At 39.8% G+C, this 53,651-nt stretch overlaps 1 protein-coding gene across 6 annotated transcripts; it reads right to left on the bottom strand.

The window, feature by feature from the left end:
* Nucleotides 1-471: 471 nt before the first annotated feature.
* On the bottom strand, nucleotides 472-53,219 carry dusp8a (dual specificity phosphatase 8a). 6 transcript variants are annotated; one of them, XM_038305507.1, is made up of 7 exons: nucleotides 53,141-53,219; nucleotides 41,720-42,105; nucleotides 30,123-30,261; nucleotides 3,479-3,645; nucleotides 3,227-3,386; nucleotides 2,678-2,801; nucleotides 1,187-2,399 (listed from the first exon to the last, which is right to left on the bottom strand). In XM_038305507.1, exons 2-7 carry the CDS (start codon nucleotides 41,954-41,956, stop codon nucleotides 1,187-1,189), a joined length of 2,040 nt encoding a protein of 679 aa, XP_038161435.1. In that variant the 5' UTR covers nucleotides 41,957-42,105; nucleotides 53,141-53,219. The 6 variants fall into 6 exon arrangements, with proteins under 6 accessions (XP_038161437.1, XP_038161438.1, XP_038161435.1 ...); XM_038305505.1 differs by having other exon boundaries at nucleotides 53,055-53,189; XM_038305504.1 differs by lacking the exon at nucleotides 53,141-53,219 and adding an exon at nucleotides 52,810-52,999.
* Nucleotides 53,220-53,651: the final 432 nt, after the last annotated feature.

Below are 53,651 nucleotides of genomic sequence, written 5' to 3'. Positions count from 1 at the left end.
AAAGAAGGAACAGCACATGTCGTTTGCTTGAACTTTTGTTTGAATGTGTGTATTTGTAATGAGCGTGTGTTCATAAATACCATACAGCAAATAATAACAATTCAACAGAAGAAAATAACAGAAAACAAAAGAATCCACAAAACATTATATTATTTCTCATTACCAGAATGAAGCAATACAATAAATTAAAAACTAGAATTGAACAAAAGTTCATCAAAATTGCTATATATATTCATATTGTATATATATAGTATTTGTCTGTCTGTAGTCAGCCTTTCAGGTGCATGCTCTCTTGGGGCCATAGATGGTGGCTAGGTTCAGTGGGAAAAGGCCTGGGGGGGGAGGAGGATCCAAAAACCTTGGTCTCGTCATGCTGTTAACATTTGAAACAAAAGGAGCTAAAGTCAGGAAAGATGCACTGTGCTTTGGAGGGACACACCGTCCATTGACACTAGTCCTTTCTTCGTAGAGGATCCTTCGTCACTTGACTGCAGTACCGTCTTTAAGTCAAGTTTGTTGGACCTCTCTGCTTTGTGCTGTGATAATAGAAGGAGACTATTAAGGAGTCCACTGCTGTTGTTGGTGTTGTTTTGCAGCATTTGGGGCGGAAAAAGCCACAAGTAGGAAGTTGGTGGTGGGGTGGATGGAGCCGTGCATGGTTCTGAGGTTCTTTGATACGGGGATGGAGATTTGAGACGAAAGATGGGGCTCGGATCAAATCACAAGCTGTACACCCACGGAAGCACACACTACATTTAACCACAGGCAAACATTATGAGTCTGAATATCAGGAAGTTCTATTTAATAGGATGCAATGTGTGCTTGGGGTGATATCCTTTAACCTGTGGTGGAGATCACATAAATAAAAGTTGCAGTACCAACAGTCACACCTTCATTTCCCCTTTCCCCAGGCGCTTCCCTCAAATTTGTAAGAGGATGAGTATGGCTACCTAAACACCACATCTGAGGCTCTGTCAGTCCAGGTTTGCAAACTGTTCACATTAACTCTCAGCTTGAATCTGTCCTTCTCTCAGTTGGAGTCTTTAACACTGTCTGTGGAGAGGAGCTTTAAAAAATCCCAACAACCTTCGTCTGCTCCATCTCATTGTTCCTTTTCTTGCACTCCCTTTAGAAACAGGTCCATTTTTTGTCCAAACAGGACAGCTTGGATCAGGTCCATTATCTGTCAGGACACTTCAATGATCTCCATGCTTCCAGAGAAGCTTGACTGTTTTCCAATTTTCCCCAGCTCTTCCCTGGCTCTCGTCTCAGAAATGCCCTCCTCGAACTCCATCTGGCAGCTGCGCCGCTTAAACTGTTCTGATGCAGGTACACTGCTGCTGGAGCTCGTGGATGTGGAGTCCCAGTGATCCCTCTGAGTCTGAGACACCGATGACTTTTCCCTCTGGGATTTGTCCCGTAACCTTGCGCCTTCGCTGCACCCAAACGCCATGTACACCGAGCTGCTACCAAAGCGGACTGATGACTCCTCTACCCTTCCCTCCTCTCCTCCCAGCTCCATTTCTCCCTTGCCACCTTCTTCTGCTCCAAAATGCCAGGGAGCATCTGTGGTTGGAGTAACTGGGGTGACGGGAGTTGTAGCCTGAACAGTGTCTCTGTGTTTGGTCCACATAGCCCCAGATCCTAAAGTCGGCAGGGAGGGTAGTGAGAGCAGCGGGGAGCCCCTAAGATTTTCTTCCAGGCTTGGGCTCTTGTGGTCCAGTGACAAGCTGAGGGTCTGTGGAGGATGATGTGGATGCGAATGGACCGGAGAAGTGCCACAGCTGTGCTTGGTTTTTCGTCTGGATCTGGATGAGGAGGTACCAGACCGATGGACACCATCACTTCCACCCAAACCACCTATGCTGCCCCCGCTGCTTGGTGAGGGGAATGGAGAATCGAATGAGCCGGGGCTGTCTAGGATGGGCGATTGTGAGCAGACACCGTTGGAGGTGCCTGTCCCTGGGCTGTCAAGTTTGCACAATTTGGGGATGTCTTCAGAATGAGTGGGTGCCATGCTGGGGCAATGTGAACTGTTAGGAGAGTAGACAGACTTAATGTCCAGAGAGAAGGAGCGTTTGAGCCGGTTAGTGTCCATAATTCTCTCTGCGGAGAGGTGCAGGCCATTAAAGCCCTGCTGGAGGGAGGTGGGAGATGGCAGTTTGGGTTCAGTCTGGGTGTGATGATCTGCTACAGATGAGTCACTGCTGTTGAGATGACCGTTGATCTCCAATCCAGAAGAGACACCATTAATATCTGAGCTTTGTTTGGAGTTGTTTTCAGACTTCTTGTCGTCAGTGGTTAAAGCTTGTAGTAACCGCAGGCCCTTCTCAAACTCCAGCAACTGACCCAAGAAGTTAAAGTTGGGCGATATGGACGGCCTCCTGTCCTTTACAAACCTATGGGGAAGAACAAGAGTTTTCAAAAAATTAGTGAACGAAAAACTAATAAAATTAATACAATATAGCCTAAAGTCAACTGAGAAACAACTATTGTACTGATGAACAATATGCATTAAACTGCTTTGTCCTTTCAGGGCAAAGCAAACACTTTTGTTAAACTGTAACCTAGAAACTGTCTTAACATAAATAGGATTTCTTCTTTCAGCAAGGACTCATCTTTTCTCTAAAGATGACACCTTAGCTTAGCTGGAGGTGGCTGGAAGGCACAAACATACCTGTAAGCATCATCAGATGACAAGCCCATTGTCTTCATAATGTAAGCAATGGCGATGGTGGCTGATCGTGAGATTCCAGCAAGGCAGTGCACAATCACTCTGCAGTTTGACACCTTAGCTTTGTCTGTTTGGAGCAGAAAAAAGCAAGTTTTAATGAACAAAAACAGTAGATACTTACGCAACAGTCTAAAGCCCTAACATGACTAGTATTTCAAAGTATTTCAAAGCTGTCTGGTTCCTACAGAGGGCCTGTTTTTAAAAACACATGATTTGAGATGGCAAAATGAAATAGGATTTATTAGGCTTCCATAAAATATTTCTAAATTCCCATTTCGTCTCATCAACCAAATATTTCATCCCATTTCAATGAGCTGGATTTACTTTAACATCTAGGAATGTACCTAAAACGCATTTTCACTGTGATAACATCCAGAAATGCTGTTCGGATACCACAGCAAAATTTGAGAGGAATTAACTCTCCGGCAAAGAAAGCTTTCATGGTTTTGTTTTGCTCTGCTAATCTTTACCTAAAGTTCAAAGTTCTCCTACCTATGAACTCATTTGTTTTGTCCAGCCAGGGCAGCAGTTTTTCGCAGTAGTTGTCGTTCACTGGGATACGCATAAAATGGCTCTCGCTGATGAAATCTGGTTTGGGACAGGTGTTGCTTGCATTCAGCACATAGGTGATGCCATTCTGAGCCATCAGTTCCTGTATAGATAGGATGAAAAGAGGTTTAAGTTTAAGTATGGTTGTTTGGATTAGTGTTAGGCTAATTTTCACCATTATGGAGAAAATCTCACCTTGTTGAGAACATCCTTTTGTGAACCCAGGTAGAGGTGTGGAAGGATGCGAGTAGGTCCTACATTTGCCACAGGCAAACAGGGCTGGGACAAGCTCATAGGGAGTGCAGTGGCAGGCTTCCCCTCGCACAGGCCGGGGAAACAGGAGGAAAAAGCTGCAAAACCTCCTGCAGAGACAGAGAAGGCAAGAACCGGTTAGGTGATTTAATGATTTTCCACAGCGTAGTCACATAGCACAGTGGAAACTCCATTTTCGTCACCATTAGCACGGCAGACAGACGTTCAATAGGCATTTGGAAGCTGAATCTGGGCTACAATGTCTGGTTCCAGCTTAGTGAAAACAGAAGCAAAAGAAAAGAGGCTCTCTGTGCTTCTGTGTGCAACTTGGGTTAACTGCTGGGCGGCCAGGAATGCACGTCTGGCCCTTTAAGAGGCAGGCGGCTCCCCTTTTGGCATATGTGAATGTGTGTGGCTCTGTTTCCTGCATGAGCTCATGTCCTGTAGCAGTGCATTGCGTCAGGCTGAGGGAATGAGAGAGGCCACAGGTGCAGGCCCAGGACAGAGGCCTAGAAACATCCCACTGACACCCACCCACACACCCCTCACACACACACACACACACATAATACACATGGAGAGCATAATCTGGTTTTCAACATATGCTTAAAATCCACTCTCACTTGCTTTTATAGTCTCTGTCTAATGCAAGCACACATACACACACATATCCTCATAATAATCATAATTACTCTGCAGCAGTGTGGTTGTATAACTATAAAGTAGGAAACAGGGTGAGGATTTAGGGGAGTGTGTGTTGAGGAGTGGGTAATGACCTCGCTGCCAAGTGCTGAAAGGAAAAGGGAGGGCTTCAAGGAAACCTTTGAGCCCCAGAGAAGGAGATTAGAACATAATCTAGTTTCAGCCCTGCCGGACCAAATCTGGAATGTAGAGCGAACGTTAAAAACACATATGATCACAGGGTGAGCTTGAATGAGACATGACATCACTGCTAGAAGCAGTGAGTGAAACTGTCTATCCAAGCAGGTCCAATTGTACCCAGATGCAGAAAGTGGCTAATGAACACAGGAAACATTATGTAAGGACATGCTCTCCTACATGAATAAGAAATATTCACTTCAGGACAGCATGAAAAAAAAACATGACCTCGTGCTGTTTTAGGTTCACTGTGCCTTTAAGAGCAAAGCAAAGAAGGCCTGTCTGTTTCCAGCTATTAATGGCAACCGGCAGAGCGATGACATCACTGCTTTCCTTGGTAGAGGGGGGTGGAGTGCAGAGATGGATAGATGCAAACAGAATGATCAGATAACGATTTAAGTGGAAAAACTTAACGTAGAAGCTGAGGGTGGGCTGTCATGCTAGAACAAGCATTAATGTGCTGAAATAGTTGGCTTTAGGCCTCCCTGTGACAGAGAGCCTCCCTCTAATTCAGTGGTTCTCAAACTTTTTCTGTCATTCCCCACTTTGGACAAGGGGGAATTTTCAAGCCCCGCCTGTCCCCATCGCCCCAACACAATGCTAATGAAATATGCAACAATCTTAAAATTTTCCAATTTTATTGAAGTAACAAGTAGTATCTAAATACAAACTATCTACATCAAATAACAGCAAGCTCAAAAATAAAGAAAATAAAAATGCAGCTGTGTCAAAATTTGTATCAAGCTCAAAGATAGACAAAATTAAAGTGCCACTCTGCAATCTGTTAATAAAAGAAAAGAAGTGAAATCCATCTGGCAATACAGCTCTATTTATCCCTGCATTAGTGGCTGCAATGAGCCTGTTTTGCATTGCACAGTTTCTCAAAACGGGGTTGCAGGCTTGATACTGCCACTCTCAAGTCATGCTCAATGTTCAGCTGAGATCTGTATTTTGTTTTCAGTGAAGCAACAGTTGAAAAGCCCATCTCACAGAGATATGATGTGGCAAAGGGAAGAAGAATGCACACAGCACTCTGCCCGATGAGTGGATACTCCCTCTCCAAACCAGAATTCACTATTAGTCTGAGCATTAAACCTGAGCCTCAGGGTGGAGTCAGACGTAATTTCAATAAACTGGTCCTATTTATTTAAGATAAAATATTTCAAATTCAGTTATTTATGATCAACCTGCGCCGTCAATCCCGGCGCATGTGCGCTTTATTTGCAGTCTGGACGCTGAGGGTAAACATGCTGTGTCTCTGCAGCACTGAGAGGGACTTCTGCGATAGCGGGGGAGAACGGGGTTGGGACGGAGGCGCCCCACGGCAGCACCTGCCGCTGGAGGACAAGAAAAGGAACGATACGTGCTTTCACGTAAGAGTCTCCAAAAGTCGCTAATTTGTCGCTAGTCCCTTTTTTAAAAAGAGTCGCTGGAGGGGTCTAAAATATAGCGACAAAGTCGCTGAGTTGGCAACACTGGGGCGCGAAAGTTTATTCCGTTACAAATAATATGCCGACGTCACGTCAATCATTATTTTGGCACTTCAGTTCCAGGTGAAATTTTTCTCATATCTAATGTTCTTTTAATTAGACTGCATGTAGGCTATTAATGATTACTTTGTGGGTTTGATTGGTCTAAAAAGCGGCAACATACAGCTTTAAGGACAGTTTGCTCTCACACATTCTATATTTATAGTCTCTCACACACACACACACACACACACACACACACACACACACACCGGAACTTGGCGCGCCCCACCTGTCACGTCTCAATTCCCCACCAGTGGGTCGCGCCACACACTTTGAGAACCGCGGCTCTAATTGATAAAACAGAAGAGGAAATGCTTCTAGAAGGGCTTCCTTCTCGTTTGTCTTTTCCCAGGGAACCTTTGTCACAGAATATACACAAAAATAGATGATAAATAGGGTGTACTGTATGTGTTTGAGGAAATGATGCATTCCTGCAGGCAAATAAATCAACAGCAAAAAACAAACTCTCATGTCAGACGGCAACCGTTTCCCTTTTTGTGTGCAGAAATTGTTAGAGAGTTGTTAGAAGGTCTACGGACAGGATGTTCCACATATTTAGTGGGTGAGGAGAAAGTGTGTGTGTGTGTGTGTGTGTGTGTGTGTGTGTGTATTTGCATGCACTCTTTGATCTGGATTTATAATTACTGCAGTGGACTTTGTCCTGTGTTAACATTTAAAAAGCAGAGAGTGCTACTGAGACAGTGACTACTGCCACAGAAAAGGATTAGAGTCAGAGATAAGGAGCCAGAATGAGTGCACTAGCCTGCTTTTTTAGGAGCTATTACATTACAGAGGCATTACGTCAATTACAAAACACCTTCCTGTGGTCAAAGATTTACACCGCTGCCTCTAATGGGCATTAGTCACAGAGGAGATAGCGTGCTAGTGGCACTTCGTCACCTGAACCGGCTCTACTTATGCTGCCATGACAATGAGGAAAAGCAGAGAAGTTGATGACAGCTGGTTTGACGTGTCCTATTAAAGGGCACCAAAACAGAAAGGAAAAAAAAATAATCCACCATAATGGATACGGTAATACCCAAAAAGGTCTAAAGTCATGGTGAAATAGTCACCACATGTAAATGATGAGTCCATTCCAAACTAAACAAATAGTACACTCACAATGGAGTCATAGAAAAACCCTGTACATGGGGATGACATCAGGAAGTTACATACGAAGCGGTGAGTTCACCGTTAATACAGCGTGCTATTGAGGAAAAGCAACATCCTATTGCGTTGAACCCAAAAGATGAACTAAACGCGCCGAAAGGCAAAAATAAATGCATTTAGAAAATGAACACTAGTGTTCTCTGTTGGAAAAGGAAAAGTTGTCACGCTGGAGTCATGAAAATGTACTCTGACAGGATGTGACCAAACAAGTTCTGAACAAACACTGTCCAACAGAAAAAAAGAAAAAGTAAGAAATGTTCTGGCAAGAAGGAAAACACAACCAGGAAAGAGGGCACTGTGTCGCCATCGGCATCCTTTTTCCGTTCCTCACTGCCCACTTCATCATTTATGCAACTTATTATTTTCCTCTCTGAAGCCAACAACTCAGGCCTTCTTTGTTTGGTTGTGGGAAACACTTTAATTTGCATCCTTTCCTTAGGTTTGACAAAGATTCTCTGGATAAGAAATGAAAAGTGTTACATTGAGAAATAAAATCAGTAATTTCATAATCAAGTTTTAGTTTGAAAAGAAAATGAAGCTCTAAGGTTAAATGGAAAAGCATTTAGAGAAGACTAACAGCTCATTTGTCAGTATCATGGAGAAGAAAATGAGTAAAAGTGTTAGTTTGGCTGAGACTGTACCTCATATGCTACTTTCTAGACAATAGTAATAACTCGAGATTAAGCAGAAACAGTTTTTTTTTGTATTTTTTTAGTTTAACTGGCCCTTAACACAGACTGGCCAGATGAAAACTCAAAATCCTCTTCTTTTCCGATAACCACCACCATGACCTGCTACGTAGCATTTGGCTGTTGCTGCAGAAAGAAGACTAAAACTCAGCTTAATTCTGTGTCATATGTCTAAAAATAAAGTTAGGAAAATAACAATTGCTGAAAAAAAGGAGAGATGTTTTCTTGAAAAGTTAGAGGGATCTCTACATTTTTTTTTTCCCCCAAGCTGGGCGGGGGTGAGAGAGCGCAACGCTCCAGCGGATAGCTTGAAGGCTTCCCAGAGTGCAGCAAAGTTACAGTCTTCTGGCAATATCAAAGTGAGAGTAAAGAAGCTTTCCATACCCTCAGTAGTTTAAACAGAGGCTGTTATTTTTTGGTTATGGTAGCTGTTCCAACTTGGAAAATCGCTTAAATAAAACGATAAAGACAGCTAAAAATGTCCACCTTTTAAATAATTTTATCTTTCAAAATAGCAACATCATATTCACAGTAACTGCTCCCTCACAAACGTCATCACTGCTCTAAGAATAAATAATTAATGATAGCTACATGGCAGAAAGGCTGTAAACATATATCTTTAGTAGTCCTTACATTTTCTTATTATAAGTAAAATCAGCTAAAATCGGGATGTGCTGGTCAAAGCTTTGCAAATACAGTGGATTGTTGACTAAATGCAGATGGATTTCTCTTGAATGTAACTGATCCAGTGAAGTGTCTTTTTGATAATGGGCATGCTTCCATTTTAGAGCAGTATTCAATTTTTAAAGGCTCAGCAAAAAGGAATAGAACTGAACTCGAAAAGGGGCTTTCATGAATTCTCAAATACCTTTGATTTTTACTTGTCTCATCACTTGAATAAAAACTGCTAACTATAAAAACTCCTCATGCAGCATCTGCCTGGCATATATTTTTAACATGAGCTCCACATCACAATAAAATCTTTTATGTAGATTTCAGTTGATGTTTCTACCTTGTCTATCAATATGGATAAAAAGGAAAAGGGTGGAGCAAAGTGGTCCAGGCAAACACACCAACAAGCACCTAAACAGCCCTGGAGTGGGGGGGAATGACATGACGCCATCCCTCTGTGGCCCTCCAGCTGTCCCCTACATTATGAGGGGACATTAGCATCTCAATGTAACCCCCCCTCTCCCTCCCTTCCAACATGACATCATTGCACACATGGCCCTCTCAGCTCCACAAAGGCTGTGCTGCAGCCAGAAGAGAAGCATGAGTATGAGTGTGTGTGTGTTTTAGATTGGGCAAGATTGGTCAGAAATAGGCCAACGGACAGAATAGACATGAACTAATAGGGTGAGATCATCGCTTGTCATGCATGGTGTCAGCTTTATGGTTATCATGCTGTCACACCTGCTGGCGGTTACACTGTTTATTGTTCCTCTATCTGGCTGTGCAGATAACGGGTACCTGTCACTTTGATCACCTGCTGTTTTAGCAGTGTTGTGTTACCACATTATAGGCCCATAAACTCTCCTATAATTTAGTCTGCATGTTCAAGTCAGTTCTCACAGAGACTTCCCAACATGCTTTTGTACTTGGACATACAGGGCTATTTTCATCTGATGATGGTAACGGTGCTGATTGGAGAAGCATGTGCTAAAACACAATGGTGGTAAGAGGATAAATCCAAAAAATTATAGCAGATAACAAATGTGAATATGAATTGTGGAACCCTTTTTTTTTTCCTTTCTCCTGAACCCTTGCTCTGCATTGCCTCATCGCTCTGTGCGAAAATGTGCTGTATTACACACCTGCAGTGCAACTTGCACACATTTTGATAACATAATCTCCCAGAGACACACTTCTGCAAAAATGTAAAGTTATTGAGAAAGCCCTACCATTTCAGTGACCACAGCCTCAGAGTTGATGAACACTGTGTCATACTGCAGGTCAAGGCTCTCAGTAACCCCCCCACCACACTCCGTTCATTGCTTTCCATTTTCATGATGTCATCCTTCTAATCCTCCACCTTCCTATTCTGTCTCTCTAAACATGTTACCATCACCAAAAGCATTGTGAAGAAACAGCCGGCAGGTTTAAAACGGTTCCTGCAGTGATGTCTCGCTTTATTTGATTTGGAAGCTTTAATTTCACCTCCGTCCATCTTCCATCTGCAGTATGCATTAATCACAATAGCTACAAGCTGCATGATGCCTTTTGTACCTTTAACAATCATAACTAATGTCTATCTCTCATTAAGTTCTTCACACACAGGTCTTTTATCTCATTCATGTGAACGTTGTTTCCTTCTTGCACACATGTTCTGCAGCTATTTATGCTCCACGTGGATACACACCTCGAAGCTCTCTCCCCTGCTTCATCCGGCGGACCCTGATCTTCAGCCTCATGTCTGATTCCTGCAGGTCCGGCCAAAAGCAGTCCTCTGCGGGGGCAATCACCACATCCAGAGGCATCCCCCTCAGTACAAGCTCTGTCTCAAGCAAACACAGCAAGAAATGTTCCTGTGTCCCCTTCTTTCAGAGGCAAAAAGAGTCCCTGCCAAATAAACCAACAAAAAAAAATATATAGCACAAATAGAAGTGCTTTTTCCAAATAAGATTAAATATTTAAAAATTCAGAAAAATCCACTCTTCTTCAAAAAAATACTTCAGAATCCAAAAAAGAAATAAGTCCAGAAGTGTCTGTAGACTTTTCAGGTCAACATATGGCCAAAAAATGTTGTGCCAGAACCAAAAAAATTCCTAGAATGCTCCTGCATCAATATATGGCAATTTGTGGTCTTGTGAGGATTATTATCCTCTGTGAGCAAGAAGAAAACAAAATGAGTAGCTAGAAACGCCTGTATGTAAACTCCAGCTGTGATCCGCCTGCAGCTGGTTCCACAGAGCGGCTGTGTTCCTCTGAACGCTCTCTGTGTCTGAGTGTCCACAGCCAGAAGAGCAGTCTGCTATTGTTGTGCCGCTCCAACTCTCCCAGTCTCTGATTCGCTCCGTCACCGGTTTACGCTCCTCCCTCTGCTTCCCTCCTCCTATGACTCTCTGTGTGAGAAGGATGACGGAACTTCACTCCTCTCCTCAAGCTCTGGGGTTGAATGAGCTCACTTGCCGTGAGCTCAGACTCTAACCAAGCCTTCCTCCTCCTCCTCCCTTTCTCGTGGAGCCAGCGCTCCATCATAGCTAATATCTATGGCATGTAACCACATTCCTTACTCAGCCAGCAAATATGCAGCCACCTCAGGGGCCTAGCCATGAAGCTGGCCTCTCTCAGGACAGGATGAAGGATAAGACGAAGACGACATAAGAGATGCAAAGCTGCAATGCATCAAAACATCTGTGTTGCTAATCAAAAAGAAAACGACTGGCTGCATTTATGTCATTATTTACATAAGAGGCATGTAAAAGAAATACTTGTTTGCTGCTGTGCAAAACTGACTGAATAAATATTTTTCATTGAAATTAGGTTGATTTGACTAAACCTACTGCAGCTTAGTGGCAAACGACACGCTGTTGATATCTGATCTTTCTCTAAAGGTGATGTCATTTGTTTGACCCAAACACTTCCTGTTCAGGTTCATGTTTAATGTGCCAACGGACGCAGTGTTCTCATCCTGTAAGGTGGGGGCAGAGGACAGAGAGGCTACTACAGATGATATGAACCTAAACCTGATGGAGCAGCATAGAAGATGAGACACCAGACAGGCAGCTGGAAGAACGTCTGGAAGTGGGAACCAAAAAACATGTAAAGATTAAAGATAGGATACTGAAGGAGAGTCAAAAAGTTAGGGGTACTTTTTTTTTCTCAGTTTGAGAGTAGAGACATTTTTTTTTATTTAACGAAATTTCTTCACAGATGTGAAATCGGATTTAGGTTTAGACTTTGACTAGGACATTCTACACTGCAACAATAAAACTGCTGGGTCTACTTTTAAAAAAATTGCTTAGAAAGTGAACTAAACTTAATGATCTAATTTGTTTCCAAGTAATACTTTATATTAATTTAACTTAAATGTAAGGCAAATTCAAACTATTTTCCTTACTTCTCAAACTCAGTTATATTATTTAGTTAAAAATAAAGTCATACTCTTTTAGAACCTAATATTGTGGTCTAAGTTAAAGCAGCTTTAGTAGTAACCTTAATGTGTCATTTCAGTCAGTTCATCATGACAGCATTGCTGTTGGTATAATATGACTGTAAAGTTGACTTTGAATGGAACAAGAAAGTCAAATATTGAATATTTTTACATTTATTATATACATGTAAACAACAAAACATCACAACTAGGGCTGCAACAACGAATCGATAAAATCGATAAAAATCGACTTTTAAAAGCGTTGGCAACGAATTTAATCATCGATTAGTTGTGTTGCGCGATTAATGCGTCATCCGCCGCCGCCGTCATCCCGGGGAAGAAAAAAAAATATGGCGGAGCGAGTCAGCGCCACAGTTGCAGTGTTGCCAACTCAGCCACTTTTCAGGTCCCTCCAGCGACTACTTTTTTAAAAAGCGACTAGCGACAAATCTGGCGACTTTTTACGATGTCACTGGCGGCTTTTGGAGACTCTTACGTGAAAGCATGTATCGTTCCTACTCTAGTCCTCCAGCGGCAGCTGCTGCCGTGGGGCGCCTCCCCCATCCCAACGCCTTTCTCCCTTTCCCACAAGAATCCCTCTCAGCGCTGCAGTCCGAGCCGCAGGATTTTAGTGAGGAGTTTACCCTCAGCGTCCAGACTGCAAATGAAGCGCGCATGCCCCGGGATTGACGGCGCAAATTGATCACAATAATTAAAATAGCCTGCGCTTTGTAAAGTGAAAAAAGTCGTAACATGCAACTTTTGTAAAAACAAATAAACATGGCACGGAAGCACCACTGTTATGACACAGCACCTGAAAAGAAAACACGTTGGAGCCTTCAATGGCAGTGAAGAGAGCTGATCAGCAGGATGAGTAACCATGCTTGTTTCATTTTAAAGTGGGGAAACGTTACGTTAGTTTCTCAGGTAGCTCATCTGATGCTTTCCTTACCGTGTTAGTAGGTTACAGACAGTGATAAGGTTGGCTACTTATTTTACTTTTAATTTCATTTGAATTAGCTTAAGCAGCGTTTATATTTTCTTTATAAATAAATTAATTTGCAAATTATGAGGGCAAGGCTTTTAAAGTTTAAATCTTCTGGCAAAGATAAAGTAAAGAAGATCCTGCAATTTATGGAAGTAAAGCAGAATAAAATCCAGCAAGATCAGTAATATGTCAATTAATTATCTGCCACATTCCCATGTAAATATCTGTCTTTGGAGGATGTGTTTTTTAGCACCCCTAGTTCTCTCATTTTTATTCCAAATACAATTTATAATTTGAATCACAGGGCTATTTTTATCTCTATGGTTCAGTATTTTCTCAAGTAGCAACTTTAACTGCTATACTTTCCTGTCTTAAAAGGCAGAACTCTTCTAGTCTAAAAAAACCTCATTTGTTGAAATGGGGGGGCCTATTGTTTGAACCATTTTGGAATAAAGAGGTTAATATAAAAAAAATTTTTTGTGTCCGATTCATCGATTAATCGAAAAAATAATCGGCCGATTCATCGATTTTCAAAATAATCGTTAGTTGCAGCCCTAATCACAACTATTACTTTTGCAAAGTTTAGAGTTACAGCCTTAGTTGCATAATGCAGTGGTGTCCTGCAAGTTTTACAGATGTCCTTGCTCCAAACCAAGGTTTACTGGATTACTTACTTAGCATGCCACCTAGCTCTGGGGCTGCCTGCTAATAAACCATCAGTGTGAATCAGGTGTGTATGTAGCATGTAGGACATGATAGTATGTTTACGTTTGCCATCTTGTTAGAAGGTAAATCTCTGTCCAAGACTCATTTGGCTCCACTGATCTTTCCAGCAGTTATAACCAGCTTTCCTCTCACTGCTGAAGAAAATAATCCTGCAGCATGATGCTACCACCACCATGTTTCAACATGGGCATAATGTGCTGAAGGTATTGTGCAGCATTTTATATGAAGGGCAAAACATTGCAAAGCACCTTTTTCCGATTACCTGGGTACTGAACTTCTAACATAACTGTGTTGCTTTTTTTCCCCAGCAATAGCATTCTTGTCCCTGAATGAAAGCTGTCCAGTTGAAGGACTCGTTAGAATATTCTTTATAACTTAACCATGCTTTTAACAGCTTAAACTTTGATCTGTTTAATGTGTTCCCAGGTCTTCATGACTGATTGCTAACATTCTCTAGGAAACCTTGAATGCCTTCATTTGCACTGTATTTCCTATAGGAGTATTACAATAGGAGGGGTTGACACAAGAAATTGTGATTATGAAACTACCTTCTGTTCGTCAACCAAATGGAACCTCAGTGACACCCACTGGAGTTGGAGGATCTAATGAGTCAAATCAGGAATGTGTTCAGAGTGTGTGACTACTTTTCAAACAGTAATCTACAGATCTAGACAAATGGAACTTTGCCAAAGTGGTGAAAGATCCCTCATGTTTTAAAAGAAAGGACAAAAAAATGCATGTCATGTTATTTAGTGTCAGCTGCTCCCTGACTGACCTCCCCCCTTGTGGACCCCTGAATGATCAGGGGTGAGAACACAGCCTTACGTCAACCTCTGTTCAGCAGGCGGCAGCAGACAGAGGAAATAGGTCACTTTGCTGATGATGAGCTTCGTGAAAAATGCAGACAATGGTTTCAGGAGTGTCACCCACCCACACACACACACACGCACACACCCATACACAACGCTGTGTTTTCATGACATATAGGGACATTACATTGACTTGTATTTTATATGGCCTAACCCAGACCCCTACCCTAACCCTAGGTATTACCAACATATACCTAACCCTAACCCAAACTCACAGGACAAAATTTCACCATATGGGGACCAGTTGGATATTTTACAAAACAATGCCACCACATTGGAGGTAAAACATACGCATCCTCACTAGCATGTTTCTCTATCCTTGTGGGGACTTTCAAGTGACTTCCATTAAATTCTAACCAATTTCTACAGCCTAACCGTGAACCTTACCCTAAACCTAACCATTGCATGTTCATTACTAACCCTAACCTCAACCTAAACTCAATTTTAACCTTAGTCCTAAAGCTAACACCTAAACCTAAACAGCATTTGTACCCATAGGGATCAGACATTGGGTTCCACGATGTGCTATAATTTATGGAAAATGGTCCCCACCATGTAAGAAATACACACCCATATTCACACACTTTGCCCATCTGCAGATGGCTGAAGCCTGGCTGGCATGGCACAGTGGTCAACCAGGGTCAATAAACTTCCAACGCAGTGTCCAGTACTTCAGTTTGATTTCACACCTGCACTCAGTTGTTCCACCTGTGTGGCTGGAGGCCACAAAGCTAATTTCACAACAACAGTGGAAGCTAACAACAACACATCAAGTCTCTGGATCTGGTTTTAATGATGACTTTTGTTTTGTTTTTAGCTCTTCTTCTGATCCCTTTCCTCGTCCTCCAGTCCTCAGTGGAGTAACAAGGCTCAGAATAGTAGGTGTGTTAATTAGAAGATTACAGCCAAGACACTATAAATGACAGCCAGGCCTTTTTTTATTGACCGCACATGTGTCCTCTGCTGCTACAGAAATAGGTGGGTTGGAAGTCCCCCCCCCCCTCCTCTTAGATTTACAGCCGGCTTCTCTGCTACAAGGTTTGTTACTGGGACGACCCAGAGTTTACATCCATATACACAGAACGCTGGAGAGGAGCATGAGATGGAGGCAGCAGATTAAAAGTCAGATGGTGGATGAGGCTATAGGGGGTCTCAAAACTAGAAGCAAGTGTCTGAAATTCTTTGATGGATTTAAGTGATTTAAAAAAAAATGCCTACAAAAAATATGTATTAATTTCAGAGATGATCTAGGTATTTGCTTGTTAACTTGTGAATTCATAATTGTGGCATGTATAACATTTATTTAGTTTATCTCATGTTAATAAGGACCTATTTTTTATCCCTATTAATAAAAGCTTCGTTTTAGGGAGGAAATCGGATTGTATTTCTCATCTAGTTCTTCCAAAAAAAGTTAAAAAACAATCCACTGGACTAGTTCACCCACTCATCTAGTTCTCTTTGCGGAGGTGTTCTAACAATGATTCACATACATTTCTGAATAATTTATTAATGACATATGATAAACATGTGAAAATCGCATTTTAACGATCTAAGGGTGAATAAAAAAAAGATCTAGCTTAGTTAGGTAATTTGTAGAAGTTACCAATTTCAAAATGTTACCCTGGTGTGTTTATTACATGACAAATGAGCAACAATCCAGTTTTTTTCTCCTTAGATGAGGTCTAGTTCAATTATCACTTAAGACAAAGAATTCAACAGGTGTAGTCTATGTCATCTACAAACCAGTTTGGAGAAGTCCCTAATTACTAAAAATCTACAGCTTGACAGTCTCCCAATACAGTTTTTCTTTCCTTCCACTCAACTTTCCATGAATGTGCCACAAATTGTAAACAGCTGCTTGCTTTAGTCAGGATAACATGTGGGTATCAATAACTGATCCATAATTATGCTGCCCGTTTTTAATTGATCTGAAGTAAAAGCTAAATTTTCTCTGAAACGACATTGTTAGGTTTTCATTGGGAGGAATACATGGGCACGGAAAGTAACATAAATAAACATCTGAGCGATCAATCTGTGTGTTGTGAACTCCTATGGTATCGATTTAATTATTTAAATAAGTCCTACTTTTGGAAATGAGTTACCGGTAATAATTCCACTATACTCCAATTTATAGTGATGTAGAAGCAATTAGTGCAGAAGAATATCAACATACATAAAAATAAGCCTGTATAACAGCCTCTGTTTATGTGCAGTAAACCAGTTTATTACTTTCTCCCTTGGTTGATTGTTGGCCTGGAATGTGTTTAAATTACATAGTTTTTTTTTTTTTACCAAAAGCTGCAGTGACAAAAGATATTTAGCAGAACAGCAACATCTGTATATTTGGTTAAAATTGTATATGAAAGGTAAGTGGGATTTTTACAGGGTCCTCGAAAAAATCTTATTCTCTTTTTTTTCAAAGAGATTAGCAAAAAAAGGAGAAAGGAAACTTCAGAAAGATCTAAGCTTTACGCAATAAATTCTTTTTTTCCTTTCCCTTGAAATATTTTGTCAAAGCCAGTCCCCACATTTCCTTCATCTGGGACAGGCAGCAACAGGAGTGTCATCCAACACCGCAGATCATCTGTCAAGATATCGCAGCAGAGGAAGACGTCATTCTCTGGATCCAGCAGGTTAGGGTGATGAGTTTAGCTTGGCGATGGTTCATGCGCTGGGAGGGGAGGAGAGGTGTGAGCTGTGCAAAGGTGAGAGGAAAAATGATAGGACAGCCCTGCAGGGGGGAAGGGGGGTCAGGCAAAGGGTGAACAGTTATTTACTCCAAAAACATGCAAGGGTAGGCTTGTGCACATGGAGGTGTAATTTTTTTGTATGTGCATGTGTGTGTGTGTGTTCTGGTCGTCAGGGGATCAGTAACGACGCTGCTCTTGCAGTGATGTAATGCTTACAGGAGAACACAGCTGCCATGCCTGGGGGGTGAGGTAGTCACCAAGGGAGAATGAGGGAGGATGGATTGAGCTAGTGAGGGTGGGGGAAGTGGTAGAAGAAAGAGGCTGGGGGTCTGGTGAGTGAAAGGGGGGGGGGGGGGGGGGGGGGGGGAGCTGAATCTATAAAGATAAATTGATAATAATGATGTAGACCTTTGAACATGAATAGAAGAAATATCAGGGCAGGAAAGATGAAAATAATTAATTCTCTCTAATCTGTATCTCTTTTAACCCTTAGTTGGCTGAGGTTCATCTGATGATGGATATTTAGTCCCAAACCTGCAGATAAACATCTCCCTTCATTAAATATGTGCACGAATAAATTGGGGCACTACTTCAACATATGCGTGATCATGCATTGAGTGACTTCATCCATGTCTGCCCGGCCTGGAGGGGAGGCTCCACTCACATAAGTCAAAAAGCAGACCCCCTACCCTCCAAACAACTTAACCCCCTGGAGGCGCTCTGCACCCGTGGCTACAGCGCCAGTAAATCTGCCTCAGTGGAGAGAAGTGAGTTTACGTTCGCATATATCCTCACACACTCACATTCAGTGTGCAGAAGCGGGTATATGCACCAAATGGGGCTTTCAGAACCAGACGGGCCCTCATAAACCAGATGAAGTACTTAAAAATCCCAGTTGGGGGTGTCGTGTGTGCAGCAGTGTGTGGAGACAGATAAGGGCTTTTATGCGCTAATATGAATCACCAACAGGGAACTATTAATATTATTGCTTGTTAAGCTTAGGCATTTACCTTTCTGTGTTTGGTTAAAGTTTGAGTTCATTTAAGCTGAGAGAGAAAAAAATAACAGGGTTTGACAGAGGTTTGACATACATGAGTCATGGATGTGTGAGAGTAAAACAAAGACCTGCAATCTGCATGAACAATGTGCATTGGCCTGGTGTATTGAAAAAACAAATGTGTTGATATTCCTCTCAGTCCTGATTTCCCCAGAGGTGAGTTTGTCTGCACAGATTCCTCGGAGCACAACGGATGGCTGTTTTATTCAAAATGCTAATAAACAGCAGAGATGCAAAGGGTTTCCTATGTACAGGAGAAAGCACTGAGGCTGCCGAAACACGTCACCCTCTTTCTCAAACCTACAGTAGAGAGGATTCTTCAATGTTTTTTTAATCAAAAAACAAAATTTTCAAATTTCCCAGACTCTGTTCTCCAGATGAGTTTACTTTTAATTAGGGCTTCAACTTACAATATTTTTGCAAATCGATTAATCTGTCGATTAGTTTCTCGATTAACCAATTAATAATCGGATAGCCAAAGCTTCCTCAAAGGAGATTTTTTATGAATTGAAACCAGGTGAAAATAAAATGTTTCCACTTGAGCAGTTCTGAATAGAGCATATTGACAGATGAAAAAAAGTCTTTTTTTCACAATTTAAAAAATAATTACAGCTCTAAGCAGCTCTAAACAGCTGAAATCATCTTTTAGAGTCTCTATACTTTACTTTAATCTATACTCTACTGACAATTAATCGATTGCTAAATTAGTTTATTTATTTATTTCAATAATCGATTAACCACTATTAATCCGCCCTACTTTTGATATCAAAATATAAAAAGTTTAACAGAATTATGGCTAAAAAGAATTGATGGATGGATCCACAGAATATGAAATATTACAATCTCAGAATATTTTTCCTACTTTTAGATACCTGGAAGCTAATTTAAATTTCAAACTTTTCCAGACTTCTCTGGACATAGCAGGAACCCATGCTAACAGCACCATAATACCAGAATATTACTCTCAGAGGGAGGAGCTGACAGGAGACCACTTTAATGAACCTGTACTGCTGATATAGAGACAGCTAGGCTGGTCTGGGATCAGTTGGGTGTTAATTAGCTCCTATAGGCGCAGCAGGAGGCCTCACACACAGTCCTCACAGCAGAGCTGAAAGCCACGCCATCTGGTCCTCTGATAATTCAGTGTCCTCCACTGTCTCGTCTACCTGTCTTGCACTCAAACAATGGCGTCAGACTGAACTGGTGTGTCTCTATGTGTGGTTTGATGAGTCTGACAAATTTATTCAGCTAGAAAACCAAAAATATTTCCGTGAAGCCCACTGTGAGAATAGTCTGATAAAGGTTTATGAGCACTTTTTTCCCCCTCTGCTTCTGGAATCTTTAGTGCCTTTTTAACCAATAAAATATTTAAATGTTCAGCTCCTTAAGAGTAGGAAAACTGGACATTTAATGGAAAAACTTGAGCAATTTTTACATTTATACTTGTTTTTAGATATTTTTATCAATGTTCTTGTTAAAGAAAAATGAATGGCTAAAGTCTTCCAACTACTGCATCAGTTTGTACTAAATAAGGTGTTATTTCTTCTACTTTTTTTTTACTAAAAACACCATTTAAACTTGCAACGTGTCACAAGACATTAGGCAACTATTCAAAGTACTACTTGGGGCTAAACTTAAACTTCATCAGCATATTTCTAGTAATACTTTGACTTTATACAATGAAACCCTGTGACGCCTCTCTTCTCTACTTCTGCTTTTTCATTTAGCCTTTAAATGCTTTGAATGCTTTAAGCCGTCTTAAAGCATTCACCAAGCCTAGTTTATTTTTTCTCAACCCCATAGTACATTGATGTCAAGTTAAGAAAAAAATCAACTCATATTCCAGAGACAAATGCAGTGGCAAACACCAGAATATTTGACAAAAAAAAGAAAAAAAAAAAAAAAAAAGACAAAACTTACTAAACAGATGAATTATATACAGAAAGATGCATTTTGTCATGCAGGGTGTGGATTTGGGTGTAGAATATACAATAGTGTGTTGGTATCACAGCACTTCAGGCCAAGGTCAGATTTTCTGACCCTACCTTTGAGAGCGCGGGGCTGTGTGTGTCTGTGGTGTGTGTCTGTGTGTGTATCCATGTGTGTTAATGTGTCACATCCACAGCGCAGTAGTGACATCATGCTGTCAGCCACAGAAGAAAAATAGGAAAGCAATGACGTGATGCAGTGAAAGGAACCGGACAGGCTGTCTGCGTGAGCACCCTGCCAACGCCTAGATCCCACTGGTAAATCATTCCTGAAGCTCAATTGGAAATCTGAGTTAGATGTAATCATCTAAAAAAAACCAAAAACAAAACGCTATTAAATGTTTTGTAAGTGGCATGACTATCTTCACTTTTCCTGTTCTTTGCAAAGTTTTCTGCCAGTTCAGACGAAAACGTTTCATAAACAACTATATGAGCGAATAGGAACGCAGTGCTGTAGCATACCAGAGATAACGTGCATCAAAAACAGCGTGATGATAAACAGGAATCTACCATTGTTCCAGGGAATGACGCTATGAGAGGAACTGCTGTAGGCAGTCCTAGCATGAAAGGAATGTGGTGGATGCAGGCCAGGAATGAGTAGGGTAAATCAGCGTAAATATTAGTTTCTCCTTTCCCTTTTTCTTACTCCTTCTGGAAATTTCCACTCCACATGTTTGTCAGAAGCATCAGCTGGAACGCTGCAGCGGTAAACTCACGGCACAGCAAACAAAGAGCAGAGCACTTGGCCCAAATTCATGAGGAGCTATGAGTTATGAGCTGCTGATCCCTGGTCCCAGGTTAGCTTAGCTGTTCAGCCGCCGATGTGTTGACACTACCTAGGTAACGATTTAAACAAACTATTTTTATCTCATGTAGGACAAATGCCTGAAAGTGGTTGGCCAGGATGTTTGGGCCTTTAGATAGATTTCAAAAGCAGGAAGGTATGAACTATGAATGGACTGTATAAGCATTACATCCAAAGTATTTTTAGAGCACTTCACTCATGCAACAGGGCTGCAACATTTTTGAGAGGAGAAAAAGCAAGTATTTCCAGTGGACATTTAATATTTAAAGAAAAAAATTAGAAAAAAACATGTTGAAAGTATTTTGCAAACGGTTGCAGTGTGCAGATAAATTTAGCATCAGCTCAGACATTACAAAGGAGACCAGCATTCACTCATGACTCTGTTAGGGTTCAAGCAAACATTTTGCTCCATATGATTATAAATAAAACATTTGCCAATTTAAAAAAACTGCAACTCTCCAGAAAACAAAAGAAAGAAAAAAACCAAGACAAAAGGCTCTAAGCAGTGTCTTAGTTTGATAATTCCTCAGACCAGCCAAATGCAGATATCCTGACAAATGTGTTATGATCATCAACATTTGCTTTGCCCTACACTCTGCTTTGGAACGCTAATCATACCCAGCAGTCTGGAAATAAAGTGAAACAGAATTTAACAATTAAGAAATCACAAGAAAGACAATTAAATGTGGATTAAACTATTGTAAGTTATAAAGATTTAATAGGAACACTATAAATATCTATATCTCTCATGAGGAGAAATTACAGCATTTTTAGGATCTTTATCAAAGCTATTTTGTGAAAAGACAAGTCCGAAAGCCTTTTTAGATGGTTACCACTCCTGGTGTCTTTTCCACCACGTTCAACATCATCCCTTCCAGAGAACTTTATATAATCATGTCCTCCTTCTAAACATAACATCCCCACTCTTTCTTATTTTAAGAATTGGAAACTAAAACAATTTTATTAAATAAACAAATCTTTGACACTAAAAGTGAGTCAAAGTCTGGTCCAGTTTTTAATGTTGGTTTAATTCATGGGTTCGGATGTTAAGACCTGAGATCCTACCAGCACCTTTGGGATTTAAGGCACATTTCTATTTTACAAGAGGTAAATTGAAACTAAACCGTGACTCCCTTGCTTTGTATATTGGCAAACATATCTGACCGTTTCACCATAGTGCAGGTTAATGTGTGAGTGCGCGTTACATGGCCCGTCGGAGGCAGGGGAAACTGTGTGATGAGGCAGAAATAGAAGAAGAAGAGGAGCAAGAGGCAAGCAGAGCAGGGAGATCACGTCATGCTGCAAACATTTGGCAACCACTCATATAAATACACACACACACACATTCGCAGGCCTGTTTTGTTCTCCGGTTTTCAGTGAATAAGAGGAAAATGACATCAAACTTATCATGTGAGGCCAAGGGGACTGATAAAGGGGGTTTAGTTCCTAAAACCGTTGCATAAAACTGATCATGCAACTAATGTTGCATGATTATCTGGTTTAGTGTCTGCGCATCTGGAGGTTTATTGGAGTTTGTTTGCAAGCCACCTAAAAACAGAAAAAAAGAGGAGCTAAGTGAAAACCTGCAGAGTGAGTGCAGAGAGCAGCATTATGTCACTCTTCTGCTCCGATGCGTCTCAGAGCCTGTAACAGTTCTCAGGAGCAGCCAGGTGATGTCATAGGTGTTTTGTAGCTCATATATTCTGACCTTTGTGGGTCCTTGTTCCAAAGCGGGGTGGGGCTGCTGCATATGTGTGTGTGTTTGTATATCTAGAGGCCAGGGTGAGAGCACCGAGGCCACTGGCGCCAGATGTGATGACCGCAGGAGTCTGGGACTAAAAATAGGGATCTGTTCTCAGCTTCATGAAACAGAGGAGGAAGGAGGAGATGAAGGCAACTAGAGGAGAAGGGGGGTGGCAAAGGTGGGCAAGATCATTGAGAATAATATGTCAGATCTCCCTGAGGATGGTGAGCTCAGCTCCTAATGGCACCACTGGCTCCTTCTCAATGAAATCATTGATCTGCTTGAGCTCCCCACAGTGTAACAGAGAGGGTTCAGATGGAGGAGAAAGTAAGGGGGGGGTACAAGGAGGCGCAGAGGAGTCAGGTTAAAAGCTAAAGCCCACAAGCTATAAAATGGTAGGAATTAAGTAAAAAATAAAATAATCAGTTTGCATCTTCAGGTCAGGAGAATGGCAATAAGATTCTCTAGAGGACTTTTAAATTAAATTCATTCAGAACTAGAAGAAATCCTGCAGAACTAAAGAACAACAGAGCTTATCTAAGCCTGAACTAGTGTAGAAGAGACCTTGTCTCATGAAAGAGCCCTGGCCACACGCATACTGTGTAGAAGGAGCCAGATGAAGCCCCTTCATGTACGCGCACATATTCAAAACGTAATGAGGGGTATTACCTCATCTCCTCGACTGCGGTCTCTCTTATTTGTGCTTTTTCTTAATCCGACACATGCGTTCTCAAACATTGCCTCATCGGCGTGCACCAACTGCTTCATATGCACATATTAATGCTGAAAAAGACAATATACAACACGCATGCACAGAGAGGGACACAAAAACACCTCCTTATGTAGCTCCCTGGAATGTCTCTAAGAACAGCCTTATTGTGAGATTCAGCCTCCTAGGATTACCTCACCTCTTTAGCTTCTCACCGATGCACACACACACACACACACACACACACACAAACAGGACACCACCCTGTTGTAAACCAAAGCAGAGGATTGACATATAACAGAAATGACCTTTGTAAGTCCATCTGTGAAGTCAGACCTTAACCTGATGTCATCGGCGTGTTTCTGAGTTAAAGAACCTTTCATCTCCTAATAGCTCTGATCAGTGTCTCAATCCTGGGACTGTTTGGACACTAAAGCCAAGAGCCAAACACTGTAACATCAATAAAATACAAGTGTTTAGTAAAGAAAGAGAAGGTAAAAGCTACTCATTATAATAAATATTATAAAACTAGTTTATAAAAAAGTTATCCTCTTAAATTCTACTAAAAGGAATCAAAGAACATACCTAACTTGATGATATTGGATAATATAATTGTTTTTCCAGCTGTTAGTCCATAACACAACATATACGCTATATAAAGTATACACACTCCAGTGAAAATGATGTTTTTAGGAGACGTAAAATAGTGAGACCACGACAAATCATTTTGAAAGCACTTCTCTGTGTAAGGAGGAGCATAATGTAAGTAAAAACTTTTGCAAGAATCTGGTTGCATAAATGTGCACACCCTAACACTCATACTCTGGTAACCTACTTTGGATTCAGTGTCATCATACAGTCTTTACTAGGAATCTGTAACATTGCTCTAATCTTCCCTAGGCTTGTCCCGATCCGATCCACGTATCGGATCGGGACGCCGATATTGGCAAAAAAATGCGTATCGGCAAAGCATGTAAAATGCCGATCCAGACTGCCGATCCAGTTTTTTTTTTAAAAATCCGGTCCGTATTTTCCAGTTTCGCCGATTCAAACGATCCATTCCACTATTTTGCGCCAGTGTTTCCCTGTTTTGCATTTTTATTAAAACTTACAGTAATACTTGCACCTTTAACTGTTTACGATTTTACTGCTCACTGTGCAATTTCAGATTGCTATTCATAATTTTGTCCAGTTTGTGTTTATCTCTTAATAAACAGGAAAGTTTGTTGTTACCAATCATTGTGTTTTATTCAATCTCACCTAATTCAGCTGGCTAGATGTTATCAAGAGTACTAAAACCCTTTTCAACATGAGTTTTACAACTAAGGCTAAATAATTTAACTTAAACTTAAATACATGCTCGGATATGCTGGTAACGGCCAGTATCGGTATCGGATCGGAAGTCCAAAAACAATATCGATATCGGATCGGAAGTGCAAAAACCTGGATCGGGACATCTCTAATCTTCCCTAGATCCAAATTTGACTGATCGTGAGGGCATCGGTTGTCCACCTCACAGCTCTGTTCTTCAACCCAGACATCTAAAGACCCCAGAACGTCAGGTCAAGGACAGAACCGGCAGTCATCAGAGATTCCTGCACCCCTTTCAGACTTAGGGTGAAGCTCTGGGGTGTTTTCCTTGTTATGATCATAGAGAACTTTAAGCAAATATCCTGCCCACCATTTGCTTTTTGGTTTGTTTGTGTTTTCCGCCCGCGACACAAAAAACGTACTTTACGTTTTTGAGTTGTTATCAATTAGTGCAATTATTTCCATGAAATAACCGCAAATTTGGGATAATTAAATCAAGGAATCTTATTTGCTCATATCAGGTTTTTGCAATTCGGTTAACCCTTTTGCAACAGTTACCATTTTTTAGTTGCTTCTTATTTCCAGGTGTCTTATGTTATTACTAAGCTTACCAATAACACCTCTTGGAGAAATTGAGTTTGTATTTTTGAACCTTAAACTGCTTGAATAAATTATTCTAAAAATATTCACAATAATAAAAAAGAAATCTATACAGTCTATACCAATTAATTGTTTTATGCAATGAACTGTAAATAACTGATGAAGCTAGTTACTATTAGCAGCTGCCAATAGTCTAACACAAAGAGGAAAGTTCATAACCTGACAACAGCCAGATGCATGTCTCGCTCCGCCCAGCTCCACTCACATACATCTGGGAACCCGCTCATTGAAAGTGATTTCCCCAACCGAATTTATGGTCTGTCCAATCAGGATGCAGGGCGGGTGTGTCCTGGAGTGGAGAAGCGACCGTGAGATTCCAACAACAATGGCGGCTCGCATTGAGGAAGCAAGCGTTAGCATTGATGCTGCTATTTCTTCTGTGTTGCCCAATCTATCTGATATTGTTTAATTAAAAGAACATCAGAGAACGGCTTTGAAGGCTTTTGTTGGTGGAAACGATGTTTTCGCCCTTCTCCTGACCGAATTTGGCAAGAGCTTGATCTACCAAATGGCTCCTCCTCTCACAGCGTCACGGGTTAGCTTCGGTGTGAGTGGTTGAAATAGCACGTCAATAAAGATGACAGACAAGTGGCTTATCCAATCATATGCAAGGAGTTTTGATAAGGCCCAGCCTTCAGTAAAGGCAATTCCTATGGCGGGTTCCCAGATGTATGTGAGTGGAGCTAGGTGGAGCGAGACATGCATCTGGCTGTTGTCAGGTTAGAAAGTTCATACCTTTCCAGATAATAAGAGTCAGGTTTCCTCTGCATAGGCCACTGAAACATGCCGTACGTCACTATGTGTGCTTCCCTTACACAGCCAGGCAGTTCTTCATATGAATGTTCACCCTTAATGTGTTTCTGCTCCTAGACTATTTGTCTTTTTTTACCCTTTGATGTGACACTTTGGTAATCCCATGAAAAACACTGACAGATGTGATGGTAAGATTAGGAACAATCTTGCACACCTGCAACCCCCAACCACATACTTTTACACCTTCATTTTCTGCTTAATGATAAACCTGCATTTTCTTGTCCTTCTGTGTTTTCTATCCTCACCGCTTCTTGGAATCTTCAGCTCTTTGACTCTTGTTTTGCTTTCTATAATCTGCTTTGTTTGCAGCTTCATCTACTGAAACTAGAACACGAGGTCCAAATGCTGACTGCAAAATGCTTGACATTGGTGGGACATCAGAGCTGCTTTGACGCATGTCTCAGCTACACAGTTGGTGTTCTCCGATGAACCGCCAAGCTCTGCATACAGTGGGAAACATGCAAACTTTAGACCCACTAGGGAGGCAGCTGGCCCTGACAAAGTAGAGTTCTCCTCCTTCTCACAAACACAGAAAAATCTAAAAGAAAAAAAAAGAGGCTAAACTCATCAGGCTGAGGTCCTTGTGGGTGAGATCACCACTGTGGTAAAAAAATACAGCTGTCCTGGGAGAGATATGTTTCTCACCGACACTGTCACACAATCAATGAAGCACTCAAACAAACACTAAACCCTCAAACACACATGGATTTACAAGCACACTGTGATATTTTTCAACTGCCACCACGACCACATCCTGAGCAAATACATATTTCATAGTAATTACACAGCATCCGTCAAGTCGGACGGATTATTATTCATCTCCTTCTTCTTCTTCTTCAAAAAATAATAAATCTCTGGATACAGTCACATGACATCATCCTCATTAGGGAACTAGTGTGTCATTTTCACCAACTATAGCAATGATACAGACCCATAGATGATAGCTATTTTGGGATCAATGTGTAACAAATACAGCTGGGTTGTATTTATGAGTCTATCTGCTATTTCTAGGTTTCTGCATTCATCCCCCGGTTAATAGTAAGCTGAAATCAATAAAAAGTATCTTAATTACATAGAGCAATACAACCCATTTGGAAAATCTGAGTCATACCAAAACCTTGATGGGATCTATTGTTAGAAAGCAGTAAATATAACACACACACGCTAAACAACGTTAATCTCCTGAATTAGGAAGTCTAATAAATGTTCTGCTAATGATTCTCTTTGTGCATTTGTCATTTCTTATTCTGATTTTGCTTTAAACAAAGCATTACTTTGGGAGCTGTATGTCAGTGTTTGGTGAATGAATGTGAAGTTAATAACATGCCAGACTGTTATGAACCAATTGGGGGACATATTAGCTTCATAAATCAAAAACCTAGTCGTGGGAAGGAAGCAAACCGTTTGGCAACTAGAGCCGACTATTGGTAGAGAAAATAAAGCAGGTGCCTTAAGTGTCGTAGGGATGATAGTATTATTTCAAGAGGTGGCAGGTGATGTTACAGGTGAAGGTCACAGAGGGAAAAAAAGAGATTCATTTAAACACATGCACTGTCAGAGAAAGTTAAAGATACGCAAAAAAAATGAAAAGGAAGCACGATCTGGGAGCATTTAAAAAGGTACTGCAAAGCTGAGTGAGTTGGAGATGAGATGTCAGCTGGTGCCCATAATCAAATCCTTTCCAGCTTAACCAGTGACCACCTAGTATTTAGAAATAAAACAGCGTGCACAAAAAAACATTCTTACCTTTCAGGATAAGACATGAAACTAGGGCTGAATCGGATTGATTGTGATGAATTGATTATTGAAATATCCGTTAATTGATTTAGTAATCGAATAATCATTAAATGGAGAATATATATATATATATATATATATATATATATATATATATATATATATATATATATATATATATATATATATATATATATATATATATATATATATATACACATATATATATATATATACACATATATATATATATAAACATTTTGCATCTAAGATTAAAAAAAAATTATGTCAGTATGCCGTATCAGAACTCCTCAAGTTTCACCTGGTTAATTTTTGTAAAATCTTTGTAAAATTTTTGGCTTTCTTTGCAAAATGTTAGTTAGTTGCAGCAGTACATGAAATCATAACATTAAACTAAAAATGCTTTAACATATCCAATAGAGGCCCCGAATCTGTTTTTTTCAGTATGTATGATTTCATTGCTTCTAACTAGTGTCAGACTTTCTGGTTGTTGTCAGTTATTGATATCGTGCTCTGCTACAGATAAGGCAAGCAAAAGTAAAGTAAAGACATTAAAGAGAAGTAGGTGTTCAACATAGCTGGACTGCTCACTGCACAAATGAGGCATGTTAAAGGTGTTAATATCCTTATACAAGCATAAGCAACTAGATGATAATATAGACCGCTTTACACAAGTCAGTCAACTGAAAATTAAAATAGATTAAGGTTTTTTTTTTTTAATAATATTAAAAAGTCAAAATATGTAAAAGTTTTGGTTTAAATAGCCAGGCAATAAAAAGTCTTAATCATAAGTTTTCTAAGGAATTCCATTACATTGTCCTAGTTTTTTGCACCCTCATCCCTTCACAAAAAAAAAAAAAAAACCCTACAGTATCCTGACACATAGCTGTTACTGCAGCACTTTTCTCATGTGACGTTACAAAGCACGTCTGCATGCAACAATCGGACCGTTTTCTCCCTCAATGCACTTGCATGCAAACCTAGACGCAGACTCTGGCTGCTATCTCCACTGACCCCAATAACACAAGCACCCAAACAGGAGCCCACGCCATTGGCTGGCTTTCTTTCTGGGGACTATTTCTGCCTTTGTTGTCGTGGAAACAGCAGAGAAGCAGTGGCAGAAATGGAAAAGGTGTGACTCTTTTTTTTTCTCCCCTTCCTGACGATAAAATAAGCAAGCAGTGGAGATAATGAGGAGGATGAGGGAAATTCTGACAGAACTTGAAGTAATATGCGACAAAACCATCATACAGGGGTGTACAACCCACCTTCTTTTCACACACAGAGCAGGCACTCTGTGCATCTCTGTGACAGTGAATAATTTGGGAGCCTGAGGTTCTTTGAGGCAATCCTTAGCAATTATGAATGACTCATGAAAAAGCCCTAATCTCCCAGCAGAAGGAGCAAACTGAGAAGATGAAAAGAATGAAGATGTGGAAATGAGAGCATATACAGTATTTACCAAAAGCAGTATGCTTCTGCCCGTCTCTTTTAAATCCTCTTGGCAGAAGCAGATTAGACTCTCCTTTCTGCATTGACACATTTGGAACAAATTCATAAGCCTCTGATTCTGAATTTGGCTGTTAGCTGCTTCTTCAATGTCTGCAGCCAACACAAAAAAGATCAAGTTAAATAAGAAAGCATATTAGGAATAATTAATGCAGGTCCAGTAGTCCAGTAGTAAATTAGTGGATACTATGACAATAAAGGAACTGAAATTAGTCAGACCAAAGGATTGGAAATCATCGTTCACATTCCTGCATTAATGCTTCATAAGTAGACGCCTCCAGAGAAGCTTAAACATCAAAGACCATCAGACAGGCTTTGCATCACGTCATACTGTTGTATCTCATCCTTCTGATGCAGCTATAAGAAATTAGGAACTACTGATATAAAAAAAAGGAAAAACTCTGCTGTGTCAGTCAGTGACATCTGCTGGCTAAACCGAGCAACAGCAATACTGCACCTGTTCATGAGATGTGTGCGGCAAAAAAAGACATTTCTCTAAATATTAAACACTTTGTTTCTTTCACTCACTTCCCCATCATGCCACTGGCTTAGCACACAACATTCACAAGCAGTGATAACTCAGATGGTCATGTTTACCGGTGAGCAGGGAGACTTTATGGAAGGTACCCTCCAACTTTCCCATGAGGATGTGCACAAAACCGTCTTTGGACAGGTGCCCTGCCTCTTTGGAACTTTGGTCGTAAACCACCACTTCCTGCTTTCTGCCCAGCTCCACCTGCAGGGAGAATTAACAACACAGAGAGGTTGATTACTTATTAATGGAGTGGAAAATATGACAATGTCAAACGAGGAAGTTAGAGCCTGCAAATATGACAGCAACTCTGAACTTCTGAGGAACTCATAGGTAGATGGAACTTATCTTATGTCATTCCTCTGAACCATGAAAGGAATACCCCCTGATGATAACAGATGATTAAAGGCAATTAAAAATATCATTTTGTCATGCTAAAACAACACACTTTAATCATGTTTATTACAGTTGCAATGGCCTGCAACTCACACCTTTTGTAGTTTTCCACATTGGGTCACATATATATTTTATTTGTAAAAGACCACCATAAAATAGTATAGAATTTTAAGGTAGAAAGAAAATTAAATTATAATTAATATTTTTATTATTATTTTTTTTTTACAAATAATAAACTGAAATAAAACTGCAACCAGTTTCCCTCAGAAGTTGATGATTGCTAATCTGATGATCTGATGATCAGCTGATCTGTGACAGCTTGAGGTTGGCGAGGAGAATGCTGGGGAGCAATTAGCATGACGAAGTCCAAGAAACACATTGGACAGGTCAGGGATAAAGTTGTGGAGAAGTTTAAGGCAGATTTAGGCTCTGACATGAAATGATTTCCCAAGCTTTGAGCATCTCACACAGCTCTGTTCAATCCATCATTCGGACATAGAAAAAGAATGGCACAACTGTGACCCTACCAAGGCTGTCCACCTACACTTATAGGCTAAACAAGGAGAGCATTGATCAAACATCCAGCTAAGAGGCCCATGGTGGCACTGGACAAACTTCACAGATCCAGCGCTCAGGTGGGGGAATCTATCCACAGGATGACAGTTAAAAATGTGACATTTATTGAAGACTGGAAAGAAGAAAAACATTGTTAAAAACAAGTCATCAGAAATCCTGTTTGCAGTTTGTCAGAAACCATTGACACAGCAAACATGAGCAAGAAGATGCTTTGATCAGACAGGACCAAAATTAAACATTTTGGCCAAAATGTAAAACGTTATGTGTGGTAGAGACCTACTACTGCAATTTTTTCTAAACACATCATTCCCACTTTCAGATATAGTGGTGGCAGCATCATGCTCGGGGTGTATTTCTCTCCAGCAGCGACAGGGAAAATGGTCGGATTCAAATACAGGACAATTTTGGAGATGAGTCTACAAAAGACTTAAGATTAGGTTCACGTTCCAGCAGGACGACAACCCTAAATATAAAGCTAGTGCTGAACTGGAATGAGCTCTAAACAAAACATGTAACTGTATTAGAATGGCCAAGTCATAGTACTGACCTAAACCAAATCGAGAACCTGTGCTAATGTTCAAAAAGGCTTCATCTAATCTAATTGAGATTAAGATGTTTTGCAAAGAATATGCAAAAAAAAATAATTCATTAGATTTTCTGAGCATCTAGAGGTATATCCTTAAAGTTGGTTCAACAAAGAAGCGACAAAAGGTGGCTGAATGCCCCTTTTCATTTTTGTATTTGAAAGAACTTCACAACTGTATACTACTTAGACTTTCACATAAAACTAAAACTCTGATAAAATATATCAATGTTTGTGATCATAATGTGATAAAATGCGGAAAAGTTCAAGGGTTATAAATATATTTGCTATCCACCATCTGAGATAAACTAACACAAATAAGCATATGATTGTGAAATGGATGAAAACAAATCATAATGTGGTCAGTGCAGTGTGTGCTCCAGAAGTGTTGATACGATAATCACCGTAGAAAGAAAGACACTAGAAGTCTCGTCCCAAGATCTAGATTTATAAGCCAACACAGCAAGCACGTAAACTAAGTGTTCCTGCTTAGAGGCAGCTCGTGTGCAAAACTATGTGTATCAGAAAACTGACACAGCGCATCACTTTAGAAATGCCATCTTCAATGGGAAAGAAATGGCACCATGCTTTGAGGACACATTATTTCCAGGAGGGACAGAGCAGCTTGTCAGGGTTGATCAGAAGTTGGATGGAACTGTGAAAACAAAGGAAAGCTGGGGGAAAAATGAATTAGAGACTAAAAATTACTTGAGCCTTAGTGAGAGGTTGATCTTCCAGTAGAACAGAAACCCTGAGCGCACAGCCAGAGATCAAATGGAAATGTTTACAGGACACCAATGTTTTTCAAAGTCCAGAATAATTACTGTTCAGAGATGCTTCTTGTCAGGTCTAAATGGGGTTAGTTATAAAAAAAAGAAAGAAAAATTAGACACCTGGAGCTTTACTCCCAGTAAATAATGGCTTTATAACATATCGACACATGAACACAGCACTGCTAAGACTCTTATTTTTCAAAACTTTTTTAATATTAAATGTATTGACTATTCTTTGTTAAAGTAGGAGATGCAATTTTGAAAGGCATGAATTGAAGGCAATGTAAATGAGGGGAGCTTTTGACTCTCACATGGCACAAGTGAATGAACTCACAAAGCATGAGTCGGTGATGTAATAACAATAAACACTGGCTTGAGGAGAGAGGGAGATAAAAGCAGGGTAATAAATAATGCATAAAGCGGGTGGAAAGGATCATCTTTAAACTGCTGAGATATGAGGTTTTTATATCAGACGTAACAATATGGCTGCATGACGGCGGGTTGGGAAGCAGAGCGCCTCTGCAGCTGATGTAGAATTTTTTTAAAGATGAGAGGAAACGAGCGTACTCTGAGGCGTTTCTATGCATTCGGAAGGTTTGGAAGGCAGCACGGAGGGGGGGGGGGGGGTGTGGGTGCTGATGAGCACGTGCATCTGACTGCACGCCCCCCCCCCCCCCCCCCCCCAAATCCATGTTGTCAGGCAGGCTCTAGTCACATGACAGTAAGGCAGCGCCTACTGCAGCTATGAATCACTGCATCATTGAACCACCGCTGGACAGGAAGGAGGAGGGAACACAGCAAGCTGAAGGGATGGAGGGCGTGCATGGATGCAGGAGAAGTGATGATGGAGATGAGGCAAATTTAAGACAAAAGTGGAAAAGGACTATAGGAAAACACAAGGGGTGAGAAAACTGAAGCATGTAGGGAGGAAAGAAAGGATGAAGGGGGATTTCCTAAAGTGTGCAAGACTTCAGTAATTCATGCCCACCATGTTTTCACCACAACTGCAAATTTATTGTAGCTTTAAAAGATTAAAATGTTGCGCTCCTGAGTGTGCAGGAATACATCCATGCTTATAAAGCCTTCATTGCAGAGACGTCATGTAAACAGCCAGGTAGCCGATTCAGACCGAACAAGGTCGACCTGTACAGTTTAACTAGACCTTATTCTCTAAACAGATAAAAAAATCTAGTCCAGGACTCTAATGCTCCCCTGACATGAGGAATATAAACTTTGCTTTTCTTAAGTTGCATATTTTCTCCTTAACTGAAGATTTCTCCATTAAATGACTTTAACTCAGATCAGAGACGTGATTGAGGAAGCAGCCATAATAGGCATTTACCTTAAAAAAAATATTTTATATTAAAATAAATCATACTGTAGAAGAACTATTTGAATTGTATGTTTTATATTTCAGCAGTAAAATAAATGAGCACTTCATGAAAAAGAAACATTAATGGCTATTTATCTATAAATAGAGGTGTAAATACAATCCTAAGTAAATACAATAATCAATATGTGACTGATATACTGATAAAATGTTTAATAATTCAATTACAGCAATACGGAGAAATATCGATTCACATTTTCATCTTTGGGATAAGCTACATCCACCCAGTGTCAGAATGTGAACATGTGATCTACAGTTTATCTCTTTTTATCTTGATATAGATGTTAATAATTGTTTTAGATTGTTATAACAAGATCAGCTCATACTAATTGCAGATCTGCTAATTGAATTTGATCAACAGTGACAGATTTTATGATATCGGCAAATATTGTATCAATCTTATTCCCAAAATGCCTTCCCTAGTGCAATTAGGCCTTTTTCTATAAACAGGTTCATCTTTGTGTGCTTTTCTTTGTTTTGTCCTCTATTCACTTTAACTAAGCTAAGATTAATTTGGCAAATAGTCCTAATGCGATCAGATCTATTTTAGGAATCTTATCTCAAGGATTAATAGCCTTTAAGTGGACATGCATGCCCAGGGCAAATTAAAACACACATATAGACACATATTAATCTGCAGAGTTTAGAAAACAGAAAGGAATGTAATATATAGTAATATCTATAAAAATAATAATATTGTGCCTTTGTATTATAAAAAGGTATAATATAAAATAGAATAGCAACTTGTGTGACAGCATTGCAGTAGGCAAATAAAGAACAAAATAGTAAAATAGGGTGTAATAAATGTGATGTTGAGATCTGGGATCTTAATGGGAACACTGGTCAAAATAAAGATGAAATAAAAAATATATACTGATTTTTTTTTTAACTGTAGTTTTCTATTAGCAAAAAAGGTGAATGGAAACATAAAGAACACGTAACCTTAAGCGTCTTCTCCAGTATATGGTAGATTTCCGATTTTAGGAAAATAAAACTGAAATCACAAAAAATTCATCCAACCTTTTCCAAAAATGCATAAATGTTCAAGAAAATAAATGCCACACCTGTCAGCTCATTTTATGTAGCTTCTATTTAGAGTGATTGTCTGACCCTGCGGATGGCCAACAGTGATGCATGTGCTCAGTCTTTTTTTAAATGACATTGGAAAGTTACACATCCTGCTAAATGTGACATAAAGATAGATTTTGGTGCAGCGCTAAGAGGCCAACGACCTGAGAAAGGGCTTGACTGTAGGACTGCAGTAAAGTTTCACATCCTTTCCACTGCAGTGCTACAGCATCCCTGCGAATCACAATGCTGGCTCAGCCTGCGCTGAACTGACGCAGGCCCTCTGCAGAGACTGTAAACAAGGAATGCCAAAGCAAGACGGAGGAAAACAACAACAAAGAAAAGGAAGCAATGGCAGGAAAGGGACCATAAGGAATGCTGGATGTGAAGAGAGAGAAGTACAGAAAGGGATGAAAGTTACACACAGGATGCAAGGTTCCTGCAGGATCCAGGCTTCGTCTAAAAGGAACTGGAAGCTGGCATCAGTGGGCACAAATTAAGGAGTGGTCACAGGGGAGAGATATTTTTCTACTGTTCTTTACAGATGCAGATGATGAAAAGGAAAACAGAAAGAAAATGAAAGATCTGTGCATGAGCCAGATTGACCCTGCTTTATGAAATATAAAACACAACAAGGTCTGAGGCAAGGTTAGAGTCAAGGTATGGCCTTACTGTCAAAGCTCTGAAGTAGAGACAGTCTGTACAGACAAAAACCATGAACTATAGATGATGGGGAAACAGAAAATATAAAAAGAATTGTAGAAATATGACATCAGGTTTGGGGCTTGCACAAGAAAGGGAAACACGATTTCCCCATCATTTCAGTGGTGGTAGTGACTAGAGAAAGGGTGAGAGCAGAGCAGGAGGGCATGTTTGTGAGTAAGAGAAAAAAACGCTTTCCTGGTACACAATATCAGCTCAAACAGCCTAAAAGTGACCCAACATTCCTGATGCACAGTCTGGAAAATAAGATGACATCAGAATCAACACACTTCATTTCACAGTATAGGAAATATTGTATTACAACAATATACATTTCTCTTTTGTTTATTTCAGTCAGGGCTAGCAGAGGAAGTCCAAAAACATTCAACTCTAATGCTGGAAATGACCAGACCCAAATGTACTTCTGATACTGACTTCACGGTTGTGTTGCCAAATCTTTTGATCCATCTTCCCATCCACTCTCCAATTCCATGTTCCTTTATACCATTTTGCAGCTAATTTAAAAATGGAAGTTTAAAGTAAATGCAAAAAAAATGAAAAGAATAAAATATAAAATGGTGAGAAAATAAATTGTTTTGATATTTTTTGCGGAGTTGCAAAAGAGGTCACCCCAAAGGGGTCCCATAGGGATTGCGTAGAAGAGTGCCAAAACTACTACTGTGTGGCTTTTCCATCCTTAAATAACCTAAACATGAAGGGTATGTTTATTATCGGCATTAAGTCATCTCAAAGGCTCAAAGTTAGGATGTTAAGACAAATCTGTAGGAGCAGTTGTCTAGTTTCAGAACCTAAGGGATTTTTGTTGGGTTATGCAGGTCATGTGGTCTCTGGCAACTTCAGGCTATTGCCTCCACCTTAAGGTCAAAGTCAACTCCACCATCACAGGCAGACAGAGTGAATCAACAGTAGATTCCCTCAGGGAACTCTTTTGTTTGGGAGTATTGTTTGGGATACATACTGTCGGCAAGAGACCCCAGCAGACCCCAGCAAGACTAGCGCAATTACACTAATAGGCCTTCTACTTTTATTATATCTTTAGATAAATCTGAATTTCAATCAGATAGTTGTTGTGAAGAGGGATTTCTGTAACCTTACACTGCAAGCTGAATTGTCACGAGATCTGAGCTTTCAGTCTCACAACAAATCCCTCTCCAAAGACTCCCGCTGGTACGTCCATCTCTAAACCAGTAGCGTTTTTTGGGGTGGGACATGTAGGAATGAAGAAAGTCAGAAGGGCCATGCTGAGGCATAAAAAACATGGCGACGCTGAAGGACTCACCTGTTGATACCGCAATTGACTCTGTTTTAGCTTGAATAGAGAAAATGTCTCTTCAAAAAAAGAAGCAAAGAGAAGCACTTTGTGCATTTTTTGATGAGAAATGTCACAATTCGCAGCTATGATTGGCTGAAGGAGTATTATGGAAGGCGGTTACTGGCTGGTGCATCACCCAATAAGCTTGAAGTATTGTCCTAAATGTCCCTCCTTTTCATGGACACACTGAACGGCAGCCATTCCAGATCGATAACGTAGAACTGAACTCTACACATATCAATCTGGCTACTGCCAGGTTAGGATTTCTGGGCTTCCCTTGTGTTCTTTATATCAAATAATTGAAAGAGAATAGATGGACGGATGGATAGATTGACGAATGGACGGACGGACGGTTGGATGGATGGAAACATTGAACACATTAAAATAGCAAGAAGACCCAAAGGAATAGACCAAATGTATCTGTCTTATAGATTATTCAGCAACTACCCCCACGTACATCTCCACACTTGCCTCCCATAACAGTTCTGTAGTCAGGAAAATATTAATATCAGAAGGTGAGCCAGCCTGTGACGGTATGCTTCCCTCCACCTGTCTTACCGCGCTTCTTCCCGCCTGTCCTACCGGGCAGACGTCAGGCGGGGACGGCGATGACGGCTGATTGGGACACTTGGGTGGTGGCTCACGGACCTACAGTTACACTTTCATAGGCCAATTTTCCAAAAATGAGCTCAAACATATATTGATTTTTGAGAACGCAGACCACAACACACTGATATTCATATTTATAGATGTTAGATAGATGCCTTTTAGTGCATTACGGATTATTGTTGATATGGCTGAGAAGCGGCTCGACTCTTTATTTTTTAGACTATTTATTTTCCATGTCATTGACCTATAAGTGAACTTATCAGAGAACCAGAGTTACTGTTAGTTAAACAGTAAGATAAGAAATGGTTTCTTTATCAATAAATCCAGATAAAAATTGTGCATTATTCCGGTTTAATAGAAGAATTATTCAATGTAAGCAAAATATTTCAATAAGTGCTAATATTTCTTTTATGATTCAAATGTGTTGTCATACCAGTCTATTTTACACATTTGAAAATACTTTATCAGTAGGCTAAACCATAACGTTTATAGACAAAATGTCAAATGAATAGGAACATTTTTATTTGCCCGTCCTCAAGAAACTTCATAATTCCACCATGGAAAAAAGAAACGAATCAATTAGAAAGGAAGGCTCGACTTCCACACATCAGAGCTGCAGCAGTAGTGGAAAACCTCTGGTCCATTTGTCAAATCGCCTAGCTGGCTGCCCCATCACAGCATTGGAGATTATCCAGGCTTAAGCCAAGAAACCAGTTGCCTGGCTTCCAGCCTGTTGGAGCAAACCAGAGGGAGATCCACCCTACAAAGCCTATGGCATCCCCAACTCTGGTCCTCAACAATGTTACCTATAGTCTCCAGCTGTCTCTGACCTACATTCACCGAGGCATTAATCTACAGTAGGAGGGGATGTGGAGATATGATGTGATGGGCAAAAACAGCACATAGTTTTAACAGGTGCTACACTGGTCAAACGTGTTTATTCGGTTTAAGCTAAAAATCAAGAGCTTCAGTAAAAGAGTATGAGCGCAGCGCCTTGGGGAGGCAGCCTATTAGTTCTCAATGGGATGTAAGGCGAGAGGCGGCCAGGCAGGAGTGGGAGGCTGCAGCCCATCTCTGAATACCCTCAATGGCTCTCTCCCGCTTCCTGCATTCACTTCCGAAACAAAGAGCCACAATGGTGTCTTGGTTGGCTGAGGCGGCTCCTGGGGATGCTCAGAGACATGTGAGGGTAAGCGAGGATTGTGTGCATTTGTGTGCGAGGGGTTAGCTGGCTCTGACGCCACATGGCGAGCCTGCACGTGCCCAACCTGTGGCCTGCCACTGGACGAACAAAGAGATGATGTCATGCTTAGCCTATAACAAAGGAGTCTGGGTCTGTCAGTCCCGCCCTTCTCACCCAGCTAGTTCCAGCCTTATCCAGCTTTAGCATTAATCACAAGCCTTATCCTCTTTACTGAGGGGGTGGGGAATGGATAACAACAAATTGACCATGGGGCAACACTGGACAGGGAGAGGAAACAAGCAGTGAAGGAATGGGATGGTGTGGTGAGGCCGCAGACTACAGCTGAAAGAGAGAGAAAGACTGAGCCACCATGGGACTGAAAGTGAGAGAAAGGAGGAAGCATGGCTCCGCGGGGTGCCACAGTGTGACATCTGCCTCACACAGAGAGGAACCCAACACACTCTACATTAAGCTGGCAGCCGAGAAATGAAACTCAAGCTGAATTCACAACACATCTGACATCACATCTCTGCAGCTGCTGATCGTTTTAACTCCTTCAGGTCTTTCTGTCGGGCTCTCCTCAATGTTGATTTTTTTGTCTTGAAAAATGCACAGCAGCCCAATTATCTGCTGGTGGAGGTCAATTTAACTATATGAGCTGCAGGATATGTCCTGCAAGGAAAAAACAACTAGGGATCTTCTGACTCGATTTTGATTTTGGAAATTGGTCGATATCAGCCAAAAAATAATATTTTCTTGGCTTGCATTTACAATCTCTAACAAAAGCACACTACTCGAGTATTTCTATCCTTCACATAGAGCAATACAACAGCAGACGCTATGCTGCATGAGTCGTAGCTATGTGCAGTGTGGTTGTGCTTCTGGTTAAAGTGGGAAAAGCTGCAGATAAGTGCAAAACATCTCACGCATACATCTCCCATCTTCTAATTTATATTTTTTATTCTATTCAACTGTAGAATATTCTTACATTTATGTTTCAGGCTTACATAACCAATTGGTTAATGATAAATTCAATTCAATTTATCTTTATTGTCATTGTCACAAGAACAACGAAATTTAAAAAAGTGCCATCGATCGATCAGTGCATATGCTTAAAAAACAAAAACAAAAATCACTGTCACCAGCATTTACACATAATATAAGAAATATTATATAAAGGGGTCAGTTATGTTGATATGTATTGTTGTTTGCTTATATCACTTGATTAAACCTTTTCTAACATCCCATACAAAGTGATTAGATTATATATGATTCATGCAGATATCGTATCAGGTCAATAGCAGCACCAGCCAAAACTTAAAGCTGCAGTATTAGTATTTAAATAAAAAGACAACCTCTCACTGAGGAGGGAGAGCAGGAGAAGCTCATCAAGTTATTCTAAATATATCAAATATATCAATATATGCATAAAACAAACTAGATCAAATATTTGAAGAAATGTATTGGTGTGAGCAATGAGCAATTCTGGATTTGTTTTAATCTTTACATTTTAGGTTATACACATTTTTAGATTTTTTTTTGAAAACTATACATGCAGGCTCTAAACACATAAATAAATGCTTTAGTAAATTCCCTTTAGAAAGAGTCTTCATCAGTGTCCTGGTGCTGCTCTCTCAATAATCTTATTTTGTGATCTTTGATTAGCAGGGTGTGTTTTTGAGTTGTGAATCAGACAAAAATCCAGGAAACTACAATCAAGTCTTTATATTGTGTCCTAATTATGTTTTACACAAACAAAGCTCTGCTCCCGGCAGCACAAGTGTTAAACAACAAAAACAACAACCATTTTGTGTCATTCTGTGCCACACCTACTAACTAAATTTACATCACCTGTCTAAACTCCTGGGTGTAACAGGCTTAAAAACCTAAAAATAACACAAGGAACCAGGAAGAACCTCTGAATTTGCCTTTGGTGACTTGTCGTCATGTTTACTGAGTCCTGTCAGGCTGCTGTGAACTACATGCAAGTATTAACTATACGAAGAGGACAAACAAGTTTCCCATCCCTCCCGGCTAAAGTTTCCCCTCTAAAACATCCTACAGTTTGAGATAGAAAAAAAATTTGGACAGGCTATGGGTCAAATTAAAAGGCAGCCATATTCAGGGAAGGAAGTCATGGAAAATAGGAGGATTCGTTTTCAGGGCCACTGACAAGCAGTAAACCTACAATAAGCCTTCCTGCCAAATATAGCCCCGATATGATGCAGGCTTAAAGAGGGGAGCCTGATCCAGAAGCTCACTGTAATCCAAATAAACAAAACAAACCAAACAGCAATGGAGCTACTCAGTTAATACGTCAGGTTTTGCGACATTTTAATAAGACAAGAAATTATGGAAGTTGGTGCCGATACAGAATGAAAAGAAGCATCAATAAGTTGATGACAAGCAAATGATTGTATAAACCTCACAAACATTCACCGACATTTCCTTTGTATCTTCTCGACTCTGTTATTGTTGCTACAGTGAAGAAAACCCGCAAAATAAGCCGATAAAAAAGACAAAAAGTTCACTTTTAAAGATGATAGAAGAAGAATCTATTCATTTAATCACCGCAACCTTTTTACTGCAAATGATTTCCATTAAACTACTCTAATTAGTGGTTGGCAGGTCAAACAAGAAAACTGGATGTTTTTCGCTTTAATTAAATGGATGAAGAACCGTAAGCTTTGAAGATTTCTGATTAATAGAGCAACAAGGTTTTACTTTTAACAGGCACATTTGCTTTGATGTATTAAAGGAAAGAAATTAATGTTTTATAGTTAAAAAAAAAGGAAATCAGCACCATTAATAGTCTTTTAGGAAGTAATAAAATGAAATATTACATTCCTTAAAAACAACAATACAGAGATATCAGCCTCACTATTTAGCTTTTATAAGATGCTACCAGCAGGGCTGGGGGGAGGGGGATCTCCAAATCTCAGCAGTGTCGCCCTCATCTACAAGCTTGAACTTGTTACAGATAGTGTCCACCCTGTTGCCATGAGGGTTTCTAATCTGTGGCATCAACTGAGGTGTAGCTATAACTCACCTTCACTTTGCCGTTGGGCTGCAGCAACTCGGTGACAGACACCTTATCCTGCTGCAGTCGCCTTTTCACCAACTTGGAGTAGCAGACGTTGACCGCGCCTTGCACGTGCGATGCGTTGTACTCAGAAAAAGTCCTGCTGTCGATCACCAGCAGGCGGCCCGTCCCTCTCTGGATGAGACTCGCCAGGCGTTTGATGTCCATGGCGCTTCGCTTGTTAGGACCTTTCTCCCCTGCCATGATGTAAGGACGGGCTGAGAGGTTGCGAGGGATGGGGTTAAAAAGGAAGAGGGGAGAAACTGAGGAGGTGGAGATATGGGGAAGATGAGGAAGGAGAGGTCAGTGGAGGGGGGGAACCACCAGAGCGAGCGTCAAGAGATCCATGGTGGCTACGAAGAGGAAGAAAAGACAAAATACAATTAATATCAGAAAAACATTTTTATTCCTTTGCAATTACTGAAGAAGTGATGGCTAAAGGATGAAAATGAGCTGATGATCATAAACACTGCAAGTCAGTCATTTTGGATGTTTGTCCAAACAAAACATTAAATAAATATCAATCAACAGCTACAGAGTGACAAAGATGTCTCTTTTACGCAAACACTTCCATAGACAGGTGTGAATAATCATCTATATATAGATCTTTTATATCAACTTTTATTAGCACTTTTTAGGTCTCTTGGTTATAAAAATAACCACAATGCTAAACATGAGTGGGAGTTATTTCAAGACTTGAAAGTCAACAGGATCGCTTTTCAGTGCCGGGATATGAAAGAACATCACTTCAAAAAGAAAAAAAAAAGCCACAAACTTAATTTAGACTGTCAAAACAATATAACGCGGGTGTGTGTTCATGTATGAGTGTTCGTTTGGTGGCTGCTGATCACAGGTCTCCTCAGAAGCAGCTCGTGAAACAGGAAACCGTTGAGTCTGAGATAAATAAAGCTGGGGGAATTCAGAGAGCAGGTCTGGACACAGGCTAACGACCTGTGTGAAATCCTCATATAGTGTGTGTGCGCTTTTATAAACGTCGATAATCCTTCTACATGTCCTGTCCAATATCTCCAACCTCCTTTACTTCATGCTCATCATCACCCCTAACATTTACCACCAAATGTGCTATCATTAATTATGTTTGTGAGGTTAAAGGTATGGAGGACGACCTTAATTGTCGTTAGCTACCTTTTTTGGCGCATGCGCATTTTCAGGCGTATATCTGTGGTGAGCAAAGTTTTCTCACTGTGCTCACCTTTCTCACTGCGGTTCTTTGAAAATGGCCGAGGGTCGTTAGAGAAAAAGTGTATGAGAAGAAAATAAATGCCTCAAAAGAGGCGGATATATCCCACAATACTTTGCGCATAGAGCTCTCTTTGCAAAGGATTATAGGATTTACTGTCACAGCAGCCCACTGTCGCCATAGGCTGTCGCTACCAGACAGCGATCAGTTAACGGAGTTCACTATAGAGTCCACTATATAGTCCCCACTCTATATAGTGATGGAGGAATTTAGGGGTAAGGCCGGATGTTCAGGCAAAGTAAGCTTGTATGAGCTATAAGAACAGCAACTTTTAAACAGGGCGTGCATGAGGAAAAATGTGCTTGTGCACGCTCTCGCATGCATTTATTAGCTATACCCTCTCGGGAGTGAGTACAGGGTTGTACATGTACGTTTTTTAATAGTGGATAGGGCGGGTCTTTTCAAAAATTCGCGAAAATCCTCCACTATACCTTTAACAATGTGTGCTTCCAATTCCACACACATAACAATAAAATTGAAGTGCAATTAGTTTAGGTTGATATACATGGGGTCCAAAAAACCCCCCAAAATTAAGCTGCATGCTTCAGATCATTTGTGGTGTGAAGAATGAGAGGGTCGGCGTTTGAACGGTACCAGGTTGTTTTATTTATTGATGCAAACGTGGTGCGATGCAAGATAGATGCAAGATGTAGAGATAGATTAGGAATGGGAAGAGTAATAAACTAAATTTAAAATTTAAAATTAATGACTTGCAGCAGAAAAAAAAAATTATTCCATGTCGTCGTTTTCAACACTGAATGGGAAGCCAGAAAGGCCCTGATTATGCCTTCTCATTGGTTGGGAAAAGATAAGGTAATTCAAATCTGCTTTGCAACATTTTACATGTAAAGAGTAGAAAAAGGAAGAGGATGCTTTTTACTGAGAAGGATCCCTTAGCAACCCAACCAGTCCAAGGTGAACGGAGGATATTTTTAGACATGCAAGGGCAAAAAAGGCAGAGCAGTGTAAAAAATAAATAAATGTATAAATATATTCCTATACAATTAAGCACAACTAATCAAATGCAAAAATCACTAAATAAGCAGATATGTGTAAATAGAAAGTTTCATATTAACAAAGGAGCACAGCAGAACGGTCAGATGCAACGATGAGCCAAAAAAAGGGTTATAAGCGGGTTATAACCCCAGAAAACAATGAATAAAGCCTTAAAAAGCACCTAAGTTGCTGTGGTAGACAGTTAGAGTATTGATCAGAGAAGCAGCCAAGATACCAGGGGAGAGAATCTACTAAAAAGAAAAATTCTTGGCTTTGTACGCCACTAGTGTAATCTTTCATAAAATCAAAAAAAAAAAAAAACAGTCAAGAAAATAGCTAATCCTAAAATAAAGTAGACAAAGTTTGTTTTGGCATTTGCCTAGAAGGTAACAGAGCAAATGTTTAGAAACACCTCCTTTGCTCGCATGAGACCACATACAAACATTTTATTATATTTGACAGAAAACTGGTGCTAAACACCCCCATTAACATGTCATGGCGTAACATAACTGTGTCATGGCGGTGTCATGCTTGGGTTCCTTTCCTTCAGAGCTTATTGGAGGAGGGGTGGGGAGGAGTACAGGTAATCCTAGAATCATAGCTAAAAAAGAGATTAAAGTAGAGCATCTTTCTACTTTCCTGTCAGAAGATGACCCAAAACATGTAACCAGAGCTACAATGGAACTGAGTTTGACCTTTTTAGAAAAAGAGATCTGGCAAATTTTGCCCCAAAGAACAGCTGTGACTGCAGTTCTTGTCTTCAAGAAGAGCTCAATGTACAAATCAACACCATCCTTGTCTGATATCAATAATGAAAAAAGAGTGAAAGCCACGTTTCATTTTGTTCCCCAATTGCCTAAAAGTATAGTAACCTTTATCTACAGTTTCTATAGCTTAGAAACCTAAATATGAATTAAAGGTTTTGACTGTAACATAAAGAAAAGGTAAAACATTAAAGCAAAAAGAAAACCTTTGCAAAATATGATGAAGTTAAAGCTGTTAAAGTCCTTATCCCTGATGTAACAACTGATGCTACAGCACCGCTCTTTACAACAGAGGCAACAAAACCACATTAAGGTCCAGATCATCTGCAGTCTGGAAACCAGGGATGAACTTAAATGTGCATGTGTTACAGCTGCCTGGTAACACGCCTAATGCTACAGAAAATAGACGAGATAAGTCAATGTGTGGACAATTACACTGGACTGAAAACTCCTAAACTGTTTATGCCTCAGACAGCAGCTGCAGAACAGCACAGTATACTAAATATAGAGGAACACATTCAACCAGGACTGTCTGTATTCGCTCAAAATGAAAAAGATGCAACATTCAAAGCAACTGCTGAATAAACATAATTATTTTGAAGTTCTTGGATTTCATTAGGATAACAACGAGGAATAACCAGAAAGCCTTGCTGCAATGGCAACACCTCGCAGACACAGCCACCTGCTCCTCATAGCCATCACCTGTAATGTTCATACCTTCTATAGCAGGCAGACCTTCAGCAGAGCAGCTAACGGCAAAGCTCCTGGGGACGGGAATCTTTTTCCCTGTTTCTCAGTCTCCCTGCTGCTGAGGATACCATCTGACTCTGCATATGTCTAATGGCGACTGCTCTCCCTCCCACCCAGACTCTTGTCCATTTTTCTCCTCACAGGATCCCTCCTTCCTTCCTTCTCTATCATTCTTTCTTCTTCTTGTGCAGGGAACAGAAATAGGGAGGGGGAGGAGTGTGAGCAGGATTTTTTTTTTTATATGTGTGGTAGTTAGAGACCTAAGCTCTGCATCATTCTAGACAATCCTCCAGATTGAAAAAGAGCGAAAAGGAAGCCAAGGCTTGAGAAATAAGAAAAAGGGAGGGACTAATATCTACGACATCCCGACTCAACTCAGCGACCCATCTCTTTGGGCTCTCTTTTATATTTTAGGAAATATTAGGTGACACCAAAGTTGTGACCAAAAAGATAAAACAACAGAGGAAGGGATAAAGCAGGAGCAAAACAGTTCAGGGTCTGTGGCTCACGTATTGACAGCCAGACTAAGGTGATGGAGGGCACAGGGAGAGTGATGCTGATCGCATGATGCTGACGTTGGACAAAGATACAAGAAAGGGGAGAAAAGAATAAAAAGACAAAATGGAAGATGAGCTACTCTGCCACTAGAGTCATATTTTAGCTCTGCATATATTAGGATATCAAACTGTAATACTGCTATTGTATGTACTTTAGATTTCTCTCACAGATCGTTCTTTAATACGACACTGATTTGCTTCCAGCGAGCACTGTGACCTTAAGTCTCCTGGGTATCATCATTTGTGTGAGGTGTGGTCAGCTACTGCATTACCAGTATCATTCAACAAGCTCAACAGTGTAAGGATCTTAAACTATTTCAGTTAAAAGAGGAAAAGAGGTTTTAAAAACTAGATCTAGTTAAATCTGTCTGAAGGATCAGATCAGGGGGCTTCCATATACTTATTAACTGAAATCAAAATTAAATCTGGGTACAAATTAGGGCTGTAACTAACAATTATTTTGCAAAGTGAACAATCAATTATTTTTTAATTAATCAATTAATAATCAAATAGCCAAAGGTTCATTAAAAAGATGCTTTACAAATTTAAACCAGGCAAAACTAAAACTTTTCCACCTGAGGAGTTCTGAGAAGAGCATATTGATGGAAGAAAACTTTTTTTAATCTTAAATGCAAAATGTTTACATATTTTCTTTTACAATTTTGATATAATTACTGCTCTGAGTGGGTTTCTCTGTCAGCTAAAGGCATCCCTTAGAGGCTCTACACTCCAGTTAACGATTAATCAATTACTAAATTAGTTGACAATTCCTAACAGGAAGTTAAGGGGAAACACAAAGTAGGCTTTCTTAATTTGAATTTAATTTATTAAGGAAAACATATCCAGACAACAAAGTCTGCAGTATATACCACACCAACTCTATTTATAAAGCACTTCAAATAATGAAGGTTGACAAAGCCCTGCGCTAATATCAACTGACAACTGAAAAGAACAGTAAAACTAAATGAATTCAGCCATTTCAATCAGGTGTAAACACAGGGATTACAAGATAATAATAAGTCAGGTTGATTCAAACATCAGGTTTCACTTAATAAATTAAATTATCATAAAAAAGAACAGGAGAGAGAAAGCTTCAAGTTGTAAACACAGAGCTTTCCTTACACCGGTACTGAACTACAGTAGTGCTGAGCCCTAGTTCATCCTTTCTGAGTAGGGTTTGCCTGTTCTCCCTCTTCTCTCCAGGTACTCCAGCTTGCTCCCAGTTAACAAATTTTTAGATTGATTGGCGTATTTACATTGCTCTTAGATGTTAGTGTATGTGTGCATATTTGTAGGTCTGTATGTTACCCTGTGGTGGACTGGCGACCTGTCCAGGCTGAGGAATATAACTGACAACAGATACTGGTTTTCTGACTGTGTTTTGTGATATAGGTGAGCATAAAACAGAAACCATTTATTTTCCTTTAACAACAGGGAGACAGAAAGAGGATCTTTTTCATGCACTGTGTGCAAACAAACTTTTACCCCTTTATTTTAATAGGGTGGTTAGTAACTGAATCCAACTTGTTCCCCCCAAAAAAACTAAATAAAAGAAACACTAAAACATTTCAGTAAATGGGTATATAAAAAATAGAAACGTTAATCAACAGCAAGAGATTAATAGAGGTGTTTATTGGTGAAAACTATTAAAGGAATAGTAAACCCAAAACATGATTAGCGTTCATTTTCTACTCACCCCCATGCTGAACAACACTCTGGAGTACTTTTTTGATATCTCAAATGCATCTGGAGATCTGGGAGGCTTCTTGCTGTCTGCTGACATTCAAATAATGGAGGTCTATGGTGCCCGAGGCAGAAAGGTCCATAAAAGTCCACAAAAAACGTGTCAATATTCCTCCATACTGCTCGTCCAATGTATTCCAAGTGTCCTGAGTGGGTAGCGTCCATAATTTACTCGAAATGAAGTCATTTAGAATGTTTTTAGAGCATAAACAGTAGTGTATAGGATTTCCTAAAAGTGCGTTCACGAGTCTACGGAAACCGCGGCAGACCAAACCAGATGAAAGTGCGCATTCAGCGTCTGCTCTGCAGATAATGCAAGCGTAGAAGAAGAAATGTGCTGTTTACCTGTGCAAAGAAAGAAACAACGAAAGAAAAATGTCTGAGGACTTCAGTGTTGAGGAAGAGCATGAGTTATTTGCCGAGCTGAATGCGCACTTTCATCTGGTTTGGTCTGCCGCGGTTTCCGTAGACTCGTGAACGTGCTTTTAGGAAATCCTATACACTACTGTTTATGCTCTAAAAACATTCTAAATGACTTCATTTCGAGTAAATTATGGACGCTACCCACTCAGGACACTTGGAATACATTGGACGAGCAGTATGGAGGAATATTGACACGTTTTTTGTGGACTTTTATGGACCTTTCTGCCTCGGGCACCATAGACCTCCATTATTTGAATGTCAGCAGACAGCAAGAAGTCTCCCAGATCTCCAGATGCATTTGAGATATCAAAAAAGTACTCCAGAGTGTTGTTCAGCATGGGGGTGAGTAGAAAATGAAGGCTAATCATGTTTTGGGTGTACTATTCCTTTAAGATTCTGTTAAGTTTTTTGGGACAAAAGCCAAGAATATTGTTATGATCCTGACCTTAAAACTCCAGACAGGGAGCAACACCAAGCATTCTAAGGCCATTCCTCATGACAAACTAACATCTTCACATGGTGACACCTAAAATCTCAGATGTAATCAAGCTGATAGAAACACTCTGCTATGTTTAAAGTTATTGTAGCACAATGGTTAATGATAAATGGATTAGCTGTTTTTAGAGCTGCAACTAACGATTATTTTGCAAATCAATTAATCTGTTGATTATTTTTTCGATTAATAATTGCATAGCCAATGGTTCCTTAAAGAAGATTTTTTTTTTTCCTGGATAGAGCATATTGACAGACGAATTTTTTTTTTCTTTACTCTTAAATGCAAAATGTTTACATATTTTCTTACAACGTAATATTTACTGCTCTAAGTGGGCTGCACTTTCAGCTAAAGGCATGTTTTACAGTCTCTATACTCCAGTTAACGATTAATCGATTACTAAACTAGTTGCCAATTATTTCAACAATCGATTAATTACGATTAATCCGATTAACTGTTTCATCCCTAACTGTTTTCATACGCACTGTTGTTGATTAGAGTTCTTTGTTTGAGTAATATCAATTGCTCAAGCCATTTCTAACATTCCACACTACAAAGTTAATAATAAATGTAAGTATGATTTGTGCTGATATCGTATCAGGTGAAAATTAATATTGGTCAATACTCAAAGCTGCAGTTGTATTGGAAATAAAAAAGTTATGCTGTGACATAGCCAGATTCTTAAGGATGCTTTTGATTTAATACAAAAGATGCTATTTCACATTATTCTTTTTTATTTATTTGCTTCTGGGCCTCTAAGAACGGCTTTAAAGAATAAGAAATGTGAAAACTGGACTGAAGTTCTTATACTAATAGGCAGTTTTCCTTCTTCGAAACCTGGGAATAATAAAAGCTAATGTAATGCTTTTCAAGACTTTTTCCAAAGCTGAGAAGAAACCCCTGCATGAAGAGCTTTTAAGTTTGTTTAAAACTGTCAAACAAATGTTGTCATATGTTGTCATGTTATGGCAACAGCTTAGAGGCATCACCAACGAGGTGCCTGTTTTTGGTTAACATCTTCCCATCTGTAGCCAAAATACTCCTGCACAACTGACAGTGGCGTTCTTTGTACCATATCTCTTTGTTTCTTTTATTCTTTCGTGTTCTTTCCTCACTTTAAGTGTAGAAACTGAGGCTACATGTCAGTCAAGATTACTTTATTAAAATAAAGCTGTTTTTCAATCCCCAAACCCTTTGATCCGAATAAGTCGTGCCTCATGAATTTGCTATGCAGAGTAAAATGTCATTTTGCATAAAGAAATTCAGCTGAGCTGATTTGTTTGACTAGACATGCCTTATGACGTCTAGGATAGTCATACATTGCTTTGTCAGTGCATATCTGAGAGATCTAACACAACGTCTGCACATAATCAATAGAAGCGAACCATGAATGCAGCTACCAGTTGCCCAGAGAGAGCAATGAGGAAATAGAAAAGGCTTCCTCCACTTTTCCCTTCTTGTAAAGTCAAATAAAATCATCAGATGACCTCACTGGAGCATTTTTTTTTTTTACAGCCAGCAATAAAAACTGATAAAAGAGATACCTTTTTTAATCATTTCAAAAGAAATTAATCTATATAGAGTTGATGCAGGAACATACAGTGAGGCTGTTAAACAAAACACATGACTTAAGCATGTTGGATCGGCTCAATAAAGTCATATCAGCCATGATGGAGTGAGGCAAACACAAAAGGAGCAACTGGAGGCCAACCAGAGGTGATGTAATCCCATCCAGGTTATTCATTAACTCCCAGTATAACGTCATCTTTGTCCACAGCCTTGGTTTGGCTGATAAAAACCCACACTCGTAGAGCCACACAATGACAGACCTGACTTGTTTGTTTAGACTGCAAACAATGACATCATGAGAGGATCTCATGGCCTCCAGGCTCGTCACAGAGTGAAATCTGTGTTAACAAGCTGTTTCTCTTTTGAGAGAATGCAGGCCTATCGTTTACACTTTGAAAAGAGTAATTTAACAACACACTGTGCACCTATTCAGCACACAACACTGCCCTGCCAGCCTGCTCCTGTGTTTACGCACATTTGCTCATAAACATTCATAGATTACGCTTCTTTTAAATATTATTCTTTATAGTAAGTTTATAACAATGCAGTATGCTTTCAAAAAAAGTTTGTTTTTTTATCTAAGTTACAATAGAAACATGTTATTTTAGTTATGAATGTTGTAAATGAATGATGGTTAAAAGCTCAGAGCATTTGCTAAAATGTATCAGTTATAATTAAAGGTGGATAATAACTCCTTAAATTTACTCATGTACAATTACTTAAATAACTTTTTGAAAAACCATCTGTTTCTGTACTTTGATGTCTATATTACATTTACTAAATTTATGTTCGTGGGAGGATATCCTTTTTCTGACATATATGCATTACATACAGTACAGTAATGACCCATTTTATAGTTCATGCTGAAATGTTTGATTCACAAAACTGTCTTTGCCGATTGAATTTATTTTAATCATGTTATTTGTAGCTTTTAAATGTTATTATACACTTTAAAATACCTGAATATTCATATAACTGACTGATTAAATTGTTTTAAACTATAAATCAAATGTTATGAAACAGCAATTACTCAGTACTTTAGTAGTGGTTTTACAAAGTCTTTTTTTTTTGTCTTGAGACTTTTTACTTGATTAAAAAGTGAAACTCCACCCATCTCGAAATATTTCTAAGCCATGATGAAAAAAAAGCAACAAAAAAGAAAAAAAATAAGTAAAGTAAGAAAACAAACTGTTAAACATGAATTATATCATTAAAACTAAAACAAAAATTTTTCCTACATGCAACAATATATCATAATATTCTGCTTTTAAAATAATTCTATCCAAAATACCCTTCCTAAATACTTTTAATAAATACTTTTCCTAAAAACTTTTAAGAATAATTTAGCTAGCTAGGGAAAAAGAAAAAAAATCTTTACAAGTTTTGCAGTTTTTTGAGAAAGAACAGAGGTGATGATTTCTCATATATTATAAAAACTTTATATTTTATTTACTGGCTTTTAAGACTGGCAGGACTTAGTTGTTGTGACCTTGTTTATTTAGCTTAAACACATTTTTAGTTTTGCCTTATCTTACAGTTTCATGGTCTATTTTATTCCTTTACTGTGTTTTCTTATTCCTAGGACTTGTTCAGCACTTTTTTTCAGCTGTCAGCTGTTTTAAAGCACTCTACAAATAATACAAATAAAGTTGAGGAGATATATATATATATATATATATATATTTATTTATTTATATAGTCAAATAGATTAAAATTAACAAAAATGAAAAAAACAAATAAACATAACTTATTTTTGATATTGTAGTCTTATAGACTTATTATAATGGACTTATGGACCGTGGATGTAACAACATTGTAATCAAATAATCCAAGTTTTAAAAGTGCAGGCTTAATCAAAAGGTGAGCATGTACCAGTGGTGGATGCTAGCTGGTGCTAGTGATCCTGTAATTTAGAAAAATCTATTCCTCGTTGGTCCTGCTGGAGGAGATCAACGCCATGATGATGTAAACAACAAATCCAGATATAAAGCCCTCCAGTGTCCTCTGATCAATACCCTCCCAGTGAGACAGCAGGAAATAGCAGGGTCATATAACAAACCAGGACAACCCTCAGACTTCAACATGACAGCCTGATACAGACCAATTCTCAGCTAATATCTGATGCACACCATGTTATCAGATTGACAGAAATGAGGGAAAGAGCTCCAAGGAAACATATTGCTCTCCATAAAGTACACAATAGAGGGTTGGAGCGCACAAAGACGCAGTCTGTGACCGACAGCTAAGTAAGCGTTAATAATGCAGGAAAACGTTTTGCACAGAGATAAATTAAGATATAATTAAGATGCCTACTGGAGGGTGAAGTGCGCGGGTTAATGTTGTGTATCAAGCCTGCGTTTTTATTTCTGTTTTGTTTTTTTCTGACGCGGAGATACGCGTCCGCGTGCGATAATCCACACCGCTCCTTTGCTGACAAAACAAAACAAAAGCACGGATAATAATAGAAAAATAATAATATTAAGACAACAAAAAATACGTACCTTATGATGAGCAAAGAGGTAAAGTACGGAGCGTTCCTCGCGGGGCAAAAAAATCGATAACCTGAACCTGGCTGAGTTTAATTCCCATAATAAGACGCGCGCGCACATGACGGACAGAGCTGCGGAGGGGAGGGGGGGCTGAGCGCGCTTCCTGCAGCGGCGGGGGGAGAGCCAAAGCCGCAGCTGTGAACACTAACGTCACATAAACTAGCCACTAATCCTTAAACACGCATACGAACACTCACCTCCACGCCATTTCTGAGTGTTTTTATTTGTTTAACTGGCCTCCATGTTTAACGGGGTCAACAGTGGCTTCTTCATGGATGTTTACCTGGCGGTGTAGTGGGAGTTACAGTAGTCCCTCACAGCTGACAGGCTTGGTGACAGCGTCAGGGACGTCCCCCCCCTCCCTCCCTCTCTCCTAGAGACAGTACCGGCGGGTAGCAGCAGCTTAAAGGCGCTCATTCATGTGTAGGTTAAGGAAAGGGGACCGGTTCAGGTACAGGAGGCGCACTTTAGCACTTTCATGACCTACAGCGATGAGGTCATGGTTCATGAAGGAGAGGAGTGGAAAAAACTGAAAAAAACCATTAGTTGACGTCACCTCCAGCCAATCAGCGCCAGCGGTTTAGGGTTAGAGTGACGTCAGGCTTCAGCCTCATGAATTAAAGGGATAGTTCAGCTTTTATGTATTTATTTTTTTTACATCGTAATCCCAAAACCAAAATAACCAGAATTGAAGTTACGTTACGAATTAAATTATTTAATTGACACTGGTTCAGATTAAGACTTATCCATATGCTAGAATGACCAAGTGCCACAGGCTGATTGCATCCATGCCA

The sequence above is a fragment of the Cyprinodon tularosa genome, unplaced genomic scaffold (assembly GCF_016077235.1).
Source record: "Cyprinodon tularosa strain WSP-4 unplaced genomic scaffold, ASM1607723v1 ctg56, whole genome shotgun sequence".
In the NCBI taxonomy this organism is placed as follows: Eukaryota; Metazoa; Chordata; class Actinopteri; order Cyprinodontiformes; family Cyprinodontidae; genus Cyprinodon; species Cyprinodon tularosa.
Note: the sequence above shows the minus strand (reverse complement) of the source record. Positions and strands in the feature narration are given on the sequence as shown.

Excerpts from the sequence above, each read along its gene's own strand:
- dusp8a (XM_038305507.1), bottom strand. The coding sequence starts at position 41,956 with ATGGCAGGGGAGAAAGGTCCTAACAAGCGAAGCGCCATGGACATCAAA. Across the intron at positions 3,646-30,122 it reads TAAAGTCTCCCTGCTCACCG|GAGGTTTTGCAGCTTTTTCC; the intron begins GTAAACATGACC and ends CTGTCTCTGCAG. Across the intron at positions 2,400-2,677 it reads TCATCTGATGATGCTTACAG|GTTTGTAAAGGACAGGAGGC; the intron begins GTATGTTTGTGC and ends TCTTCCCCATAG.